Source organism: Triticum urartu, chromosome 6A (genome assembly GCF_056163025.1).
Source record: "Triticum urartu cultivar PI428250 chromosome 6A, HENAU_Tu73, whole genome shotgun sequence".
NCBI classification, from domain to species: domain Eukaryota; kingdom Viridiplantae; phylum Streptophyta; class Magnoliopsida; order Poales; family Poaceae; genus Triticum; species Triticum urartu.
Genome location: NC_141878.1, coordinates 53,871,520 through 53,943,608, shown reverse-complemented (window position 1 = coordinate 53,943,608; position 72,089 = coordinate 53,871,520). Strand labels below are relative to the sequence as shown.

Here is a 72,089-nt window from a genome sequence, read left to right as displayed (position 1 = left end):
ATGTTTGCGCACTTTTCCCCACAAGACTCGATCTCCTCCGTTGGGATTCTTGCACTACATGGCGTTTGAGAAACGGATGACCGAGACATAGTCTTTCAGAAGCGCTAGCACCTTACGATCGGGTAGACCGTTACACCTACTTTCCCCTACATCTGCTAGTCTACCACTGTAAGAGTTCGCACAACTTAATAAACTATGCTAGAGCCCATAGTAGCTTGTGGCTGCACACGGAAGTTTCGAGTATGAATAATCTCATGATCCCTTTGAGTCTGGGTGGCGGTCCAAAAGAAAACAGGCAATCGCTAGAATACCCAGGTGCCTCAATCCACCCAGATGTGTATTTAAGTTGCCACCTTAGATAAACCATTAATTTAACAATCTCACATCTGTCATGGATACACTCACCCAATCCACGTCTACTAGCATAGCATGGCATAATAAGCAAATGTAGAAGTAGCTCCCAAAGGTTTGATAATAAGCCAGGTAATGGGTACTACATCATCTACTTCCCAAAAACACAATTTAACTAGATCCTAATCATGCAATGTGTGAGGGTCCATCTAATGCAATAAAAACTGGGTAATAGGAAATATGATCAAAGTGTTACTTGCCTTGCTGATGATCAGTGAAACCTAGCGATTCGAAGTAGCAAGCGGCGCACTCCGGGTACTCTATCGCAAACAAACAAGCGTATAATAAGTACTCAACTAATGCACAGGTAAAAGTCAAATAAGAGATCTAACCAGAAAGTTCAACTTAAGAACTCCGGTTGACAAAAAGAAGCAAATCGAACGAAGCAACGAAAGACAAACGGCAAAAGAAACAGGCTTCCTTTACTATTCTGGATCTAGGGCAATTTTTACAGAGGCAAAAACTTGTTTGAGTTGGTTAAACGGAAAGAGGGTTTCGAGACAAAACCCCAGGCGCTTGAATCGCCTGATTCCGATAAACGAGAGAAAAGTTATACTAGAACGAAGATCGGATCAGAAATCGCGATCAGAAAAATCGCGGATTTAATTCGGGAAAACGAAAAATGACGAACAGATTAACGAACGAACGTTCGTTATCTGATTCTAAACGGTGAACGCGTTCTTTAAAACGAATGAACGAGCGAACGCTCGCTAATTAACTAAACCGAGAAAAAAACTGATCTATCTAAAAAACGAATCTACAAAAACCGAAAAAAAAACCAGTGAAAACCTAACGGTTTTTTAAACAAACTAGGGCGGCTCGACCTCGTCGGCGGCGAACTCCGGCGGCAGGCGGCAGCGACGGCTAGGGTTTGCGGGCAGGACGGCACGGCTGGGCTGGGGCTGGGGCGGCGGCTATATAAAGCCCCGGCCAGGCGGAGTCCCGGCCGGTTACGGCCCAAAGTCCGTTCGGACTTTTTTTTAAAAATAATTACGCTCAGAAAAAAACAAAAGTAATACTAAACGGGCTCCAAAAATCCCAAAATAAATTTTTCCCGGCTTCTAAAATCAAGCGGCACAGGATGAACATTTATTTGGGGCCTAAATGTAATTTTGAAAAATGCGCATTTTTCCTAAATTCAAATAAAATAGCAAATAGAACCAAAATAAAATCTTATTTGATTTTTTTATTAAATCCTCAATATTTCTTTATTTTGGGAAGGGAACGTATCCTGTGAAAATGAACTGGTGGTGAAAATCTGAAAAGTTTGCCCGTGGTGCGTTGGATCCATAATCAACGCATCTAGTGAGAGGTGGGAGGGCTCAGAAGATAACTAATAACACTTTCACACATAACCCCCCATTTATCCAAAAAGTCTGACTAAAATTCCTCAAAGCCTTCCCCCGTTCGTTCGTTCGTATCCTCCGCCGGCGCTGGCTCACCCCGCTCCTGTGGCCAGCATTTCACGCGCGGCCAAGCATTCCTTTCCACCTTACGGGCAGCCGCAGTAGTGCTCTGCCACTTCCTTTCCAGGCGGCGACATTGGACGAGGATGCTCGATGCCCCGATCCGGTGCCGGATGCGGAGGCAAGGCCGTCTTCGTCTCGCGCAACCAGCCATAATGCTCCCTGATGCTCCCTTTGAGAAGGTGGACGCGGATGCCCAACCGGGGGCCTGATGCAGAGAAGATGCATCCCGTATGTGCAGCTGTAGCAACTCTGCCCAATGTTGTGCGCATTTGTGCTTGGTACAGTTGGCTTTGTACTTGACATAATTGTGAAATTTTTGTTATGTTGAGTCTAAATTTACTGAAAAAGACTAAATATATGGCTGAATATTGCTTGTTTATATGGATGATTTCCTTTATCAATAATAACCATCGCCCCATCGGAAAGCAGTTCTGTGCAATGTGATTTACTGTGCTTCTGTTGGTTCTTTTGTCCTCTTAACACTCACCTTGATGCTAATGCATTCATAATTTCCTGCAGGTCTTATAATTGTTTCCATCAGCCCGATGATTTGAAGTTACATAGTCCAACGTGGTGCTGGAACATCCAAACGAAGCTCGCTGTTGATGATGGGCATAAGGCCTTGGGGAAAGTTCAGGTGTTACGGACAAGTTAAACCTTGCAATCACCAAGCCAGAATGACAAAAACAGACCTTTAAAGGTTGTAGGCAACTGCCACAGCGATTGCTCCAAACCATGTTTGATCATTAGATTTGTCGTTGCCTTTTAGCCTCGACACATTTCTCGCTTGCATGTTCCAGTCTGTTGTGTAGGTGGCATACATGAATACATCGGGTGGCATGGATGTTCAGTTAGACTTTAGATTGTCATTGGAACGATTGATGTTATACAGTGCACATTTTTCAGAATTATACTGAGAAATGTAAGAAATTTTATCTGGGAAGATATCCACAACAATGACCAGTGCCCTTTCCTCATATCAACTCTGTTTCCATAGTAAATGGTTTGTAATTGTGAATCTGTGATGATAATACCAGGAAACTAGCTATGTTGCAAAAACTGGGAACTGGCCGTCCTTACCTAGTTAATGTTGGGACAGAATGATGGAAATTTTAATTCTAACATGTTGCATAAACACCAAATAGAACTGGAGTTACTTCTTTCTGGAGTACTTCTGCAGTCACTTGATCAACGAAAAGAGGAAGAAGAACACATAATTCATGGTACAGAACCAGTACATCTTACTGGATTTCAATTTGAGAAAATAAAAAGAAATTTTTAAAAGAAAATCTTGTATTCCATGAAAAGAAAATCATCAGGTTGTGCAGAACCAAGCAAAAGAAACCGCAGGTTGACATATTTAGTTGGGACACGTGCGTTTGTCATGGAAACCGACCTCCTTACACTTCCCGCACATGCGAGGCTTCTTCTTCTGGCTCCCAACATCCTTATTTTGTTGTGCCCCCTTATCTGAGTGACCCCTAATTCTTTTGCATCTCCCCTTCGTACGAACGTCAGTTGGTGGATGAATGTCAATTTGAGTAGGCATACTACAACCAATATGCGCCTCAAATTCTTCTTGTCTGCTAGGATGATTGACATCAACTCTTTGTGACAAATCTCTTTTGAAGTCACGGAGAACATTTCTCAATGCTTCCAATTCTTCAGGAGAATGTTCAACCAACCTGATCGTGTCGTCTAATGTGTCGTGTATCTCAGAAACCATTTTGCGCTTTGCCAAGTCTGAAGAACTGCTCGCGTTCTCGTCAAGCAAGATGCCACTGCTATCATATAAAGCCCTCATGTTAACTATTTTTTTTCCATCTATCCAAAATAAAATGGCTAGGGAGCTCATTCAGCTTGGCACCTCTCAAAACCAAGATGATATGTCAACATGGAATTCCACGTGTCTCAAACAACATGCAGGAGCAGTGAGCACTTGTGGATGATGTGTTGAATTGTACTTCTCTAGTCTTGCCATAATTACCACCTATAACCGTGGTTTTGACATCACCATCCTGTGAGATGCTTTCAATCAAGCAATGATCTCTAGCTGCAAGTACCTCCTTTTGAAAAGCTCGGAAGACTTCATGGGTGAAGTATAGACTTGCATGCTTCTCAATGCCCCATGATGTTACCAATTCAGGCATCGAATCAAAACATTCATGGTCAGCCTTAAGTTCATTCTGACATTGTTCTTCTATGGCTGTACCAATCCTAATCCAAAACTCCACCAAAGCATGCTTGTAACCAATAAAATGGTTGAAAAATGAGTTAGCACTCTCTGATCGTGAAGTGGTTCCCAAAATCTCAGCCATGAATACACCCCTGAAGTACGCCGGTATCCATGACTCACGGATTTCATATCTATGAGAAAACCACTCATTGTTCTCCAAAGCAAATTTAGAAATCATAGAAGACCAATTTGCCTCAAATTCAGTTGGATTTTCAGAGCCCCATACACACGCATTCACGACCTTATAGAAATCTTCATCTTCTCTCAAAGAAGGACCGACCTTTTCTGGAAGTTTTTTCATTATGTGCCACATGCATAACCAATGGATGGTTGTCGGCAAAACCTCTTCGATGGCGGCCTTCATGCTAGCATCTTCATCAGTTACTATAAGTCTGGGTGCTACTCCATCCATTGCTTTCAAGAACGTTTGGAACACCCATTTGTATGATGGTATCTTCTCATTGACGATCAAGGCAGCATCATAGAACACAGACCCCGTATGGTGGTTTATCCCTGTGAAAGGGCAAAATATCATATTATACTAGTTGGTTCTATATGTAGAGTCAAAAGACACCATGTCTCCTGCTATAGCATAGTTCTTTCTACAAGTAGCATCTGCCCAGAACACATGAGTTAGACGATTTTTGTCATCAAGAATGTAATCAAAATAAAATGTTGGGTTGATTTGCTTCCTTTTCTTGAGATTATCAATGAACATCTAAGCATCTGAATCCTTCATCGGACTTCTCAAATTACGATGATAATTTTGCAAGTCTCTTTTTGTGCAACCCACAAACTCAAATCCGCCCTCGCCAATACGAAGCAATCAGAAGGCACCAGATGTGCCAATGCTAGCTGCATGGCATGTGAACAGAGTGGTCTTGGCCCTCTGACGAACTTGTCTATTTGACTTGATTAAATGTTGTTTGCTAGGTGTGACAAATTCATGTGTGTGTTCTTCATGAAAATATACTATTGAGTATATGCCACCCTGCATAAGCTTGACAGTTATCATGGCTTCGCAACCACATCTAGTAATCTTTGTCTTCTTCTGCTTACTTGGCTTATTTTCGGTCACAACCTTCTTTTCTTCCTCTGCCTTGGATCTGAAACCTGCTTTGGCACACAAAAATCGTCTCCAGACCACCAAATTATCTACAGTCCTCTTCTGACCGATTCGAACTGAAAAGCCAACGTTGTGTGCATAAGCCTTGTAGAACTCTTCGACGGCTTCCATGTTCTTGAATGTCATGCCTACAGCCGGCTTTAGATTTTCATCACATTCCGGTGTACATGATGAACCCTAAAATTATAGGACGGAGTGCATCAGAAATTAATATCCGTTAGAGGAATATTACAAAAACTGAGGATAAAATAGATGCTCACACAAAAAGGCCCGCTGCTAGCTCCTTTCTTGGGTGTGCTGAAGCTATCCTGGACGACTGGAGGGAGATTGATTTCTGGTTGTCTATTATTGGCACCATCGGTTTGCAATGAAAATTCACAACCGAGCCTAGGTTCCATCTGTAGTTCAACAACAGCGGGTACGGATACGTATCAAAACATCATCTTGATCACGTTTTCTCCAAGGACTAACAGAATTAATCAGGGACATGTACCACATACCTCTGCAAGGGTACGGGGATATTGATTTGGTGCTTTATCGGAAGTTGCTGCATCCATACTCATAGAAGGGATGTCGCCGCCGCTAGGTACGGGCGGTGATGAGCGCCGCACCGTCACACATACATGGGAGTCTAGGAGGAGGGTCGATGGCGGCGCTTTGCATGGATGGATCTCCATTATGTGTTTGGCGTGACGACCAGAAGTCTAGGCATGGAGGACTTGAGTCTTGGTTCATACGTGTAGGGGGTTATGTGTGAAAGTGTTATTAGTTATCTTCTGAGCCCTCCCACCTCTCACTAGATGCGTTGATTATATGGATCCAACGCACCACGGGCAAACTTTTCAGATTTTCACCACCAGTTCATTTTCACAGGATACGTTCCCTTTTGGGAAAGTCATTTTATTCCCTCTCTCATATTTTGATAATAGAAATAACGAAGATAAAATAAATAAAATCAAATGATCATATTTTCAAAATTTGAGAAAACTCAAATATAAAAATAACGAAATCTCCAACTCTCTCCGAGGGTCCTTAAGTTGCGTAGAATTTTCTAGGATTAACCAAATGCAAATAAAATATGATATGCAATGATTATTTATTGTATAACATTCCAAATTGAAAATTTGGGATGTTATAAACCTACCCCCCTTAAGATGAATCTCGCCCTCGAGATTCGGGTTGGCTAGAAAATAGGTGAGGGTGGTCCTTCAACAGATCTTCCTCTCGTTCCCAGGTGGCTTCATCCTCCGTGTGGTGGCTCCACTGAACTTTACAAAACTTTATAACCTTGTTGCGGGTGACTCGGCTAGCATATTCAAGAATCTTGACTGGTTTCTCCTCATAGGTCAAATCACTGTCCAATTGAATCGCTTCTAGTGGCATTGTATCTCTCAGCGGTATATCAGCCATCTCCGCATGGCACTTCTTCAACTGAGAAACGTGGAACACGTCGTGAACTCCTGACAATCCTTCGGGCAACTCCAACTTGTAGGCTACTTCCATACGCTCCAAGACTTTGTATGGTCCTACAAAACGTGGCGCTAACTTTCCCTTAACTCCATAACGCTTAACTCCTCGAAGTGGAGATACTCGAAGATAAACTCGGTCTCCGACTTCGTAAACTGTCTCCTTGCGTTTAGAATCTGCGTAGCTCTTCTGCCTGGATTGGGCTACCTTGAGTCTATCACGAATCAATTTCACTTTCTGTTCAGACTCCTTAATCAGATCCGGTCCAAACAACTGGTGGTCTCCAACCTCATCCCACGATAATGGGGTCATGCACCTCCTTCCGTACAAGGCTTCGAAAGGGGCCATCTTCAAACTGGATTGATAAATGTTGTTGTAAGAGAACTCTGCGTATGGCAAATTCTCGTCCCAACTAGATCCGTAATCTAGCGCACAAGCTCTCAGCATATCCTCCAAAATCTGATTGACTCTCTTGGTCTGTCCATCTGTCTGCGGATGGAAAGCTGTACTAAACTCCAACCTGGTACCCAAAGTTTCATGCAACTGATTCCAGAACTTTGAGGTAAACTGGGTTCCTCTATCTGATACAATGCTCCTTGGAACTCTATGCAGACATACGATCCTGATCATGTATATCTTTGCCAGCTTGGCACTAGTGTACGTAGTCTTCACTGGAATGAAATGAGCTAACTTTGTCAAACGATCGACTACAACCCAAATCGAGTCATAGCCTGAACGAGTTCTGTGAAATCCTGTAATAAAATCCATTCCTAGCTTATCCCACTTCCATTCGGGTATCGGCAATGGCTGTAGCAATCCTGCTGGCTTCTGATGCTCTGCCTTTACTCTCTCACATACATCACAAACTGCTACATACTCCGCAACATCATTCTTCATTCTGGTCCACCAGAAAATATCCTTCAAATCCAGATACATCTTGGTATTTCCTGGGTGAATCAAATATGATGAATCATGGGCCTCTTGCACAATTAACTTCCTGATCTCCGAATCATTAGGCACATAAACTCGGTCTTCAAACCATAAGGTATCGTGCTCATCCTCACGAAATCCTTTAGCTTTTCCTTTGCTTATTTTCTCCTTAATAGAAGCAATCTCCTTGTCAGTCTTTTGAGCTTCTCTGATCTTATCCATCAAAGTAGACTGAATCTCCAATGCTGCCACATAGCCTCTCGGAACTATCTCCAAACATAGCTCACAAAGATTCTCGGCTAACTCTCTTGGTAAATCTCCCGTCATTAAGGTGTTGACATGGCTTTTACGGCTCAACGCGCCAGCTACTACGTTAGCCTTTCCGGGGTGATAATGCAATCTCATATCATAATCCTTGGTGAGCTCCAACCATCTCCTTTGTCTGAGGTTCAACTCCTTCTGTGTGAAAATATACTTCAAACTCTTGTTATCCGTGTACACCTCACAATGGTTTCCAATGAGAAAATGTCTCCAAGTCTTCAACGCATGCACTACGGCTGCTAATTCCAAATCATGGGTGGCACAATTTAACTCATGAGGCTTGAGATGTCGTGACGCATATGAAACAACTCTTCCTTCATGCATAAGCACTGCTCCAAGTCCTCGACGTGAAGCGTCACAATACACCTCATAATCCTTGGTCTGATCTGGCAAAATCAACACAGATGATGTAACCAAACGTTTCTTCAACTACTGGAAACTGGCCTCACATTCCTCAGTCCATATGAACTTGGTATCCTTCTTCAACAACTCCGTCATAGGCTTCGCAATCTTCGAGAAATTTTCAATAAATCTCCGGTAGTATCCTACGAGTCCAAGAAAACTCCGGATCTCTCCAACTGTTGTTGGTGCTTCCCAATTTGTCACAGTGTCAACCTTGGTGGGATCTACTGCTATACCTTCTCCGGATATAACGTGTCCGAGGAATCCAACTTCCTTCAACCAAAACTCACATTTGCTAAACTTGGCATATAACTGATGTTCTCTGAGCTTACCAAGTACCAAACGCAAATGCTCCTTATGCTCCTCTTCATTCTTCGAGTAAACCAGGATATCATCGATGAACACTACGACGAACTTATCCAAAAACTCCATAAACACTTTGTTCATCATGTTCATAAAATATGCAGGGCGTTAGTCAGACCAAATGACATAACGGTATACTCGTAAAGCCCATACCTGGTGGTAAAAGCCGTCTTAGGTATATCCTGTTCTCGAATCTTCAACTGATGGTACCCTGATCACAGATCGATCTTGGAAAATACCTTAGCTCCTTGCAATCGATCAAACAGATCATTGATCACCGGTAGTGGCCAGTACTTGTTCTTGATGGTTACGTCATTCAATCCTCGATAATCAACAACCATACTTAACGATCCATCCTTCTTCTCCACTAGAAGTACTGGCGATCCCCAAGGCGAAAAACTTGGGCGAATATAACCTTTATCCAGTAACTCCTTAATCTGCTTCTTAATCTCCACCAAATCCTTTGCGGGCATCCTATATGGTCTCTTAGATATTGGCCCTGTGCCTGGCAAAATCTCAATCAAAAACTCAATATCTCTTTCCGGTGGCATGCCTGGCAACTCTTCTGGAAATACATCTGGGAAATCCTTCACTACTGGTACTTCCGCCTGCACAACTCCTGTTAACGAATTCACTTGAGTCCTCCTCGGCACATGCCGGGATACATACTTGATCCTTCTTCCTTCTGGGTTAGTAAGTAGCATTGACTTACTGGCGCAATCGATGTTTCCTCCATACATCGTTAGGCAATCCATACCCAGAATTACATCCAAACCTTGTGATTCCAATATGATCAAATCCGAGGGAAACACATGCCTACCTATACTCAATGGTACTTGAAAACATCCCTGACTAGCCATATACTCCGCTCCTGGTGAGCTTACTAACATGGGTGTTCTAAGAACTTTGGTGGGTAAGTTATACTTATCCGCAAATTCCCTTGATATGTATGAATGCGATGCACCAGTGTCAAAAAGAACGAGTGCAGTAAATGACTTAACCAAAAACTTACCGATTACTGCATCCGGCTGCTCTTCAACCTCCTCCACGTTAACGTGGTTCACCTGTCCCCTATTGAAAGGGTTTGGCTTCTTCCCAGAGCTTCCATTGCCATTTCCATTCTGAGATTCGGGACATTCATTGGCATAATGTCCGGTCTTCTGGCACTTGAAACAAGTGACTTGGCTCAGGTCTCTCTTGGCTGGGGTTGATGGGTTGGTGCGGTTCTGGCCGTTGCTTCCTCCATTCCCATTACCATTCTTGGTGCCATTATGATTGTGCGAGCTACCTCCTCCATGGGTATACTGGAAATGTCCTCCCGTTCTAGGGGTAAAACATGGCTTCTGCTGAGCTCCTGAATTGTACTTCCATTGTCCATACTTCCTCTTGCGATTCTCAATGTGTTTCTGCTTCTCTTCAATCATAAGAGCACGATCTACCAACTCCTGGTAGTTGTTGAAGGTTGCTACCATCAACTGCATGCTCAACTCATCATTCAGTCCTTCTAGAAACTTCTCCTGCTTAGCTGCATCCGTAGCAACGTCATCTGGAGCATAACGTGCTAGCTTACTAAAGTCCTCCACATACTGGCCAACTGTTCGTCCTCCTTGGCGCAAGTTGCGAAACTCACGCTTCTTCATGGCCATAACTCCTGCTGAAATATGGGCAGTACGGAAGGCCTGCTGGAACTGGTCCCATGTGACAGTGTCGATAGGGAAAGTGGCGGTGAAATTCTCCCACCATGATGCTGCGGGTCCTTCAAGCTAATGTGCGGCAAACTTCACCTTTTCCGCATCTGTGCATCCTGTTGTGGTCAACTCCCTTCCTGTCTTGCGGAGCAAATCATCTGCTACTATCGGATCGGTGCTACTGGAAACACTGGCGGAATCAGCCTAAGAAAACAGGCTAAGTGATCAACAGGTGGTGGTGGTGGGTTGTTGTTGTTGTTCCCCTGATTCTGATTCTGGACTAGCAACTGCATCAATGTGTTCTGCTACTGGATCAACTGGGTGAGCTCCGGTGGGAAGATAAATCCGGGGTCACGTCTCGGAGGCATCTGAGGGTTTAGAAAAGATGAGATTTAAGAATAGAGAGGGGTCTAGAGAGAAAACACTACCCATATGCACATGAGGCAAAATCAAACAAGGGCATACAATCGATCTAACTATCATAAAAGTGCTCGGACTACTATATTTACATGGTGGACTACTACTACTGATGGGGTGGTCTACTAGAAATATTCTTCGGTTGCAGACTCCATGATATCTGCTCCAGCTTCATCAACATAGTCATCATTGCTATCATCTGGATCTTAGTCGGTGTCGTCGATGATGATGTAGTCTTTCGGGCGAATCTCCTTGGATTCTTCGTCTTCTTCTACTGGTGTAGGGCCTCCCTTAAATATTCCAATCTTCTTGATCAAATCGTCATTCTTATCCACTAATACTTCGATTTCCTCTTCATAATCTTCACGTGTAGCCTTGAGTTCTTCCTCCACTTCCTTGATTCTTGTCCTCACCTTCTTCAGATCTATCATGTCGGCGCACATCTGGTTCTCCTGACGTCGAATGTGCTGGTTTAACTCCTGGATAAAAGCTGCAATTGATCTATCCTTCCTAGTGCTGATCATCTCCCAGTGCTCATCCCGGCGCCCACAAATCTGGTAGATAGTATCCTTGAGATCATTGCGGTAAACTTCTCCAATGCGTCCCATGGCGATGTGAGTGGCCATGCTCTTTCCTAGACTCCAGGTTGGTGCATCAAAGGAAAATTCTATGGGCTCAGTGATTGGCATGAACGTCCTTCCAGGAACTTGAACTTGAATCATCCAACGCTCTTCTTCAGGTAAAGTGGCGTTGTAAGTCCCGGTGAAGCTTGGTACTCCTATGTTCAGATATCTAGTGACTTCCATCAAGTGACGTCCAAAGGGTGTATCTTCATCCGGTTGCGTGAACTTGTTCCTTGCATCAGCCATCCTAAAAGAGTAGAAAAGATGAGAGGTCAGAATGAGAAGAGAGTGAGTAGTGATCTAGGGCTTTAGCTTAATGGTCGTGTCCTACAGTCAGCGTGTGCTCTGATACCATCTTGTAGCGACTAGACCTCAAACGGTCCAATCTCTGTGCTTAGGTGTCATCCCTAGATTAGTAATGCTGACACCACACAGTACTTGAAGGATTTATAAAAGAGTAGCAATCACACACTTATTACATCGAGTGTCTCAAAAGAGAACTTATTACAATAAATATGTCTTAAGACCATCTAATAACGATAACAGCGGAAGGCTTGGAAGATAAGTGAGTCCATCAACTCCAACGGCATCACTGAGTATAGAACCACGACCTAAAAGCACCTTACTCATCGTCTGAAAAGTCTGCAACATGAACGTTGCAGCCCGAAACGGGTCAGCGCATGGAATATGCTGGCAATGTAACACATAGAGAGTAATGAAGGAATAAGACTATACTACATGCATATTTGGCTGGTGGAAAGCTCTATGGTTACAGTTTTGCGTAAAGACAATTTTTCCCTACTGCAAAGGAATAAATTTTATTTAACTATCATGGTGGTTGTTAAACATTGAGAGTGTAGACACCCTCTCAATCCTAATTAAGCATTAACCTTAAAAAACTAACAATATTAATTTAAGAGTAACATGATGAGATTCACATGATAATCCAAGTACTAGATACTCAAGATGTCCATAACCGGGGACACGACTAACCATGATTAGTTTATACACTTTGCAGATGTTTGCGCACTTTTCCCCACAAGACTCGATCTCCTCCGTTGGGATTCTCGCACTACATGGTGTTTGAGAAACGGATGACCGAGACATAGTCTTTCAGAAGCTCTAGCACCTTACGATCGGGTAGAACGTTACACCTACTTTCCCCTACATCTGCTAGTCTACCACTGTAAGAGTTCGCACAACTTAATCAACTATGCTAGAGCCCATAGTAGCTTGTGGCTGCACACGGAAGTTTCGAGTATGAATAATCTCATGATCCCTTTGAGCCTGGGTGGCGGTCCAAAAGAAAACAGGCATTCGCTGGAATACCCAGGTGCCTCAATCCACCCAGATGTGTATTTAAGTTGCCACCTTAGATAAACCATTAATTTAACAATCTCACATCTGTCATGGATACACTCACCCAATCCACGTCTACTAGCATAGCATGGCATAATAAGCAAACGTAGAAGTAGCTCCCAAAGGTTTGATAATAAGCCAGGTAATAGGTACTACCTCATCTACTTCCCAAACCCACAATTTAATTAGATCCTAATCATGCAATGTGTGAGGGTTGATCTAATGCAATAAAAACTGGGTAATAGTAAATATGATCAAAGTGTTACTTGCCTTGCTGATGATCCGTGAAACCTAGCGATTCGAAGTAGCAAGCAGCGCACTCTGGGTACTCTATCGCAAACAAGCAAGCGTACAATAAGTACTCAAATAATGCACAGGTAAAACTCAAATAAGAGATCTAACTAGAAAGTTCAACTTAAGAACTCCGGTTGGCAAAAAGAACCAAATCGAACGAAGCAACGAAAGACAAACGGCAAAAGAAACAGGCTTCATTTACTATTCTGGATCTAGGGCAATTTTTACAGAGACAAAAACTTGTTTGAGTTGGTTAAACGGAAAGAGGGTTTCGAGACGAAACTCCAGGCGCTTGAATCGCCTGATTCCGATAAACGAGCGAAAAGTTATAGTAGAACGAAGATCGGATCAGAAATCGCGATCAGAAAAATCGCGGATTTAATCCGGGAAAACGAAAAAACGACGAACAGATTAACGAACGAACGTTCGTTATCTGATTCTAAACGGTGAACGCATTCATTAAAACGAACGTACGAGTGAACGCTCGCTAATTAACTAAACCGAGAAAAAAACCGATCTATCTAAAAAACGAATCTAAAAAAACCGGAAAAAAACCGGTGAAAACCTAACGGTTTTCTAAAAAAACCGGGGCGGCTCGACCTCGTCGGCGGCGAACTCCGGTGGCGGCGGCAGGCGGCGGCTAGGGTTTGCGGGTGCGGCTGGGCTGTGGCTGGGGCGGCCCGAGGCGGCGGCTATATAAAGCCTCGGCCAGGCGGAGTCCTGGCCGGTTACGGCCCGAAGTCGGTTCGGACTTTTTTTAAAAAAAAATTTACGCTCAGAAAACAAACAAAAGGAATACTAAACGGACTCCAGAAATCCCGAAATAACTTTTGCCCAGCTTCTAAAATCAAGCCGCACAGGATGAACATTTATTTGGGGCCTAAATGCAATTTTGAAAAACGCGCATTTTTCCCAAATTCAAATAAAATAGCAAATAGAACCAAAATAAAATATTATTTTATTTTTTTATTAAATCCTCAATATTTCTTTATTTTGGGAAAGTCATTTTATTCCCTCTCTCATATTTTGATAATAGAAATAATTTAATATAAAATAAATAAAATCAAATGATCCTATTTTCAAAATTTGAGAAAACTCAAATATGAAAATAACGAAATCCCCAACTCTCTCCGAGGGTCCTTGAGTTGCGTAGAATTTTCTAGGATCAACCAAATGCAAATAAAATATGATATGCAATGGTGATCTATTGTATAACATTCCAAATTGAAAATTTGGGATGTTACAGGGGACGTGATAGAGATCGGTGGGTTACCTGACTCGATCCGAGCAGAACATAGATGTGGTTGAAGCTGTGGTTGCGGCGGCGGCAGTTTGAGATGCAGGTAGGGGGAGGCACGAGGGAGGGGGATACTGAGGGGAAGGGGATGTGGTTGGAGAAATAAATTCTGAAATCGCGCGCCTAATGAAAATTTCGGTGCGAAATTTGAAACTTGGGAGGGGGAAACACACAACGCAGACGAAGCATGTAAAATACTCGTGTGCGATAAAAAAGAAAGTTGGCAGATCTCGTCTCCAAAAAAATGTACATGTGTACTTGTTTTTTTCGGTCAATGGTACGCCTGGTTTATTAGGAAATATCGCATAGGTAAGTAACTTATGGGTCATTAACGCAAAAAACACAGACGGGTACGGCATAGAAACCGTGTGTTTTGTGCTCTTCTAATGATTAACGCAAAAAACGCACACAGGCACACATGCTAATCAACGCTCAAAGCCCTCAAAGGATGCTCTTACCGACATTGTACATTAATACTACAAACTTAAAGTACTACTGGTAATTTGCTCTAGTACTACAAACTTAAACTACTTCTCACATGCTGCCATCGGGGCATGCTGGCCAGACGCCGGCGTTCTCCTTCCCGGCCTTGTAGGCGGCAGCCCACCGTGCTTCTATCTCCGCCAAGCTCTCCTCGCCACGGCGTGCGGCCTCTTTTTTCTTGCGGCGGCGGGACTCTCTTTTGTTGACTGCTTTCTGCCTTTTACGCTCCTTCTATGTGGCTTTGGCCGCCTCTAGATCCACCACCCATTCGGCCAAGGCAGCCTGAAAGTCCGCCCATGTAATTGTCTGGCCACCGGCGGCGATGAACTCGGCGCGGCGAGATGCCATCGCTTCCTTACCATGTGTGCGGTCGCAGGCGGCGAGGAATGCGGCGCGGCGGGATGCCATCACTTCCTTACCAGTTACTGTGTGTCGCGGTGCCATGGACGATGCCTGGAGAGAGCTCTAGGACGGAGGGGCCGGGCAGCCGTACAGTGCGGTGGTATTCAAGAGCTCAACCACAAACGACAACAGAAATTTGGCTTCCCTTACAATTTTGCTCGTTCATTATCGCACACGGTTCATCTCCGTCGCTTCCGGAAACAGTGTGCGCTGAGCCTATTGTGTGTTGCGTTATGATTGGCCGGAACCCCAGCCAAGTGGATCGCGCGTGTGCACCATTGGATGCGCTGTGATCGAACGGCAATCCACGTCCCTCACATCACACCCGTGCACCTATAGTTGGATTGGATTTATATGCACTAAATGCCTAAAAAATGGACATAATCCCCTAAATATGGTAAATGAGCCCGGAAAAATGCCAAATCTGAACACGGTGATTTGTTGGGTGTATGTTCGTCATAGAAAATAACTCTAGGGAAAAGAACGAAGAAAATTTGGATTCCCTTTCAATCTTGAGGATTTCCCCTTCGAAAGCATGGAACTTCCTCGGTGATGGCTCGATTTATGAAGGGCGTGCACCACAACATAAGCCAAACCTTCTCAAATTTTTACCAAGGCATGGTGAGGTCATACCATGGCACTATGCCAGGCGTCATGTTTTTTAAGCATTTATTTCATTTTTTCTATAGTTTAAAACCCAACAAACAGACATTTGTGGTTGACTATTGCCACACATTTCATCGAAATATCTGTCCATTCCTTGTAAAAGGCATGAGAATTTACTAAGTGGCACGAGCATGGTTTTCTAGGCCGTTCTTGTGGACCCTTTCATGCATCAATTGTTTGAACTTGAATTATGAGCAGTAATGCCTAGGAAATGCACATAATCCCCTAAATATGGCAAATGAACCCAGAAAATGCCGAATTTGAACACGGTGATTTGCAGGTTGTATGCTCATAATAGAAAAAAAACTCGTGGACAAAGGACAAACGAAATTTGGATCCGCCTTCAATCTTGGTGATTTCTGATATGTCCATTTTGCATCATGCTTTTATATCAATATTTATTCCATTATGGGTTGTTATTACACATTATGTCACAATACTTATGCTTATTCCCTCCTATTTTACAAGGTTTACATGAAGAGGGAGAATGCCGGCAACAGGGATTCTGGGCTGGAAAAGGAGAAAATATTAGAGACCTATTCTGCACAACTCCAAAAGTCCTAAAACCTCAAAGAAGTTATTTCCAGAATATATAAAAAATATTGAGCACAAGAAGTACCAGAGGGGGGCCACCCACCAGCCACGAGGGTGGGGGCGTGCCCTACCCCCTGGGCGGGCCTCCTGCCTCGTGGGCACCCTGGTGGCCCTCCGATGCCCATCTTCTGCTATATGGAGTCTTTCGTCGAGAAAAAAATCATAAGCAAGCTTACAGGACGAAACTCTGCTGCCACGAGGCAGAACCCTGGCGGAACCAATCTAGGGCTCCGGCAGAGCTTTTCTGCCGGGGACACTTCCCTCCGAGAGGGGGAAATCATCACCATCGTCATTGCCAACGATCCTCTCATCGGGATGGGGTCAATCTCCATCAACATCTTCACAAGCACCATCTCATCTCAAACCCTAGTTCATCTCTTGTATCCAATCTTTGTATCCAAACCTCAGATTGGTACCTGTGGGTTGCTAGTAGTGTTGATTACTCCTTGTAGTTGATGCTAGTTGGTTTACTTGGTGGATGATCATATGTTCAGATCCATTATGCATATTAATACCCCTGTGATTATGAACGTGAATATGATTTGTGAGTGGTTACGTTTGTTCCTGAGGACATGGGAGAAGTCTGGCTATTATTAGTCATGTGAATTTGGTATCCGTTCGATATTTAGATGAGATGTATGTTGTCATCCCTCTAGTGGTGTCTTGTGAACATCGACTACATGACACTTCACCATTGTTTGGGCTTAGAGGGAGGCATTGGGAAGTAATAAGTAGATGATGGGTTGCTAGAGTGACAGAAGCTTAAACCCTAGTTTATGCGTTGCTTCGTAAGGGGCTGATTTGGATCCATATGTTTCATGCTATGGTTAGGTTTCCCTTAATACTTCTGTTGTAGTTGCGGATTCTTGCAATGGGGGTTAATCATAAGTGGGATGCTTGTCCAAGTAAGGACAGAACCCAAGCACCGGTCCACCCACATATCAAATTATCAAAGTACCAAACGCGAATCATTTGATCGTGATGAAAACTAGCTTGACGATAATTCCCATGTGTCCTTGGGAGCGCTTTTCTCTATATAAGAAATTGTATGGGCTTGTCCTTTGCTACAAAAAGGATTAGGCCATCTTGCTGCACCTTATTTACTTTTATTACTTGCTACTCGTTACAAATTACGTTATCACAAAACTATCTGTTACCGATAATTTCAGTGCTTGCAGAGAATACCTTGCTGAAAACCGCTTATCATTTCCTTCTGCTCCTCGTTGGGTTTGACACTCTTACTTATCGAAAGGACTACGATAGATCCCCTATACTTGTGGGTAATCAAGACTCTTTTCTGGTGTCGTTGCCAGGGAGTGAAGCGCCTTTGGTAGGTGGAATTTGGTAAGGAAAAATTTATATAGTGTGCTGAAATTTACTGTCACTTGTTACTATGGAAAGTAATCCTTTAAGGGGCTTGTTTGGGGTATCTTCACCCTGACCAGTAGAGAAAATAGTTGCTCCTCAACCTACTGAACCTATTGAAAACTTTTACTTCGAAATTCCTTCGGGTATGATAGAGAAACTGCTAGCTAATCCTTTTGCAGGAGATGGAACATTGCATCCCGACTTGCACTTAATCTATGTTGATGAAGTTTGTGGATTATTTAAGCTTGCAGGTATGCCCGATGATGTTATCAAGAAGAAGGTATTCCCTTTATCTTTGAAGGGAGATGCATTGACATGGTATAGGCTATGTGATGATATGGGATCATGGGACTACAAACGGTTGAAAGTGGAATTTCCATCAGAAGTTTTATCCTATGCATCTTGTTCATCGTGATCGTAATTATATATATATATATAATTTTTGGCCTCGCGAAGGAGAAAGGATCACTCAAGCTTGGGGGAGGCTTAAGTCAATGTTATATTCATGCCCCAATCATGAGCTCTCAAGAGAAATGATTATTCAAAAAATTTATGCTTGGCTTTCTGACAACAATCGCTCCATGCTCGATACTTCTTGTACTGGTTCCTTTATGATGAAGACTATTGAATTCAAATGGAATTTATTGGAGAGAATTAAATGCAACTCTGAAGATTGGGATCTCAACGAAGGTAAGGTGTCAGGTATAACACCTAAGTTTGATTGTGTTAAATCTTTTATGAGTACTGATGTTTTTCGTAAATTTAGCACTAAATATGGACTTGACTCTTGTTGGGGAACGTAGTAATTTCAAAATTTTCCTACGCACACGCAAGATCATGGTGATGCATAGCAACGAGAGGGGAGAGTGTTGTCTACGTACCCTCGTAGACCAAAAGCGGAAGCGTTATATCAACGCGGTTGATGTAGTCGTACGTCTTCACGATCCGACCGATCCAAGTACCGAAAGCACGGCACCTCCGAGTTCTGCACACGTTCGGCTCGGTGACGTCCTCGCCTTCTCGATCCAGAAAGAGGGGCGAAGTAGTAGATGAGTTCCGACAGCACGACGGCGTGGTGACGGTGTTGGTGAAGAACAATCTTCGCAGGGCTTCGCCTAAGCACTACGAAAACTATGATGGAGGATAAACTAGAGGGGACGGGGTTGCCGGCACACGGCTTGGTGTTTCTTGATGTGTCTTTGGTGCTAGCCCTGCCCCTATATTTATATGTTGAGCCCTGGGGTCGAAACATGGAGCAAAAGCCTCCTCAAAGTCGGTTTTGCCCGAAAGGCAAGAGTCCCACTCGGACTCCAGGACCAAACGCCACAAACCTTAGCGTCTGGCCCAGACGCCATGGGCCTCGGCGTCTGGCCCAGGGCCAGACGCCAGGGTCTCCGGCGTTTGGCCCCCTGGCCTCCGCAAAACTCCTTTTGCACCGACTTATAGCCCTGTGGGCTTGCCCCTTGGCCTAACCATATCATCCAATATATGAATCTTTACCTCCGGACCATTCCGGAGCTCCTTGTTATGTCCGTGATCTCATCCGGGACTCCGAACAACATTCGGTCACCAACATACATAACTCATAGTACTATATCGTCAACGAACGTTAAGCGTGCGGACCCTACGGGTTCGAGAACTATGTAGACATGACCGAGACACCTCTCTTGTCAATAACCAATAGCGGGACCTGGATGCCCATATTGGCTCCTACATATTCTACGAAGATCTTTATCGGTCAGACCGCATAACAACATACGTTGTTCCCTTTGTCATCGGTATGTTACTTGCCCGAGATTCGATCGTCAGTATCTCAATACCTAGTTCAATCTCGTTACCGGCAAGTCTCTTTTCTCGTTCCGTAATACATCATCTCACAACTAACTCATTAGTTGCAATGCTTGCAAGGCTTATGTGATGTGCATTACCGAGAGGGCCCAGAGATACCTCTCCGACAATCGGAGTGACAAATCCTAATCTCGAAATACGTCAACCCAACATGTACCTTTTGAGACACATGTAGATCACCTTTATAATCACCCAGTTACGTTGTGACGTTTGGTAGCACACAAAGTGTTCCTCCGGCAAACGGGAGTTGCATAATCTCATAGTCATAGGAACATGTATAAGTCATGAAGAAAGCAATAGCAACATACAAAACGATCGGGTGCTAAGCTAACGGAATGGGTCATGTCAATCAGATCATTCACCTAATGATGTGATCCCGTTAATCAAATAACAACTCTTTGTCCATGGTTAGGAAACATAACCATCTTTGATTAACGAGCTAGTCAAGTAGAGGCATACTAGTGACACTCTATTTGTCTATGTATTCACACATGTATCATGTTTCCGGTTAATACAATTCTAGCATGAATAATAAACATTTATCATGAAATAAGGAAACAAATAATAACTTTATTATTGCCTCTAGGGCATATTTCCTTCAGTCTCCCACTTGCACTAGAGTCAATAATCTAGATCACATCACCATGTGATTAACATCGATAGTTCACATCATCATGTGATTAACACCCATAGTTCACATCGCCATGTGACCAACACCCAAAGGGTTTACTAGATTCAGTAATCTAGTTCACATCGCTATGTGATTAACACCCAAAGAGTACTAAGGTGTGATCATGTTTTGCTTGTGAGAGAATCTTAGTCAACGGGTCTGCCACATTCAGATCCGTATGTATTTTGCAAATATCTATGTCAACAATGCTCTGCACGGAGCTACTCTAGCTAATTGTTCCCACTTTCAATATGTATCTAGATTGAGACTTAGAGTCATCTAGATTAGTGCCAAAACTTGCATCGACGTAACCCTTTACGACGAACCTTTTTGTCACCTCCATAATCGAGAAACATATCCTTATTCCACTAAGGATAATTTTGACCGCTGTCCAGTGATCTACTCCTAGATCACTATTGTACTCCCTTGCCAAAATCAGTGTAGGGTATACAATAGATCTGGTACACAGCATGGCATACTTTATAGAACCTATGGCCAAGGCATAGGGAATGACTTTCATTCTCTTTCTATCTTCTGCCGTGGTCGGGTTTCGATTCTTACTCAACTTCACACCTTGTAACATAGGCAAGAACTCTTTCTTTGACTGTTCCATTTTGAACTACTTCAAAATCTTGTCAAGGTATGTACTCATTGAAAAAACTTATCAAGCGTCTTGATCTATCTCTATAGATCTTGATACTCAATATCACTACACCACAACATGGATGTAATGGCATACAATCTGCCGGGAGAAAGCACTTAAGAGGGCAGATAAACTGCCGGGACGCTGGTTCTCCCGGCAGATAGAACTGCCACCAGAACGGCTGCCGAGGATTACTTCTCACGGCAGATAAACTATTCCCGGCAGTTTATCTGCCCCGACCCATGAATAAGCCGGCAGTTCATTTTCTCCCGGCAGATTGGCCATGGCATCAGAATGAACACTTACCAGCAGTTTCACTGCCAGCAAAAACATGTTCACCCAATAGTTAATATGCCCCACGCTGTGTTTCACTAGCAAACCGTTCTAGGCAATATATACCTAATTTATTATCCATTCATCGAGCAACATATACCTGATTTAATATCCATTCATTCTCCTAGAGCAATCAGGAAAGATCACAGAACTTGCACATACATACACTTCAACCAACCTTAAACTTCATTCAATAACACATGCCAAACCAAATACATATGTTTCTAGATACATGTATGAAACGACCATATACAAGGAGGTTGTGCCACAATAGGTTCTGTACATATGTTTTAGATGTGTGACACAACCAAAATGAACATAAAATGGCTTATGTACCAAAACAACCACCAAATGAGCATAGTAAAACTTGCCAATGTCTCTGGGTTCAGCAAACGAGGCATATATCACTTGACCAAATTAACTGTAGGTCTTCCAAACCTCCAGCAGCTTGCAGATCTTCCACAACTCCATCAACTTGTGTACCCTTGGGAAACCTGCAACAGATCGGAAACTCAAAATGGGGCTCTTATTTCAGATTTTAAATTGACACATCAAAGATTTTGACATGCTGCAGTTTAACTCATCAGCATAAATAAAAATCTTCTAAATGTGTAACACTTCATCGCAGCAAGCAATCATTATTATATAATTAGAATAACCATATTACTCGGGAGGACTTCTTCAATCAGATCAAGTATTGTTTACATACTAGAGGCTACGATTCGTATCCGTAAGATGGCCATGTGGTAAAGGTAATGAAATAGGACCTAGAACCTGGATATGAGGTGATGAGAGAACCCATGAAACACATCTTTATCTGAACTGAAGCAGATAAATATGACCATATCTCAACTAATTCAGGAAAGCAGGCCAAATGTCATATCTAGCACTAGTAGACAATGGCTAGTGTATCCTTTGAGATTTCCTTAAAATATCAAAAAAGAATCTCCCGCAAATTCTGAAGAGCGGCACATAATAACAAGTCTGTTACTCTCCCAGTAGCTACAAAGCATGGATACGGCAGAAACTGCCGTATTGCCGTTCTAGTACGGGGGGACACGGGGATACGCGTGGATACGTCGGGATACGCGAATCCCGCAGTATCCCATCTTATCTTGATAAAAAAAGAGAGACAAATTGGGATACGGCATAGATACGGTGGGGATACATTGGGGGACTCGGGAGCTGGCCTCCAGCGACCACAACGCTGCTCTCCTCCGACGGATGCCACGCTCGAGCTGGCAACCTCGACGGTCGCTAGCAGGGAAGAAGATCCAGGCAGAGAGGAGAAGGCGAGGTGGTTGCAGGCGAGGAAAAAGCTCCGGGCAGGGAGAAAGAAGATTTGGGTGGATTGAAAGGGAAGACGTAGACTAGCAAGAAGGTGCAGGCGAGGAGCGGTCGTCTCATCTCCTCGCTACAGTTCTTGGTGGCTGGGGCAGGGAGGAAAGAGGAGCACGGGGTAGGGAACAGCTGGAGGAGCACTTGTGTAGGGTTTCCTAGAATTGGACCTTATGTGGGCTCTGAGTGGAGAGCTACATGGGCTCTGAGTGCAGGGTCGTGTAAAGTGACCATGTGATCCTCAAAAGAAAAAAGAAAAACAATCTTACATCTAAAAATGAGGCAACATATGTCAATACTAAATAAGAATCTTTCATCTAATTTCTTAAAATACTTATATATCCTGCCGTATCCCCGAATGGCTATTTTTGAAAAAAGTCGTATCCCGTGTCCCCGTATGCGTATCCCCGTCTTTCTGTCCCCGTGTCCATGCTTCTTAGCCCAGTAGTGGGTGGCTTGGCATCCTATAGATGTGGTTATATGTCTAGGATGTAGGTTGTTCTTCAGTTTGGTGAGGTGATGCATCAGGTCTGAGAAAAATGCGTGGGGTGTTGAATTTGTTGTATCCAGACTCCTATTTTCATTATGAAAATGGGGGCCATGTGGCCCCTTTTATCGAAAAAATTTAACAAATCATGTTACCCTATTTTTGAGATATGGAAAACTAATAGAAAAAATACTATATTAAAACCGTATTAAAACCATGGAGTTATTGCCAATACAGATTATTTTGAACCAATCAGATAAAGCATAACTGCAAAAACAAAAAGGAAGTGATACCTAAAGATAGAGCATTTAACCATGTGGCATATGTGGTTAGCAACTCAAAACTTGATAAACAATTTAAAACAGAATATGTGGCCTTTGGTCGTAGCTGGCTAGTGGCTACAAAGAACACAAAACAATGCATCTTATAAGCTTGCTTGTGGTAGCATTGCTACAAACATAAATCAATCATTATACATGATATAGTTATGGAAAGAAATGAATCAATTATACATGATATGGAAGAAAACGTATCATTCTACATAATATGGTTATTGAAAGAAATGGATCGATTAGTACTCAAATGCTGACATCAAAGTAACTGAGCAAAGTAAAAGCAACTATATCACCTCTGTTTATGACTAGAACTGAACCAATAGACATCCTGTAGGAAGAGCCTGACACTTATCTGCTTCCATCTGCATACACAGGAGCTTTTGCCACTAGGCTACCATGCTCCCGATAAACATTATACAGTAGCACATCCCTTCCTTGCTGAGTAAATCAGACTTCAAGAAACACAAACAAACACCTGAGAATAATCACACAATTTCAACATTATATAACATAATTTTTACATCCGAAACAACTGAGCGTAACAAGAAAATTGTAACACTATATTAGTGCCCATTACAAGATTACTAATGGCTGAATGATAAAAATAGCAAAGAAATCTCACCGTTGGTTGAGAAGTACAGGAGGCGGTGAAGCCGAGACCGTAGGTGTCACTGCTCAGGCGGGGAAGTAGAGGTGAGGTGACACTGCTTGGGGGCGAGGATGGAGATGAGGTGCTATCCAGACGTAGTCGACACAGCGCTGCTTGGTGCAGAGGACGAATAGTAGGCATGCTGCGAGAAAGAGAGGAGGACCCATTACACAACATAACATACAAATCGAAGGACCAAATCAAGGGTGTAGACTGAAATAATGTATTGTACATAATAGAGTCTAACACTGAGTTCTAGCTCCATTCAAATATCTTTCAGGTGCAAATAGGCAAAACATGCTTAGTTCAAAAACAATGCATTGAGTTAAACATTTGTACAGAGTCTCCAGGAATGACATAGAAGATTTCTTGCACATGCTCATGCTCATTTTGTACATGCTCATTTTGTAAACTGCATTACTGTACTTTACAGAGTTGAGGGCATGCAAATTATTGGACAGAGTCTCATTCCATTTTGTACAGACTCCAGTTTTTGTACAACATCTCCAGATTTTTTGCACATGCTCATTTAGTAAACTTCAGTACTGTAGAGAGCTGAGGGCATGAAAATTCTTGGAAACATAAAAACAAAGATACAAAATATGTTTATGTCGCCCACCACTCTACCTCAACGACCCAGCTGGCGTGCAAGAATAAGAAACTATATCAGTAACCACAACCGACATTATTCTTTTCTAATTGATTTGCTTTGGTGGTGAGAGTGTGAAGCATAATTGCAAATATTAAAAAGCATCATCTCTGGAGAACATGGCGCAGTAGACTAAACAAGTGGGTTGATGACGTAAAATAATTAGCTTTCTTTCATCTCACAACTGAACTAAAAATCTCAACTAAACAACTTAGTTCAGTGTCAACGAATCTAATTAAGGTATGCACTTGTTAATCAGCAGACTTCCCTGTCCTTCAAGCTGAAGGGCTACTAATAGTACTTAGTGTTCATATATGTTTATTTTCAAGTTCTGTTTTCAAACAATGCAAATAACCTTTGAAGGTGTTTGGATTGTGGTTTTTTTGTCATTGTCAGATCAAATTAATTAAAAGGATGATTTGTTCTAACTGCTAGAATAGTTAAGTGCTACTGTTCGAGATTACATACATGTGTAGTTGCACATTCAGATGTTAAAAAGAGACAGGAGTTGAAATCTCACCTATGAAGAGGACACTCGTGAAACGAAGTATAGGATGCAACTGCCTAGGGAAAGGATGCTGAGGATACAGAGCCGCTCGCTGGAGGGAGGACGCCCCGCTGCTGGGGGAGACGACGTAGAGGAAGCTGCCCCGCTCGATACTGGGGAGAAGGCTTGCTCGGTGTGGACCAAGCTCGCGGTGGAGGAGGGTGGTCGCCGGTGGAGTGGTTCCGCGACGTGGCTGGCCGGCGCCGGTGGCGTCGTCCCTGTCCTCGGTGGCGCTATGCTGTGGGGCCGGCGGCGGTAGTAGTCTGCAGCGGTGGGGTGTGGAGATCAGAGTCTGCAGCAGCAGCGGGGAGTGGTTGGTGCTGGCGGGGGTGGCAATGATGTGTTGGGACGCGGTGGGGGCGGCGGTGGTGTTGTGGTGGGCGCGGTCGGCGGCGGCGGGGGTGTGGCTAGGGTTTGTGGCGGATGTGGTCTTGGTCGATTTGGGGATGCACTGGATTGAGTTCTGTGGGTGAGGGGCACACGCGTCTATATTCTTTCAGGCCAAAAATTTCATCGCTCGCGGGCTTTTGGGCTCTTGTTAGCGCGCGCTTAGGCCCGACTCTATTTTGGTCGCACGCCAAAGACGGTCACCGGCAGATGGCATGCAGTGTAGTAGTTCTCCCGGCAGTTGTTTCGTCCTCTTTATTCTCGGCAGTTAGATTGCCCTTGTTTTTACAGTTCCACCGGCAGTTAAAATGCCCTTATGTAGTTGTAGCGGTAGTATAAGATGTGCCGGCAGTTTATTTGACCTTGTTCAGCTATTTCTACCGGCAGTTAATTGCCCCCAATTAAGTGTTGTGGTGTAGTGTATGTAAGCAGCTTCACCGAGGTTTTTCTTTGAAAAACTCCTTTCAAACACTCCTTTATGCTTTGCAGAATAATTCTACATTATTTCTGATCGACAATATGTCATTTACATATACTTATCAGAAATGTTGTAGTGCTCCCACTCACTTTCTTGTAAATACAGGCTTCACCACAAGTCTGTATAAAACTATATGCTTTGATCAACTTATCAAAGCGTATATTCCAATTCCGAGATGCTTGCACCAGTCCATAGATGGATCGCTGGAGCTTGCATATTTTGTTAGCACCTTTAGGATCGACAAAACCTTCTGGTTGCATCATATACAACTCTTCTTTAAGAAATCCATTAAGGATTGCAGTTTTGTTATCCATTTGCCAGATTTCATAAAATGTGGCAATTGCTAACATGATTCGGATAGACTTAAGCATAGATACGAGTGAGAAACTCTCATCGTAGTCAACACCTTGAACTTGTCAAAAACCTTTTGCGACAATTCTAGCTTTGTAGATAGTAACACTACTATCAGCGTCTGTCTTCCTCTTGAAGATCCATTTATTTTCTATGGCTTGCCGATCATCCGGCAAATCCATCAAAGTCCATACTTTATTCTCATACATGGATCATATCTCAGATTTTATGGCCTCAAACCATTTCGCGGAATCTGGGCTCATCATCGCTTCCTCATAGTTCGCAAGTTCGTCATGGTCTAGTAACATGACTTCCAGAACAGGATTACCGTACCACTCTGGGGCGGATCTCACTCTGGTTTACCTACGAGATTCGGTAGTAACTTGATCTGAAGTTTCATGATCAATATCATTAGCTTCCTCACTAATTGGTGTAGGTGTCACAGAAACAGATTTCTGTGATGAACTACTTTCCAATAAGGGAGCAGGTACAGTTACCTCATCAAGTTCTACTTTCCTCCCACTCACTTCTTTCGAGAGAAACTCCTTCTCTTAGAAAGGATCCATTCTTAGCAACGAATGTCTTGCCTTCGGATCTGTGATAGAAGGTGTACCCAACTTTCTCCTTTGGGTATCCTATGAAGACACATTTCTCCGATTTGGGTTTGAGCTTATCATGATGAAACTTTTTCTTATAAGCATCGCAACCCCAAACTTTAAGAAACGACAACTTTGGTTTCTTGCCAAACCATAGTTCATATTGTGTCGTCTCAACGGACTTAGATGGTGCCCCTTTTTAACGTGAATGCAGTTGTCTCTAATGCATGATCCCAAAACAATATTGGTAAATCGGTAAGAAACATCATAGATTGTACTATATCCAATAAAGTACGGTTATGACGTTCGGACACACCATTATGCTGTGGTGTTCCAGGTGGCATGAATTTGTGAAACTATTCCACATTGTCTTAATTGAAGATCGAACTCGTAACTCAAATATTTGTCTCCACGATCAGATCGTAGAAACCTTATTTTCTTGTCATGATGATTTTCCGCTTCACTCTGAAATTCTTTGAACTTTTCAAATGTTTCAGACTTATTGTTTCATCAAGTAGATATACCCATATCTGCTCAAATCATCTGTGAAGGTCAGAAAATAACGATACCCGACGCGAGCCTTAACACTCATCGGATCGCATATATCAGTATGTATTATTTCTAATAAGTCAGTTGCTCGCTCCATTGTTCCGGAGAACGGAGTCTTAGTCATCTTGCCCATGAGGCATGGTTCGCAAGCATCAAGTAATTCATAATCAAGTGATTCCAAAAGCCCATCAGCATGGAGTTTCTTCATGTGCTTTACACCAATATGACCTAAACGGCAGTACCACAAATAAGTTGCACTATCATTATTAACTTTGCATCTTTTGGTTTCAATATTATGAATATTTGTATCACTATGATCGAGATCCAACGAACCATTTTCATTAGGTGTGTAACCATATAAGGTTTTATTCATGTAAACAGAACAACAATTTATTCTCTTACTTAAATGAATAACTGTATTGCAATAAAACATGATCAAATCATATTCATGCTCAACACCAAATAACACTTATTTAGGTTCCACACTAATCCCGAAAGTATAGGGAGTGTGCGATGATGATCATATCAATCTTGGAACCACTTCCAACTCTCATCGTCACTTCACCCTTAACTAGTCTCTGTTCATTCTGCAACTCCCGTTTCGAGTTACTAATCTTAGCAACTGAACTAGTACCAAATACTGAGGGGTTGCTATGAACACTAGTAAAGTACACATCAATAACATGCATATCAAATATACCTTTGTTTACTTTGCCATCCTTTCTTATCCACCAAATACTTGGGGTAGTTCCGCTTCCAGTGACCAATCCTTTTGCAGTAGAAGCACTTAGTCTCAGGCTTAGGACCAGACTTGGGTTTCTTCACTTGAGCAGCAACTTGCTTGCCGTTCTTCTTGAAGTTCCCCTTCTTCCTTTTTCCCTTTTCTTGAAACTAGTGGTCTTGTCTACCATCAACACTTCATGTTTTTCTTGATTTCTACCTTCATCGATTTTAGCATCACGAAGAGCTTGGGAATCGTTTCTGTTATCCCTTGCATATTATAGTTCATCACGAAGTTCTACTAACTTGGTGATGGTGACTAGAGAATTCTGTCAATCACTATTTTATCTGGAAGATTAACTCCCACTTGATTCAAGCGATTGTAGTACCCAGACAATCTGAGCACATGCTCACTAGTTGAGCGATTCTCCTCCATCTTTTAGCTATAGAACTTGTTGGAGACTTCATATCTCTCAACTCGGGTATTTGCTTGAAATATTAACTTCAACTCATGGAACATCTCATATGGTCCATGACGTTCAAAACATCTTTGAAGTCCCGATTCTAAGCCGTTAAGCATGGTGCACTTAACTATCAAGTAGTCATCATATTGAGCTAGCCAAACGTTCATAACGTCTGCATCTGCTCCTGCAATAGGTCTATCACCTAGCGGTGCATCAAGGACATAATTCTTCTGTGCAGCAATGAGGATAAACCTCTGATCACGGATCCAATCCGCATCATTGCTACTAACATTTTTCAACTTAGTTTTCTCTAGGAACATATATATAACATAGGGAAGCAACAACGCGAGCTATTGATCTACAACATAGATATGCTAATACTACCAGGACTAAGTTCATGATAAATTAAAGTTCAATTAATCATATTACTTAAGAACTCCCACTTAGATAGACATCCCTCTAATCCTCTAAGTGATCACGTGATCCATATCAACTAAACCATGTCCGATCATCACATGAGATGGAGTAGTTTCAATGGTGAACATCACTATGTTGATCATATCTACTATATGATTCACGCTCGACCTTTCGGTCTCCGTGTTCCGAGGCCATATCTGTATATGCTTGGCTCGTCAAGTATAACCTGAGTATTCCGCGTGTGCAACTGTTTTACACCCATTGTATTTGAACGTAGAGCCTATCACACCCGATCATCACGTGGTGTCTCAGCACGAAGAACTTTCGCAACGGTGCATACTCAGGGAGAACACTTCTTGATAATTAGTGAGAGATCATCTTAAAATGCTATCGTCAATCAAAGCAAGATAAGATGCATAAAAGATAAACATCACATGCAATCAATATAAGTGATATGATATGGCCATCATCATCTTGTGCTTGTGATCTCCATCTTCGAAGCACCGTCATGATCACCATCGTCACTGGCACGACACCTTGATCTCCATCGCAGCATCGATGTCGTCTCGCCAATTTTATGCTTCCACGACTATTGCTACCGCTTAGTGATAAAGTAAAGCATTACAGCGCGATTGCATTGCATACAATAAAGTGACAACCATATGGCTCCTGCCAGTTGCCGATAACCCGGTTACAAAACATGATCATCTCATACAATAAAATCAGCATCATGTCTTGACCATATCACATCACAACATGCCCTGCAAAAACAAGTTAGACGTCCTCTACTTTGTTTGTTGCAAGTTTTACGTGGCTGCTACGGGCTTAGCAAGAACCAATCTTACCTGCGCATCAAAACCACAACGATAGTTTGTCAAGTTGGTGCTGTTTTAACCTTCGCAAGGACCGGGCGTAGCCACACTCGGTTCAACTAAAGTTGGAGAAACTGACACCCGCCAGCCACCTGTGTGCAAAGCATGGCAGTAGAACCAGTCTCGCGTAAGCGTACGCGTAATGTCGGTCCGGGCCGCTTCATCCAACAATACCGCCGAACCAAAGTATGACATGCTGGTAAGCAGTATGACTTATATCGCCCACAACTCACTTGTGTTCTACTCGTGCATATAACATCAAACCATAAAACCTAGGCTCTCATGCCACTGTTGGGGAACGTAGTAATTTCAAAATTTTCCTACGCACACGCAAGATCATGGTGATGCATAGCAACGAGAGGGGAGAGTGTTGTCTACGTACCCTCGTAGACCGAAAGCGGAAGCGTTATATCAACGCGGTTGATGTAGTCGTACGTCTTCACGATCCGACCGATCCAAGTACCGAAAGCACGGCACCTCCGAGTTCTGCACACGTTCGGCTCGGTGACGTCCTCGCCTTCTCGATCCAGCAAGAGGAGTGAAGTAGTAGATGAGTTCCGGCAGCACGACGGCGTGGTGACGGTGTTGGTGAAGAACAATCTTCGCAGGGCTTCGCCTAAGCACTACGAAAACTATGACGGAGGATAAACTAGAGGGGACGGGGTTGCCGGCACACGGCTTGGTGTTTCTTGATGTGTCTTTGGTGCTAGCCCTGCCCCTATATTTATATGTTGAGCCCTGGGGTCGAAACATGGAGCAAAAGCCTCCTCAAAGTCGGTTTTGCCCGAAAGGCAATAGTCCCACTCGGACTCCAGGACCAAACGCCACAAACCTTGGCGTCTGGCCCAGACTCCATGGGCCTCGGCGTCTGGCCCAGGGCCAGACGCCAGGGTCTCCGGCGTTTGGCCCCCTGGCCCCCGCAAAACTCCTTTTGCACCGACTTATAGCCCTGTGGGCTTGACCCCTTGGCCTAACCATATCATCCAATATATGAATCTTTACCTCCGGACCATTCCGGAGCTCCTCGTTATGTCCGTGATCTCATCCGGGACTCTGAACAACATTCGGTCACCAACATACATAACTCATAGTACTATATCGTCAACGAACGTTAAGCGTGTGGACCCTACGGGTTCGAGAACTATGTAGACATGACCGAGACACCTCTCTTGTCAATAACCAATAGAGGGACCTGGATGCCCATATTGGCTCCTACATATTCTACGAAGATCTTTATCTGTCAGACCGCATAACAACATACGTTGTTCCCTTTGTCATCGGTATGTTACTTGCCCGAGATTCGATCGTCAGTATCTCAATACCTAGTTCAATCTCGTTACCGGCAAGTATCTTTTCTCATTCCGTAATACATCATCTCACAACTAACTCATTAGTTGCAATTCTTGCAAGGCTTATGTGATGTGCATTACCGAGAGGGCCCAGAGATACCTCTCCGACAATCGGAGTGACAAATCCTAATCTCGAAATATGCCAACCCAACATGTACCTTTTGAGACACCTCTAGAGCACCTTTATAATCACCCAGTTACGTTGTGACGTTTGGTAGCACACAAAGTGTTCCTCCGGCAAACAGGAGTCGCATAATCTCATAGTCATAGGAACATGTATAAGTCATGAAGAAAGCAATAGCAACATACAAAACGATCGGGTGCTAAGCTAACGGAATGGGTCATGTCAATCAGATCATTCACCTAATGATGTGATCCCGTTAATCAAATAACAAATCTTTGTCCATGTTTAGGAAACATAACCATCTTTGATTTTCGAGCTAGTCAAGTAGAGGCATACTAGTGACACTCTGTTTGTCTATGTATTCACACATGTATCATGTTTCCGGTTAATACAATTCTAGCATGAATAATAAACATTTATCATGAAATAAGTAAATAAATAATAACTTTATTATTGCCTCTAGGGCATATTTCCTTCAACTCTGAGATAGTAGCTTCTTTCTGTGAATCCTTTGCTACTCATGTTGATCTCCCTAAGGAGAAGTGGTTTAAATATAATCCTCCCATTGAAGTGAAAGTAGTTGCACCAATTAAAGTTGAAGAAAAGACTATCACTTATAATGATCCTATTGTTCCTACTGCTTATGTTGAGAAACCACCTTTTCCTGATAGAATAAAGGATCAAGCTAAAGTTTCAACTGTAGTCAACAAAAGTAATATTAGGACACACAAACCCCCTGAGCAAGTTAAAGTTGAACCTAATATTTATATGGTTAAAGATCTCTTGGTCGATAATATTGATGGGCATGTTATTTACTTCTGTGATGAAGCTGATAGAATTGCTAGGCCTGACACCAAAAATAAACATAGAGCTGTTGTAGGCATGCCTGTTATTTCTGTTAAAATAGGAGATCATTGCTATCATGGCTTATGTGATATGGGTGCTAGTGCAAGTGCAATACCTCATTCATTATACAAAGAAATTATGCATGATATTGCACCTACTGGGATAGAAGAGATTGATGTCACAATTAAGCTTGCCAATAGAGACACTATTTCACCAGTTGGGATTGTTAGAGATGTTGAAGTCTTGTGTGGGAAAGTTAAATATCATGTTGATTTTCTAGTTCTTGGTTCCCCTCAAGATAGCTTTTGTCCCTTTATATTTGGTAGACCCTTCTTGAATACTGTTAATGCTAAGATAGATTGCAAGAAGGATGTTGTTACTATTGGTTTGGGTGATATGTCTCATGAGTTTAATGATCTCTAAATTTCATAGACAACCCCGTGATGAAGAATTGCCTACTAAACATGAAATTATTGGTCTTGCTTCTACTGTTGTGCCTCCTAATGATCCTTTAGAACAATATTTGCTAGACCATGAGAATGATATGTTTATGAATGAAAGAAGGGAAATAGATGAAGTATTATTTAACAAGGACCCATTCTGAAACACAATTTGCATGTTGAAATCCTAGGGGATCCTCCTCCACCCAAGGGTGATCCCGTGTTTGAGCTTAAACCATTACCTGATACCCTTAAATATGCTTATCTTGATGAAAATAAGATATATCCTGTTATTATTAGTGCTAACCTTTCAGAGCATGAAGAAGAAAAATTATTGTAAACTCTGAAGAAGCACCGTGCTACTATTGGATATACTCTTTATGATCTTAAGGGCATTAGTCCCACTCTATGTCAACACAACATAAATTTGGAGAAAGACGCCAAACCAATTATTGATCACCAACGACGGCTGAATCCTAAGATGAAAGAAGTGGTAAGAAAGGAAATATTAAAGCTCCTTGAGGTAGGTATAATTTATCTCGTTGCTGATATCCAGTGGGTAAGTCATGTCCATTGTGTCCCTAAGAAGGGAGGTATTACTGTTGTTCCTAATGATAAAGATGAATTGATTCCGCAAAGAATTATTACAGGTTATAGGATGGTAATTGATTTTCGCAAATTAAATAAAGCTACTAAAAAGATCATTACCCTTTGCCTTTTATTGATCAAATGCTAGAAAGATTATCTAAACATACACATTTTTGCTTCCTAGATGGTTTCTCTCAAATACATGTGTCAGCTGATGATCAAGCAAAGACCACTTTTACTTGCCCTTTCGGTACTTTTGCTTATAGACGTATGCCTTTCGGTTTATGTAATGCACCTGGTACCTTTCAAAGATGAATGATGGCCATATTCTCTGACTTTTGTGAAAAGATTTGTGAGGTATTCATGGATGATTTCTCCGTTTATGGATCCTCTTTTGATGATTGCTTGAGCAACCTTGATCGAGTTTTGAAGAGATGTGAAGAAACTAATCTTGTTCTGAATTGGGAGAAATGCCACTTTATGGTTAATGAAGGTATTGTCTTGGGGCATAAAATTTCTGAAGGAGGCATTGAAGTTGATAAAGCTAAAGTTGATGCTATTGAAAAGATGCCATGTCCCAAGGACATTAAAGGTATAAGAAGCTTCCTCGGTCACGCCGGTTTTTATAGGAGGTTCAATAAGGAGTTCTCAAAAATTTCTCGTCCTCTGACTAACCTATTACAAAAAGATATTCCTTTTGTCTTTGATGATGATTGCGTAGAAGCATTTGAAATACTTAAGAAAGCATTGATTTCCGCACCTATTGTTCAGCCACCTGATTGGAATTTACCCTTTGAAATTATGTGTGATGCTAGTGATTATGCTATAGGTGATGTTCTAGGGCAAAGAGTTGATAAGAAATTAAATGTTATTCAATATGCTAGTAAAACTCTAGACAATGCCCAGAGAAATTATGCTACCACTGAAAAAGAATTTTTAGCAGTTGTTTTTGCTTGTGATAAGTTCAGACCTTATATTGTTGATTCTAAAGTAACTATTCACACTGATCATGCTGCTATTAAATATCTTATGGAAAAGAAAGATGCTAAACCTAGACTTATTAGATGGGTTCTCCTGCTACAAGGATTTGATTTGCATATCATTGACAGAAAGGGAGCTGAGAACCCCGTTGCAGACAACTTGTCTAGGTTAGGGAATGTTCTTGATGACCCACTACCTCTAGATGATAGCTTTCCTAATGAAAAATTAAATCTCATAAATGCTTCTCGTATTGCTCCATGGTATGCTGATTATGCTAATTATATTGTTGCTAAATTTATACCACCTAGTTTCACATACAAGCAAAAGAAAAAGTTCTTCTATGATTTGAGACATTACTTTTGGGATGACCCAATCTTTATAAAGAAGGAGTAGATGGTATTATTAGATGTTGTGTACCTGAGCATGAACAGGAACAGATCCTACGCAAGTGTCACTCTAAGGCTTATGGAGGACACCATGTTGGAGATAGAACTGCACATAAGGTATTCCAATCCGGTTTTTATTGGCCTACTCTCTTCAAGGATGCCCGTAAGTTTGTCTTGTCTTGTGATGAATGTCAAAGAATTGGTAATATTAGTAGACATCAAGAAATGCCTATGAATTATTCACTTGTTATTGAACCATTTGATGTTTGGGGCTTTGATTATATGGGACCTTTTCCTTCCTCTAACGGGTATACACATATTTTAGTCGCTGTTGATTACGTTACTAAGTGGGTAGAAGCTATTCTAACTAGTAGTGCTGATCATAACACCTCTATTAAGATGCTTAAAGAAGTTATTTTCCAGAGGTTTGGAGTCCCTGAATTTAATGACTGATGGTGGTTCACATTTTATTCATGGTGCCTTTCGTAAAATGCTTGCTAAGTATGACGTTAATCATAGAATTGCATCTCCTTATCACCCACGGTCTAGTGGTCAAGTAGAATTGAGTAACAGAGAGCTCAAATTAATTTTGCAAAAGACTGTTAATAGATCTAGAAAGAATTGGTCCAAGAAACTTGATGATGCATTATGGGCCTATAGAACCGCATACAAAAATCCTATGGGTATGTCTCCGTATAAAATGGTTTATGGTAAAGCATGTCACTTACCTCTGGAATTAGAACAGAAGGCATATTGGGCTATTAAAGAGCTCAACTATGACTTCAAACTTGCTGGCGAGAAGAGGTTATTTGACATTAGCTCACTTGATGAATGGAGAACCCAAGCCTATGAAAATGCCAAATTTTTTAAAGAAAAAGTTAAAAGATGGCATGACAAAAGGATACAAAAGCGTGAGTTTAATGTAGGTGATTATGTATTGCTATACAACTCTCGTTTAAGATTTTTTGCAGGCAAACTTCTCTCTAAATGGGAAGGTCCTTACGTTATCGAGGAGGTCTATCGTTCCGGTGCCATAAAAATCAACAACTTCGAAGGCACAAATTCGAGGGTGGTGAACGGTCAAAGAATCAAACATTATATCTCAGGTAATCCTATAAATCTTGAAACGAACATCATTGAAACTGTAACCCCGGAGGAATACATAAGGGACACTTTCCGGAACGTTCTAGACTCCAAAAAGGAATAGGTACGTGGTACGGTAAGTAAACCGACTCCAAAACAGTTCTAATGGCAATTTTTCTCCGTTTTGGAATATTTAAGAAAATAGGAAAATAAGAAGCAGACCGGAAAGGACAGGGGCTTCCACGAGGGTGGAGGGCGCGCCCTACCCCCTGGGCAAGCCCCTGCCTCGTGGGCACCTCGTGCGCTCTCCGGACTCTGTTTTCTTGCACGATACTTCTTTTAGTCGGTAAAAATTCATTATATAATCTCCCGAAGGTTTTGACCACCGTATCACGCAAAAATCTCTTGTTCTTGTTTCGAGATGTTTCTGCCGCAGATTAGTGCCAGATGTCTTCTCAAGAGTCAGTCGGGGAGAGTCGGGTGTCTCATCCGACACCAGGTCCAGGGGCAAACGGCGATGCCTATCACTTTGGGCCCTCAATGGAGGAAGAGATGGAAGCTGACTTGAAAAGGATAGATGGCACGAAGGAGGACCAAGAAGTTACTTCTCGTTTCCAGGCAAGAATCACGATGGGGGAACTATAGAGCTCAGCTATTCCAAACTCGGCCATCCCTTCCAATGTTAGATTTCTTTCTTATGAAAATATGAAAAAGAGTGTTACTTGTTCTCCTGCAGCTATGCAACATCCTTGGGTGAAAGGAGCTTTAGCCGTCACTGGCAAGCTCCATAAAGAAATAATGAACCTCAAGCAGCAAGTCAATAAGCTCGAGGATGAGAATCGTATCCTGAAAGGCATCATCGCCAAGAATATCACATCACCACCCCCGAAGAAGGAGACATAATCACACGGGTATGGGCACTCCCCTTGGCAACTGCCAAGCTTGGGGGAGTGCCCCAGTATCTTATCACCATCACTTTTATCTTTACTGTTTTTCTTAGTTCGATCCTTTTGATAATATCGTGATCTAGTAGAATAAAGTTTTAGTATGATCTAGTTGTGAGTTTTGCTTTATGATCTTTCTATGTAATCGAGTCCGTGAGCTATATATAATAAAGATTAGTGTTGAGTCAAGGGCTTGATTATTTTGCTATGATCTCGAGGGAATTAAATAAAATAGAAGAGAAGAAATAAAAAAGAAACAAAGAGATCTTATGGAGAGTAATGAGCTCACATATAAAGAGTATGATAAATAAAAGTTGTTGAGAGTTGACAAACATAGTTTTGGTCATCGTTGCAATTAATAGGAAGAAATAAAGAAAGAGAGGTTCACATATAAATATACTATCTTGGACATCTTTTACGATTGTGAGCACTCATTAAAGTATGATATGCTAAAGAGTTGACGTTGGACAAGGAAGACAACGTAATGGGTTTTGTTTTCTTTCATCTGAGATAAATTATATTGTCATGGATCAACATGTTGAGCTTGCCTTTCCCTCTCTTGCTAGCCAATTTCTTTCCACCAAGTAGAGATACTACTTGTGCTTCCAAATATCCCTAAACCCAGTTTTGCCATGAGAGTCCACCATATCTACCTATGGATTGAGTAAGATCCTTCAAGTAAGTTGTCATCGGTGCAAGCAATAAAAATTTCTCTCTAAATATGTATGACTTATTAGTGCGGAGAAAATAAGCTTTATACGATCTTGTGATATGGAAGAAATAAAAGCGACGGACTGTATAATAAAGGTCCATATCACAAGTGGCAATATAAAGTGACATTCTTTTGCATTAAGATTTTGTGCATCCAACCATAAAAGCGCATGACAACCTTTGCTTCCCTATGCGAAGGGCCTATCTTTTACTTTTATCTTCTACCTTACATAAGAGTCATGGTGATCTTCACCTTTCCTTTTTACATTTTATCCTTTGGCAAGCACAATATGTTGGAAAGATCCTGATATATAGCTAATTGGATGTGAGTCTTCATGAACTATTATTGTTGACATTACCCTTGAGGTAAAACGTTGGGAGGCAAAACTATAAGCCCCTATCTTTCTCTGTGTCCAATTAAAACTTCATACACATAAATATTGCGTGAGTGTTAGAAATTGTGAAAGACTAAAAGATGGTTGAGTATGTGGACTTCCTGAAAAGCTCTTATATTAACTCTTTCCTATGTTATGATAAATTGCAATTGCATCAATGACTGAGATTAGACTTTGTTGGTTCTCAATGAAGTTTATGATTCATACTTGAAATTGTGATTGAATTGTCACTTTAGCATAAGAGATCATATGACAATATATATATATGTTGTTGTTCTAAGAATGATCATGATGCCCTCATGTCTGTATTTTATTTTTATGGACACCTCTATCTCTAAACATGTGGACATATTTTTCGATTTCGGCTTTCGCTTGAGGACAAGCGAGGTCTAAGCTTGGGGGAGTTGATACGTCCATTTTGCATCATGCTTTTATATCGATATTTATTGCACTATGGGCTGTTATTACACATTATGTCACAATACTTATGCCTATTCTCTCTTATTTTACAAGGTTTACATGAAGAGGGAGAATGCCGGCAGCTGGAATTCTGGGCTGGAAAAGGAGCAAATATTAGAGACCTATTCTACACAGCTCCAAAAGTCCTGAAACCTCACGGAAGTTATTTCCAGAATATATAAAAAATACTGAGCTCAAGAAGTACCAAGGGGGGCCACCCACCAGCCATGACGGTGGGGGCACGCCCTACCCCCCTAGGCGCGCCCCCTGCCTCGTGGGCCCCCTGGTGGCCCTTCGATGCCCATCTTCTGCTATATGGAGTCTTTCGTCAAGAAAAAAATCATAGGCAAGCTTACGGGACGAAACTCCGCCGCCATGAGGCGGAACCTTGGCAGAACCAATCTAGGGCTCCGGCAGAGCTGTTTTGCCGGGGACACTTCCCTCCGGGAGGGGGAAATCATCACCAACGATCCTCTCATCGGGAGGGGGTCAATTTCCATCAACATCTTCACCAACACCATCCCATCTCAAACCCTAGTTCATCTTTGTATCCAATCTTTGTATCCAAACCTCAGATTGGTACATGTGGGTTGCTAGTAGTGTTGATTACTCCTTGTAGTTGATGCTAGTTGGTTTACTTGGTGGAAGATCATATGTTCAGATCCATTATGCATATTAATACCCCTTTGTTTATGAACATGAATATGCTTTGTGAGTAGTTACGTTTGTTCCTAAGGACATGGGAGAAGTCTTGCTATTAGTAGTCATGTGAATTTAGTATTTGTTCGATATTTTGATGAGATGTATGTTGTCATCCTTCTGGTGGTGTCATGTGAACGTCGACTACATGACACTTCACCATTGTTTGGGCCTAGAGGGAGGCATTGGGAAGTAGTAAGTAGATGATGGGTTGCTAGAGTGATAGAAGCTTAAACCCTAGTTTATGCGTTGCTTCGTAAGGGGCTGATTTGGATCCATATGTTTCATGCTATGGTTAGGTTTACCTTAATACTTCTGTTGTAGTTGCGGATGCTTACAATGGGGTTTAATCATAAGTGGGATGCTTATCCAAGTAAGGACAGCACCCAAGCACCGGTCCACCCACATATCAAATTATCAAAGTACCGAACGTGAATCATTTGATCATGATGAAAACTAGCTTGATGATAATTCCCATGTGTCCTCGGGAGCGCTTTTCTCTATATAAGAAATTTTCCGGGCTGGTCCTTTGCTACAAAAAGGATTGGGCCATCTTGCTGCACCTTATTTACTTTTATTACTTGCTACTCGTTACAAATTACCTTATCACAAAACTATCTGTTACCGATAATTTCAGTGCTTGCAGAGAATACCTTGTTGAAAAACGCTTATCATTTCCTTCTGCTCCTCGTTGGGTTCGACACTCTTACTTATCGAAAGGACTACAATAGATCCCCTATACTTGTGGGTCATCAATTTCCCCCTCGAAACCATGAAACTTCCTCGGTGATGGTTCAATTTATGAAAGGCGCGCATCACGACATAAGGAAAACATTCTCCAATTTTTACCAAGTTATGGTGAGGCCATACCATGGCACCACGCCAGGCATCATGTTTTCCAACCATGTGTTTCATTTTTTGTATAGTTGTTAACCGAGTAAACGACGCGTTTATGGTTGACTATTGCCACACATTTCCTTCAAATATCTGCCCATTCCTTGTAAAAGGCATTAGAATGTGCTAAATAACACGAGCATGGTTTTCCAGACCATTCTTGTGCACCTTTTCATGCATCGATTTTTCGAATTTGAATTATGTCCATTAATGCCTAGAAAATGCACATAATCCCCCAAATATGGTGAATGAGCCCGGAAAAATGTCAAAATTTGAACACATTGCATTTGAGGCGGTATGTTGATCGTTGGAAAAAAACTGAATGACAAACTAGGACGGAAATTAGGATTCCCCTTCAATCTTGGGGATTTTCCCTCTCGAAAGCATGGAACTTCATCGGTGATGGTTCGAATTATGAAGGGCGTGCATGACGACATAAGCCAAACCTTCTATTTACTAGGGCATGGTGAGGTCATACCATCGCACCATGCTAGGCGTCATGTTTTTAAGCATTTATTTCATTTTTCTATAGTTGAAAACCCAACAAACAGACATTTGTGGTTGACTATTGCCACACATTTCATCAAAATATTTGTCCATTCCTTGTAAAAGGCATGACAATTTACTAAATGGCACGAGCATGGTTTTCTAGGCCATTCTTGTGGACCCTTTCATGCATCGATTGTTTGAACTTGAATTATGCGCATTAATGCCTAGGAAATGCACATAATCCCCTAAATATGGAAAATGAACCGGAGAAGTGCCAAATTTCAACACGGTGATTTGCAGGTTGTATGCTCATCATAGAAAAAAAATTGTGGACAAAGAACAAAGGAAATTTGGATCCCCTTTAATCTTGGTGATTTCCCCCTCAAAACCATGAAACTTCCTCGGATGATGGTTCGTTTTATGAAAGGCGCACATCACGATATAAGGAAAACATTCTCCAATTTTTACCGGGGCATGGTGAGGCCATACCATGGCACCACACAAGGCGTCATGTTTTCCAACCATGTGTTTCATTTTATGTATGGCACGAGCATGGTTTTCCAGGCCGTTCTTGTGCACCTTTTCATGCACCGATTGTTCGAATTTGAATTATGTGCATAATTAATGCCTAGAAAATGCACACAATCCCCTAAATATGGTAAATGAGTTCGGAAAAATGTCAAATTTGAACACATTTCATTTGAGGCGGTATGTTGATCATTGGAAAAAAATTGAATGACAAACTAGGACGGAAATTTGGATCCCCCTTCAATCTTGGTGATTTCCCTCCCGAAAGCATTGACCTTCCTCGGTGATGGTTCGATTTATGAAGGGCGTGCATGATGACATAAATCAAACCTTCTCAGCTTTTAACCAGGGCACGGTGAGGCTGAAGGAAATATGCCCTAGGGGTAGTAATAAAGTTATTATTTATTACCTCATATCATGATAAAAGTGTGTTATTCATGTGAGAGTTGTATTAACCGGAAACATAATACATGTGTGAATACATAGACAACATAGTGTCACTAGTATGCCTTTACTTGACTAGCTCGTTGATCAAAGATGGTTGAGTTTCCTAGCCATAGAAATGAGTTGTCATTTGATTAACGGGATCACATCATTAGGAGAATGATGAGATTGACATGACCCATTCCATTAGCTTAGCACTTGATCGTTTAGTTTGCTGTTATTGCTTTCTTCATGACTTATACATGTTCCTATGACTATGAGATTATGCAACTCCCGATTACCGGAAGAATACTTTGTGTGCTACCAAACATCACAACGTAACTAGGTGATTATAAAGGTGCTCTACAGGTGTCTCCGATGGTGTTCGTTGAGTTGGCATAGATCGAGAATAGGATTTGTCACTCCGATTGTCGGAGAGGAATCTTTGGGCCCTCTCGGTAATGCACATCACTACAAGCCTTGCAAGCAATGTGACTAATGAGTTAGTTACGGGATGATGCATTACGGAACGAGTAAAGAGACTTGCCAGTAGCGAGATTGAACTAGGTATTGAGATACCGATGATCGAATCTCGGGCAAGTAACATGCCGATGACAAAGGGAACAACGTACATTGTTATGCGGTTCGACCAATAAAGATCTTCATAGAATATGTAGGAGCCAATATGGGCATCCAGGTTCCGCTATTGGTTATTGACCAGAGAAGTGTCTCGGTCATGTCTACATAGTTCTCGAACCCGTAGGGTCCGCACGCTTAACGTTCGTTAACGATATAGTATTTATGAGTTATGTATGTTGGTAACTGAATGTTGTTTGGAGTTCTGGATAAGATCACGGACATGATGAGGAACTCCGGAATGGTTCGGAGATAAAGTTTGATATATCCAATAATAATGTTTGGTCTCCGGAAGGGTTCCGAAATTCACCGGAAGGGGTTCCGGATGTTTCCCAGAATGTTTGGGTACAAGAACACTTTATTTGGGCCAAAGGGGAAAGCCCACAAGGTTTTTGAAAAGCGCAAAAGGAGTCCAGGGGCCAAACGCCGGGGACCCTGGCGTCTGGCCCTGGAGTCCGAGAAGGACTCTTGACTTTCGGGTGAAACCGACTTTGTGGAGGCTTTTACTCCAAGTTTCGACCCCAAGGCTTAACATATAAATAGAGGGGTAGGGCTAGCACCGAAGACACATCAAGAAACACCAAGCCGTGTGCCGGCAACCCCGTCCCCTCTAGTTTATCCTCCGTAATAGTTTTCGTAGTGCTTAGGCGAAGCCCTGCGGAGATTGTTCTTCACCAACACCGTCACCACGCCGTCGTGCTGCCGGAACTCATCTACTACTTCGCCCCTCTTGCTGGATCAAGAAGGCGAGGACGTCATCGAGCTGAACGTGTGCTGAACGCGGAGGTGTCGTACATTCGGTACTTGATCGAGACGGATCGTGAAGGTGTACGACTATATCAACCGCATTGATAAGCGCTTCCGCTTCCAGTCTATGAGGGTACATAGACATACTCTCCCCTCTCGTTGCTATGCATCACAATGATCTTGCATGTGCGTAGGAATTTTTTTGAAATTACTACGTTACCCAACAGTGGCATCCGAGCCAGGTTTATGCGTAGATGTTATATGCATGAGTACAACACAAGTGAGTTGTGGGCAATACAAGTAATACTGCTTACCAGCATGTCATACTTTGGTTCGGCGGTATTGTTGGATAAAGCGGCCCGGACGTGCTTTGCACACATGTGGCTGGCGGGTGTCAGTTTCTCCAACTTTAGTTCAACCGAGTGTGACTACGCCCGGTCCTTGTTGTAGGTTAAAACAGCACTAACTTGATGAACTATCATTGTGGTTTTGATGCGTAGGTAAGAATGGTTCTTGCTCAGCCCGTAGCAGCCACGTAAAACTTGCAACAACAAAGTAGAGGAGGTCTAACTTGTTTTTGCAGGGCATGTTGTGATGTGATATGGTCAATGCATGATGCTATATTTTATTGTATGAGATGATCATGTTTTGTAACGGAGTTATCGGCAACTGGCAGGAGCCATATGGTTGTCGCTTTATTGTATGAAATGCAATCGCCATGTAATTGCTTTACTGTATCACTAAGCGGTAGCGATAGTCGTAGAAGCAATAGTTGGCGAGACGACAACGATGCTACGATGGAGATCAAGGTGTCGCGCCGGTGACGATGGTGATCATGACGGTGCTTTGGATATGGAGATCAAAGGCACAAGATGATGATGGCCATATCATATCACTTATATTGATTGCATGTGATGTTTATCCTCTATGCATCTTATTGTGCTTTGATTGACGGTAGCATTATAACATGATCTCTCACTAAAAATTTCAAGGTACAAGTGTTCTCCCTGAGTATGCACCATTGCAAAAGATCGTTGTGCCGAGACACCACGTGATGATCGGGTGTGATAAGCTCAATGTTCTATACAACGGGTGCAAGCCAGTTTTGCACACGCAGAATACTTGGGTTAAACTTGACGAGCCTGCCATATGCAGACATGTCCTCGGAACACTGAGACCGAAAGGTCGAGCATGAATCATATAGTAGATATGATCAACATAGTGATGTTCACCATTGAAAACTACTCCATTTCACGTGATGATCAGATATGGTTTAGTTGATTTGGATCACGTGATCACTTAGATGATTAGAGGGATGTCTATCTAAGTGGGAGTTCTTAAGTAATACGATTAATTGAACTTAAATTTATCATGAACTTAGTCCTGATAGTATTTGCATATCTATGTTGTAGATCAATAGCTCGCGATGTAGCTCCCCGTTTATTTTTTTCATATGTTCCTAGAGAAAAACTAATTTGAAAGATGCTAGTAGCAATGATGTGGATTGGATATGTGATCTGAGGATTATCCTCATTGCTGCACAGAAAAATTATGTCCTTGATGCACAACTAGGTGACAAACCTATTGCAGGAGCATATGCACACGTTACGAACATTTGACAAAGCTCGGTATGATGACTACTTGAGAGTTTAGTGCACCATGCTTTACGGCTTAGAACCAGGATTCAAAAATGTTTTGAGCGCCACGGAGCATATAAGATGTTCCAAGAGCTGAAATTGGTATTTCAGACTCATGCCCGAGTCGAGAGGTATGAGACTTCTGACAAGTACTTTTCCTACAAGACGAAGGAGAATAGCTCAGCTAGTGAGCACGTGCTTAGAATGTCTGAGTACTACAATCACTTGAATCAAGTAGGAGTTAATCTTCCAGATAAGATAGTGATTGACAGAGTTCTCTAGTCACTATCACCAAGTTACTAGAACTTCGTGATGAACTATAATATGCAAGGGATGGATAAGACAATTCCCGAGCTCTCCGCAATGCTAAAGGCTGCGGAGGTAGAAATCAAGAAGGAGCATCAAGTGTTGATGGTCAACAAGACTACCAGTTTCAAGAAAAAGGATAAAGGGAAGAAGAAGGGGAACTTCAAAAAGAACGGCAAACAAGTTGCTGCTCGGGAGAAGAAACCCAAGTCTGGACCTAAGCCTGAGACTGAGTGCTTCTACTGCAAACAGACTAGTCACTGGAAGCGGAACTGCCCCAAGTATTTGGCGGATAAGAAGGATGACAAGGTGAACAAAGGTATATGTGATATACATGTTATTGATGTGTACCTTACTAGAGCTCGCAGTAGCACCTGGGTATTTGATACTGGTTCTGTTGCTAATATTTGCAACTCGAAACAAGGACTATGGATTGAGCGAAGATTGGTTAAGGACGAGGTGACGATGCGCGTGGGAAATGGTTCCAAAGTCAATGTGATCGCCGTCGGCACGCTACCTCTACATCTACCTTCAGGATTAATTTTAGACCTGAATAATTGTTATTTGGTGTCGGCGTTAAGCATAAAAATTATATCTGGATCTTGTTTGATGCGAGACGGTTATTCTTTTAAATCTGAGAATAATGGTTGTTCTATTTATATGAGTAATATCTTTTATGGTCATGCACCCTTGAAGAGTGGTCTATTTGTGTTGAATCTCGATAGTAGTAATACACATATTCATAATGTTGAAGCCAAAAATGCAGAGTTGATAATGATAGTGCAACTTATTTGTGGCACTGCTGTTTAGGTCGTATTGGTGTAAAGCGCATGAAGAAACTCCATTCTGATGGACTTTTGGAATCACTTGATTATGAATCACTTGGTACTTGCGAACCATGCCTCATGGGCAAGATGACTAAAATGCCGTTCTCCGGAACTACGGAGCGAGCAACAGATTTGTTGGAAATCATACATACTAATGTATGTGGTCCGATGAATATTGAGGCCCGCGGCAGGTATCGTTATTTTCTCACCTTCACAGATGATTTGAGCAGATATGGGTATATCTACTTAATGAAACATAAGTCTGAAACATTTGAAAAGTTCAAAGAATTTCAGAGTGAAGTGGAAAATCATCGTAACAAGAAAATAAAGTTTCTGCGATCTGATCATGGAGGAGAATATTTGAGTTACGAGTTTGGTCTACATTTGAAACAATGCGAAATAGTTTCGCAACTCATGCCACCCGGAACACCACAGCGTAATGGTGTGTCCGAACGTCGTAATCGTACCTTACTAGATATGGTGCGATCTATGATGTCTCTTACTGATTTACAGCTATCGTTTTGGGGTTACGCTTTAGAGACGGCTGCATTCACGTTAAATAGGGCACCATCGAAATCCGTTGAAACGACGCCTTATGAACTATGGTTTGGCAAGAAACCGAAGTTGTCGTTTCTTAAAGTTTTGGGCCGCGATGCTTGTGTGAAAAAACTTAAACCTGATAAGCTCGAACCAAAATCGGAGAAATGTGTCTTCATGGGATACCCAAAAGAAACTATTGGCTACACCTTCTATCACAGATCCAAAGGCAAGACATTTTTTGCTAAGAATGGATCCTTTCTAGAGAAGGAGTTTCTCTCGAAAGAAGTGAGTGGGAGGAGAGTAGAACTTGATGAGGTAAATGTACATGCTCCCTTATTGGAAAGTAGTTCATCACAGATACCGGTTGCTATGACACCTACACCAATTAGTGAGGAAGCTAATGATGATGATCATGAAACTTCAGATCAAGTTACTACCGAACCTCGTAGGTCAGCCAGAGTAAGATCCGCACCAGAGTGGTACGGTAATCCTGTTCCGGAAGTCATGTTACTTAACCATGACGAACCTACAAACTATGAAGAAGCGATGGTGAGCCCAGATTCCGCAAAATGGCTTGAGGCCATGAAATCTGAGATGGGATCCATGTATGAGAACAAAGTGTGGACTTTGCTTGACTTGCCCGATGATCGGCAAGCAATCGAGAATAAATGGATCTTCAAGAAGAAGACTGACGTTGACGGTAACGTTACTATCTACAAAGATCGACTTGTTGTGAAAGGTTTTCAACAAGTTCAAGGGGTTTACTACGATGATACTTCTCACCCATAGCGATGCTTAAGTCTGTCCAAATCATGTTAGCAATTGCCGCATTTTATGATTATGAAATTTGTCAAATGGACGTCAAAACTGCATTCCTGAATGGATTTCTGGAAGAAGAGTTGTATATGATGCAACTAGAAGGTTTTGTCAATCCAAAGGGTGCTAACAAAGTGTGCAAGCTCCAGCGATCCATTTATGGACTGGTGCAAGCCTCTCGGAGTTGGAATAAACGTTTTGATAGTGTGATCAAAGCATATGGTTTTATACAAACTTTTGGAGAAGCATGTATTTACAAGAAAGTGAGTGGGAGCTCTGTAGCATTTCTAATATTATATGTGGATGACATATTGTTGATTGGGAATGATATAGAATTTTGGATAGCATAAAAGGATACTTGAATAAGAGTTTTTCAATAAAAGACCTCAGAGAAGCTGCTTATATATTGGGCATCAAGATCTATAGAGATAGATCAAGACGCTTAATTGGACTTTCACAAAGCACATACCTTGATAAAGTTTTGAAGTTCAACATGGATCAAGCAAAGAAAGGGTTCTTGCCTGTGTTACAAGGTGTGAAGTTGAGTAAGACTCAATGCCCGACCACTGCAGAAGATAGAGAGAAAATGAAAAGTGTTCCCTATGTTTAAGCCATGGGCTCTATCATATATGCAATGATGTGTACCAGACCTGATGTGTGCCTTGCTATTAGTTTAGCAGGGAGGTACCAAAGTGATCCAGGAGTGGATCACTGGACAGCGGTCAAGAACATCCTGAAATACCTGAAAAGGACTAAGGATATGTTTCTCGTTTATGGAGGTGACAAAGAGCTCGTCGTAGATGGTTACGTCGATGCTAGCTTTGACACTGATCCGGACGATTCTAAATCGCAAACCGGATACGTGTTTATATTGAACGGTGGAGCTGTTAGTTGGAGAAGTTCTAAACAAAGCGTCGTGGCAGGATCTACGTGTGAAGCAGAGTACATAGCTGCTTCGGAAGCAGCAAATGAAGGTGTCATACCTAGTGCATCGGGTCCAATGAAAATCTTGTGTGACAATACTGGTGCATTTGCCTTGGCAAAGGAATCCAGATTTCACAAGAGAACCAAGCACATCAAGAGACGCTTCAATTCCATCCGCGATCAAGTCCAGGTGGGAGACAGAGAGATTTACAAGATACATATGGATCTGAATGTTGCAGACCTGTTGACGAAGCCTCTCTCACGAGCAAAACATGATCAGCACCAAGGCTCCATGGGTGTTAGAATCATTACTATGCAATCTAGATTATTGAATCTAGTGCAAGTGGGAGACTGAAGGAAATATGCCCTAGAGGCAATAATAAAGTTATTATTTATTTCCTCATATCATGATAAAAGTTTACTATTCATGCTAGAATTGCATTAACAGGAAACATAATACATGTGTGAATACATAGACAAACATAGTGTCACTAGTATGCCTCTACTTGACTAGCTCATTGATCAAAGATGGTTGAGTTTCCTAGCCATAGACATGAGTTGTCATTTGACTAATGGGATCACATCATTAGGAGAATGATGTGATTGACATGACCCATTCCGTTAGCTTAGCACTTGATCGTTTAGTTTACTACTATTGCTTTCTTCATGACTTATACATGTTCCTATGACTATGAGATTATTCAACTCCAGATTACCGGAAGAACACTTTGTGTGCTACCAAACATCACAACGTAACTAGGTGATTATAAAGGCGCACTACAGGTGTCTCCGGTGGTGTTCGTTGAGTTGTCATAGATCGAGAACAGGATTTGTCACTCCGATTGTCGGAGAGGTATCTCTGGGCCCTCTCGATAATGCACATCACTACAAGCCTTGCAAGAAATGTGACTAATGAGTTAGTTACGGGATGATGCATTACGGAACGAGTAAAGAGACTTGTCGGTAACGAGATTGAACTAGGTATTGAGATACTGACGATCGAATCTCGGGAAAGCAACATACCGATGACAAAGGGAACAACGTATATTGTTATGCGGTTCGACCGATAAAGATCTTCGTAGAATATGTAGGAGCCAATATGGGCATCCAGGTTCCGCTATTGGTTATTGACCAGAGAAGTGTCTCGGTCAGGTCTACATAGTTCTCGAACCCGTAGGGTCCGCACACTTAATGTTCGTTGACGATATAGTATTTATGAGTTATGTATGTTGGTAATCTAATGTTGTTCAGAGTTCCGGATAAGAACACGGACATGACAAGGAACTCGGGAATGGTCCGGAGATAAAGTTTAATATATGGGATAATAGTGTTTGGTCTCCGGAAGGGTTCTGGAATTCACAGGAAGGGGTTCCGGATATTTCCCTAAATGTTTGGGCACGAGAACACTTTATTTGGGCCAAAGGGAAAAGCCCACAAGGTTTTTGGAAAGCGCAAAAGGAAGTTTTGCCGAGTCCAAGGGCCAGACGCCAAGGTCCCTGGCGTCTGGGTCCAGACGCCGGGAACCCTAGCGTCTGGCCCTAGAGTCCGAAAAGGACTCTTGCCTTTCGGGTGAAACCGACTTTGTGGAGGATTTTACTCCAAGTTTCGACCCCAAGGCTCAACATATAAATAGAGGGGTAGGGCTAGCACCCAAGACACATCAAGAAACACCAAGCCGTGTGCCGGCAACCCCGTCCCCTCTAGTTTATCCACCGTAATAGTTTTCGTAGTGCTTTGGCGAAGCCCTGCGGAGATTGTTCTTCACCAACACCGTCACCACGCCGTCATGCTGTCGGAACTCATCTACTACTTCGCCCCTCTTGCTGGATCAAGAAGACGAGGATGTCATCGAGCTGAACATGTGCTAAACATGGAGGTGCCGTACGTTCGGTACTTGATCGGGACAGATCATGAAGGTGTACGACTACATCAACCTCGTTGATAGACGCTTCCGCTTTCGGTCTACGAGGGTACGTAGACATACTCTCCCCTCTCGTTGCTATGCATCAGCATGATATTGCGTGTGCATAGGATTTTGTTTGAATTTACTACATTCCCCAATAGAGGCCATACCATGGCACCATGCCAGCCGTCATGTTTTCAAGCACATATTTCATTGTTCTGTAGTTGATAACCCAGTAAATGACGCGTTTGTGGTTGACTATTGCCACGCATTCCATTGAAATCTCTGTCCATTCCTTGTAAAAGACTTGAGAAATTACTAAATACCACGAGTATGATTTTTCCAGACCGTTCTTGTGCACCTTTTCATGCACCAATTGTTTGAATTTGAATTACGTGCATTAATGCCTACAAAATGCACATAATACCCTAAATATTGTAAATGAACCCGGAAAAGTGTCAAATTTCAATACGGTGATTAGCAGGGTTTATGTTCATCATAGAAAAGAAACTCATGGGTGAAGGACATTATCTATATATTTGCATTAAATCTTTGTTACATTATCTATTTTTAATTATATATTTTTGTACTTTGCTTGCATCTATATATGGATATGTTCTATCAGTTACTCCCATATTTGCATCTTGCTTGGTTATTTCAATATATCTAATTTACGATCTTAATTTTCATTTCAAGCCATACATCCCTTGCTTTGCAAGAACAGGAGTGGAAGAAAAATCTTAGGCTTTACTTTGCTGATGACTCCCAAGATGTCATATTGACAACGCAACATGGATTTACAATGACGGTTAGCGTAAAACTTGATAAAGATGGTCACTCCTGTTTTAATGCGGGCCTTTGGAGAAAAATGTCTAAGTGTTATGAACTGGAAGTTGGCAATAAAATTCTAGTGCGTGCACCACAGCCTGGTGTAATTAACATGGATGTGTACTTTCCCAACGTCATCAGCCGTCTGATTGAGGTTAGTGTCCTTTCAACTTTCTCCATGCTGTCATATTACTATTTAAGCAACCAATTAATCACTATTTAAGCAACCAATTGTGATATCATATTCTGACTCTGTTCCTAGGCAGTAACAAATTCGGTTTACCAATTTATGCGCACTATATATATTCTTCAGCCATGTTCTGAATAAATAATACCTTTCCACCTTTTAAGCAAGATATGTTGGATGCATATATGGTGAACAATCTGTATGTTACTAAGCGTACCAAATTTCACTGGAAGGACTTGAAGCATGTCATAAACTTTGTTGATAATCTGACAGAGATAGCACGATGTATGAACGCTAGATATTGGATGGGATTAATTAGACCTATGGTGCACACACTGAACAAGACCAATTGTCTGCACAAAGCACTGGTAAAAAGTCTTATTTTAATGTTGATGCTCATAAACTATATATATATATATATATATATCTTCAACGATATGTTACAATTATTTTTATTCTACATGTCAACAGAAATTGCCCCTGTAGCCGTTCCTGGATCGATTTCTCAGCGTGGTCGAATTACACTTGTGCCTTCTAATAACGCCAAAGTGATTGCAAGGTACTGCATTTCCCGCAAAAATGGAACCATTCAAATTAACAAGTTCTTGCTTCTCGTGGCAATGCATCCATATTGGAAAATTGGAGACACTGTTCTAGTCCTGCTCTACCAAGGCACAGGAGGGCTCTTCCTTTTCATTGACGAGATGCCGAGTCACCGTGATCAAGCTGCTTCCAGTGGATACTTGTGGTTGTTGGCCATCAGCCTCTTAAAATGTGCTAGTTGTTACTATATATGTTAAGTATGTAGATATGGACCATATGGTTGTTGGCCCTTAGCCTCTTAAAATGTGATAGTTGTTACTATGTTAAGTATGTAGATATGGATCATATGGTTGTCAAAACCGTGTTACGAAGATCCTCCTTTTGTTGAATAGTGTAACCACTATATATATGCTACTCAAATGTTGTTACCCAAGTACATAAATTTTCATGGAAAGTATTAGTATCGTACACAGTTCATTGAGCTTAAGCGTGTGCCCGATGTCCAGAAGGCATTTGCATATTAACTGTCCATATTGCAAATTCGCACATATGTTTACATAAGGAAACGTATGTGTAACACACTAATCATCGCACACGAGTACTCGCAGAAGCATCGTGTGCGATACTCCTAGCCACCACAAGCAGCTAGTTTGCATTTTCCAAAGTTTTTTTACACACACAATCACACACGAAGTAACTGTATTAACCGTCTGTGTCGTAATTTCTCATCGCAAACAATTCATCTGAGTCAGTTGTTTGCCACATATCACACACATCTTGTTTACACGGCTCGTTTGTGTTCTTTTGACTCATCGCAAACAGTTCATCCATGTGAAGTGTATGCTGCATATCACACACATCTTGTTAAGCTGAACCATTTCTGTTATGTTCCCTAATCGAAAACAATTCATCCAAGTTAACCGTATGCCATATATCGCACACACATTGATATGGCTGCCCGTTTCTGTTGTTCTACCTCATCGCAAACAGTTCGAATGAATTAATTGTGTGTCCTGCATCGCACACACATTGTTATGATTGTTCGTTTCTCGCAGACAGTTTGAATGGATTAACCGTATGTCCTGCATCGCACACCCAACTAAAAAATTACCCGTGTTTGATGCAGCCTTCGTCGCAAACGTTTTGCACCTTTTTTTGATGTTTTTACACTGCCGTTCATGATTATTGCATCACACACAGTTTTGGAAAAGGGTCTCTGATCATAGTGTCGCGTTAGCAGTCTCCTGCAGTAGTATCATTCCGTAATGCATCATCCCGCAACTAACTCATTAATCACTTCGGTTGCAAGGCTTATAGTGATGTGCATTGCCGAGAGGGCCCAGAGATACCTCTGCGACAATCGGAGTGACAAATCCTAATCTAGATCTATGTCAACTCAACAAACACTATTGGAGACACCTGTAGAGCATCTTTATAATGACCCAGTTATGTTGTGACGTTTGATAGCACACTAAGTGTTCCTCCGGTATTCGGGAGTTGCATAATCTCATAGTCATAGGAACATGTATAAGTCATGAAGAAAGCAATAGCAATAAACTAAACGATCATAGTGCTAAGCTAACGGATGGGTTTTGTCCATCACATCATTCTCTAATGATGTGATCCCGTTCATCAAATGACAACACATGTCTATGGCTAGGAAACTTAACCATCTTTGATTAACGAGCTAATCTAGTAGAGGCATACTAGGGACACTCTGTTTGTCTATATATTCACACATGTACTAAGTTTCCGGTTAATACAATTCTAGCATGAATAATAAAACATTTATCATGATATAAAGAAATATAAATAACAACTTTATTATTGCCTCTAAGGCATATTTTCTTCAATATCATGCTTCACATTGTGGTTATGTTAAAACCAAGTTGATTTTTTTAATTGATTGATAGAATATCATGCACACCCTTTCGTGCTAAGCTATGATTTTAAGCAATGCCATATGGGCGGGGGGGTTGTGGCTTGATGAACTTTTCAACGTATAGCGATGATGTTCTGCAATGTTCTATTCCTACGCTTGCATGGCGCAGTCTTATTTAATGATTATGAACTAGAAAATATCTTCTAGAGGTATGTAATTAACTTTACGTTCTGTAGCCAGGCAGTGGGGATTGTCCTAAATATAACTTCATTCGACAATGTCTGTGGTTCAAGTCAGAGCTAGCGAACTATATTTATCACTTCATATAAGTGGCCCTACATACAATAAAACAATGAGTACCAAGATTAGCAAATTATTTCTGCAATAATTGAACTAAATTTGACTGTCGCCTGCTTCAAGAATTGAATGATGATGGTTTTAGTGCACAACATCGTGAAGTTGTTCCTCAAAGAAATGTCTTTGTTCCTAAACATTGAAAATAACTACATGAACACTAGCTTGAACCAACTGAAATGTCTAGGTAGCTCAATGGATACGCTCGAAGCTTAAAGCTAGCTCTATTTCTTTCATTCAATATCATTATCTCTCCTGATCATGCTACTAATCTTAAATTCATAATGACAAATTTATTTGACATATACAAATAATATTTCATTTTATCACTTTGATGAGAGTCCCTGCTGCAAGTGGCAAGTCAATTTCTACCGGGTAAAACTAATAAATTAATTTCGTTTTTCAAGGCAAAATCTATTCAAAGATTATATTTCTATATTTCCAGTATGGTGTGGAATGAGCTTAATAATTCTGGATAATTAGTCTCTTCTGACAAGCTAATATTCTGAGTGTGACTTCTTCATTTTTACGATGATCTGTCTGTACTCCTTTTAGAATATTAATTAAATTTGACAGTAGCTCTGGTTTTGTATATCTTTCCTTGGTGTTGCCTACAAATTGATTGCTTTTTTTTCTTTCAAATATAACTGTGAGTTTATCTAAATATCTTGATGTGCTCTTATATCTGGTTGGCTTTTTGTTGGAATGTCATTGGTTGTTTGACTTTGTATGCTTGCAGAATCAGGCATTGGTGGTGGACATGATGGAGCTGATCTTTTGCACAACACATAAGATTCTTGTCTGGTTAGATATTGTGATGGGTCGAGCAAGTAAGCTTATCTTCTGCAAGCAGGTTCAGGCACTTGAACTCTTCTTAAACAAAATGTATTGCTTTCCTTTTTACTGCCATTTCTCAAGTACTACAAGAGAGGACCCGGATTTTCTCCATGACACTTTGCTTAGCTGTTACCCACCTGGCCACCTGTCACGCTCTCCTGGCAGGCTACGTATTTGATCTTTTCTGGACACCATGCTATCTCATCCCTTCATTAGCAGCTCTCCATTCTCTTCCTCATGCCTTCACCGACCTGCCTTCTCTTTTATTGGATGATGTTCTGCCACCTCTCTATTGGATGCTCTTTCACATTCCTTCCTTGTTCATCAGTCCGCCTTGCTTTCAGTTACCTTCTCCTTAGTACTCTCCCAGTTCTATTAGTGCAGGTTCTCCCTCTAGCTCCTCCGCTGACTGATGACTTAGGACCCTTTCCCTTTTTATCCACATATTTGTGTCTGCTCGTAGATGAGAATGTTGCCATGTTCAGTGGTAGCATAACTAAATACATCATATTTCATGTGCTTCATGGAAGCTCTTTTGTTTCTCTTCTACCATTTGCTACATTGCATTTGATTATTTTTCCTGGTTATGGCTATATCAAGTCCTAGTTTGATTTGTATGTTGTTCCCTCTCATTTGCTTTATACGTTATTTATTTATATGGATTTATAGCTATGCCATTTGCCCGTTTCACATTGGTGATATGATATTTGGGATCATTATGGTACCTAGTGAAATAATGACTATCACAATACCTGAAGAGCACGCTTTCAGTAAATACTACGATTCATCATTTTTCTTGCAGTTATTACAGTTTTATGGACGATTGTTCTATGCTAACCGATTTGCTTAAATATTTTCTCAACATGTCTCTCAGTGTTTGTCTAACAGCCAGTTATCCAACTATTTATAGCTATGTTTTGTGGGCAGTATATTTTCTCCACATTTGGTCATGTTAGATGTTCAATATTTTATATGAAATGCATGATCAAAATGGCCAGATTCATCATAAATGCTACTTTAGTGATGAATTGCGTCTTTTACTAACATTTTATCATTAGAAGTGTTGGCCAAAGTACTATTGTTTTGATGCAGTACAGATTTAGAAAGGACGGCATATATTGTAGATTGAAGGAAGTGTGTCTACTAATAAGATGATGCACAGTCCCTTCTTCAGGCTTCTACTGAATGGATTTAACTAAATTTGATTTGTTAGCTAGGTTGTTCAGAATTGCCCATCATAACAAACTATTTTAAATGATTTGGTAAGCTAGGCTGTACAGAATTGCCCTCTGATGGAGTTCTTTAAACCACTAATTTGTAGCCTCTGTGGAGAACAATTATAGGCAAAAACTTGATGGTAGCAATATAATTTCTAGGTGTGCCACTGTTCTGTAAATCATATACCACTTCTCTATGCTCGTATTGCTGGCATTGTGTTAATGCTGAGCGGATCCAAATTTGGAGGTTCTGATAGAAATCCACAATACTAGTGAAGCCAGAGTTTATTGTTTGAGTCCGTACAAAAATTGGGCAATATAACTTTAATAGCTTTTGCATGAATGACTTGTACAAATTGGTATGACCGATGAAATTGATTGCTCTTGAGGTGTCTGGAATTACATTCCGGTGGCAGATGCAGAAACGGCTTTTTTGCTGTAGGTCTTCCATTTTATGTGTTGTGCAGGTCAACTGGCATGAAGACATTACTCAACTGGCATGAAGACACAGGGGCACTTTTGGATTAATGATTGGTATTGACCCTGTTAGTTAATCTTGCGTCATATTTATTCTTTGAAGAGTTGAGGCAAGCTGAAGACTTACGTCTCGTGTTGTGTCACATCGAAATTCCTACTTCAAAGCTTTGTCCGATGATGTTCCTTTTCCTTTTGCGTGTGTGCGTGCATGTGCTTTGGTTACTATTGTGTGTAAATTTGTATGTCAAAAAGATAGCAATGCTGCGGTGATGCTATTATGAGTTGAATGTGTACCATGATCAACACACACAATTGTCAGGATCTCATTACTCTTGGAGAATATGAGAGGCATCATTTGTGTTGTTAGTTGTTACCTGAATGCCCTGGATGCAAATTGTGTTGGATTTGTCGTTTGTCGCTCAGGGCGCGGAAAGTTCGTGTTCGGTTTCGATGTAAATTATTTCACTGGATCTGCAGCTCTATAGCTAAACAATCCCTTGACAGTGAAGATGCTGCATGTTTCCCGGCTGCTCCTGTTCCATTTTCCTAGCCCTTAATTATGACGCTGCCGCAAATGATGGCTATTGAACGTTTAATCATCTCTGTTTTAATCTGCCATTGTTAAATTCTGTTTATCCGTGAACCAAAAATTAGTAGTACCTCTTCTTGCTAGTTACTCCCTCCGTCCCATAATGTAAGACATTATTTACATCCAATATGTGAGTTCTTTATGAGACAGGGAGTAGTTTACTCCCTCCGTTATCTATACATAAATTGGGCAATCTAATTTTAATAGCTTTTGCATGAATGACTTGTACAAATTGGTATGACCGATGAAATTCATTGCTCTGCAGGTGTCTGGAATTACATTCCGGTGGCGGATGCAGAAATGGCTTTTTTTGCTGTAGGTTCTTCCATTTTATATGTTGTGCAGGTCAACTGGCATGAGGACACAGGGGCTTGTTTGGATTAATGACACTTATTATTTGCAGATGACTCATTGATTCTGATGAAGGCTCACATAATGCAAGTACTCTTCAAAGGGTTCTCGATACATACTGTAGTAGCTTGGGACAACTTGTGAGCAACGAAAAACTAAGTATTTTTTTCAGCCCTAATACAAATGTTCATACTAGGGAGAATGTGTGCAGAAAATTAAATAAAGTGACTGAAGCTCTATCTGACACATATTTGGGTCTGCCTACTATGGTTGGTGTTGACAGAAGTGATTGCTTTTTTTTGCGGGGTAGAAATGATTGCTTCCTGCACTTGATTGATAGAGTTTTCCAGAGATTGAAGTGGTGGAAGGAGAAAACACTCTCGATGCAGGGAAAGAGATTATGGTAAAATCTGTAGCCCACGTAATTCCTTCTTATGCTATGTCTGTTTATAAACTTCCCAAAGGAATTTGCAAGTCTATTACCGATGAAATCTCTGGGTTCTGGTGGGGTGATAATGAGGAGAAAAAGAAGATGCATTGGTTTGCACGGTGGAGCTTGTGCATTCCGAAGAAGGAAGGGGGGGGGGGGGGCTTGGGTTTAGAGACTTGCACAGTTTTAATCTTGCGATGTTAGCAAAATAATGCTAGCGACTAATCCAGAACCCGGACTGTTTTTGTGCACAAGTGTTGAGGGCAAAATACTATCCATATGGCGATATTTTGAGAGTTGGCCCAAAGAAAGGATCATCTTACACATGCCAAAGCATTATTGCGGGTATCCAGACATTTAAGAGGGGTTGCATTTGGCGTGTTGGAACAAGGTCAAAAATTGACATATGGCAAGATACATTGATTCCATCGAGTGTGTCAAGAAGAGTTATCACAGATAGGGGTGCAACAATGCTCTCGAAGATGGAAGAATAATAAATCCTTACACAGGACCGTGGCATGAGGATCTTATTCATGATGTTTTCTCACCTGTTGATGTCTATAGGATCCTACAAATTTGTTTGAATGCTCATATGAGAGAAGATATTGTAGCTTGGAATTATACACGATCATGCACTTTTTCTGTACGGTCTGCTTATCATAAGGAGTTCGAGTATCAACATGGAACACGTCTGATGAGAGCTGATGGTCAAGGTAGAGAACAAGTTAATTCTGTTTGGAAGGGTATGTGGAGGCTGAAAATACCAGGAAAGATTAAGCATTTCGCATAGATGGTTTTGCACGGCGCACTCCCATGCTTGGGGGTACTAGTAAACCGACACATTCCCTACTCACCTCAATGCTCGGTGTGTTCGATCGGAGATGAAGACACCCAACACTATTTTTTTAAATGTCGACGAGCAATGGAAGTTTGGGATCAGTTGGGCTTGTTGTAAGTCATTCAGATGGCTGTAATAGAGGCCAGATAGGGGTCTATTATCACGAAGATTCTCTCGAAACTACAAGGCGCTGATGGAGATTTACCAAGGGCGGAGCTTGCCATCATAGCGGCCTGGTATATATGGTGGCAACAACGCCAAATAGTGAAGGGGGTTCAAGTCCAGACGCCTGAGAAAACTGCACTATCTATCAGGGTTCTGGCGACGAATTGCCTAAGATCAATCATACCCAAAGGTCCAACCAGGAAGAGTGATCATATGTGGAAAAAACCAAGTCGTGGGATGGTGAAGATAATCGTTGACGCCTCCTTTCATTTTGAAACACGCCCAGGTGCTTGTGGCGTTGTGGCTTGTGATGACTGGGGTGATTTTATAGCCGCAACAAGTTGGGTTGTGCCCAATATCCGTGATGTGGATTCAGCAGAGCTAATTGCAATAAGGAACGGACTGTACTTGGCGGGCCATATCGGTTGTACTACGGTGGAAATCAAGTCTGATTGTTCCTTTGCCGTTGATACTATCAACCAAATTGAGGACTACTTAGGTCCTGAGGTAGCAACCATCACCGAGTGCAAAGTACTGATTGTGGACTTTGCAAATATATCCTTCAAACACTGTTTCAGATAGGCAAACTAGATGGCAGACGAAATACCAAAGAACTCTTTTTGCAATAGATTTTCAGGTTCATGGGATGATGAGATCCCTGACTTTATTTCTCATTTGCTTGTAAATGACATGTCCACTTTTTATTCCTCAATGTGGATATGTCATTTTTTTCCCTTAAAAAAATGACATGTCCACTTTGAGGAATAAAAACTTTTTGATGTCAAAAAAAAATACCTCTGTTATCTAATATAAGACATTTTAGCTACTTCAAAATATTGACTACACACGTACTAAAATGAGTTAACATACATACTAAAATATGTCTACATACATACGAATAAAGAAAAAGCTAAAAGGCCTTATATTAGGGAACAAAGGGAGTAGTTTGCATCTAGCAGTCGAATGCTTCTCAGGTTTGTAGTTCGGAAGGTTAAATTGTCTGCATGAATATTTTGAGCATGGTCAAGCTATAACTTGGCATATTTGTCTGCAGGACTTCTGTTCCGAAGCATCTTGCTTATTACACCCTCTGTTCCTAAATGTAAGACTTTTTGTCAGTTTAATTTAGATTGACAAAACGCGTACCTTTCAACTATTCCTGGTCCAATTTAGCGCCACCATCATTTCTTAGTTTCAGAACGTAGAAGATGGAAATATGCGAACTCATAAGCTTCCCCCGCAGGGCGGTGAAAGATGATAATATACCATCAGCCAGGCATGATTCATTCAAAGATTCAGTTTCCTGCAGCTTGATAGGTCTATTATTTGTGTGATTGACATAACATAAGAGGAGGGGCTGAAATTGAGTACTACCCTGTTTGTTTCGGTGAGCAAAGAGCGGGGGGATTTTCAGATGATGGAAGAGAGAAGTCCATACAGATGACAAATGTTCAGAAGCAAAAGCAGGTGGCGATCATTCACAATATCAATTGCAGACAGCTACTCCTTAATTTGTGGCTGCGGCCTTCTTGGGGGACTTGGTAGCGGCGGCCTTCTTCTTGGGCTCCTTCCCGGCGGCGCCGGCGCCGTTCTTGGGGAGCAGCGCGGAGTTGATGTAGGGCACCACGCCGCCGTAGGCGATGGTGACGCCGGCGAGCAGCCGGCTGAGCTCCGGGTCGCCCTGGACCGCGATCATCAGGTGGCGCGGGATGATGCGGGCCTTCTTGGTTTCCTTGGCCGCGTCGCCAGCGAGCTCCAGGACCTGCGATTCAGCCATGAACGAAATCGGTCATCCGTCCAGCACGAGAGGAACGGGACCGGGCAAAAAGGCAGATGCTCGAGGAGGATGCAGATCAGATGTCGAACAAAAACGGTCGCTACCTCGGCGGCGAGGTACTCGAGGACGGTGGCGAGGTAGACGGGGGCGCCGGAGCCGACGCGCTGCGCGTAGCGGCCCTTCTTGAGGTAGCGCCCGATCCGGCCGACGGGGAACTGGAGTCCGGCCCTGACGGAGCGGGTCACCGCCTTCTTCCTCGCGACGCCCTTCCTGCCGGCCATCTTGCTGCTTCTCCGGCGAGGGGGGGACGCTACTCGAGGTGCGGGGAGCAGCGGTGCTGGATCGGGATGCTGCGCGCTGCTCTGCTCTGAGTCTGTGGGCTGGAACGGCACCGGAGGCGCGGGTTTTATCGGGCGGCTGGAGCTTCGCGGGAGGAGGGTCGATCCGTGGGAGCACCGGATGGACCAATCGGAGCGCACCGATTTGGCGTCGTGCATGACGCATTTGGTCAACTTTGCTTGTTTCTAAGTCTTCTTTAAAGTTTTTAATAATATGAACTACATATAGATTTTTTTTAAGAAAACTACATATAAATTTTTTTGAGCAACTGCACCCTTTATTAAACGTTCAAACACATGGGGATACAGATAATATCGGGCAAAATACTAAGCCACACATGGCGCCCGGGGCTAAGAGAGGCAGCTGCCTTTGCTAAAGCATGTGCTTCTGCGTTATGCTTCCTATTCTCATGAAGAAACTTTACATCCTGGAAATGACTCCTCTCGTGCTTGATATCTTGTAAGATAGAAAAGTATCGGTAAGGAACTTCGTCTTGTATGTTGATCACTACCTTCAAGCAATCTGAGGCCACACATATGGATTGAACCTGCAAATCCAAGGCGAGAGAGAGGGCCTCGCAACATGCCTGTGCTTCGAGTATAGTTGGGTCGAGGCGGCCTTCATAGATGATGGCCGAGGCACCCAAGTAGTTTCCTCGTTTGTCCCTGCAGATCACTGCTGCAGCTGCGCGGTCTCCGATCTTCCAAAAGCCTGCATGATCAACATTCATTTTAACATCAAGAGAGCGCCAGACTTGAGATGGGTTCATGCCCAGCTCGGCTTCAAGGATCAACAATGTAGGATAATAGACAACTTTGAGAATACGAGCGCTCAGGGAATTTGGTTCCTGGAGGAGAGGCCAAGCTTGCCACGCAAGCAAGGCTAGATTAAAGAGTTCGATGTCACGGAATCCCATACCCCTGATACGTCTCTGTCGTATCTCTAATTTTTGATTGTTCCATGCCAATATTATTCAACTTTCATATACTTTTGGCAACTTTTTATACTATTTTTGGGACTAACATATTGATCCAGTGCCCAGTGCCAGATCCTGTTTGTTGCATGTTTTTTGTTTCGCAGAATATCCATATCAAACGGAGTCCAAACGAAATAAAAATTGACTGAGATTTTTTTTGAAATATATATGATTTTTGGGAAGAAGAATCCACGCGAGACGATGCTCGAGGGGCCCACAAGGTAGGGGGGCGCGCCCTGGGGAGGCAGGCGCACCCCTGACCCTCGTGGCCACCCCGTAAGGCGGTTGATGCCCTTCTTTCGCCGCAAGAAAGCTAATTTCCGGATAGAGATCGTGTCAAAATTTCAGCCCAATCGGAGTTACGGATCTCCGGGAATATAAGAAACGGTGAAAGGGAAGAATCTGAGAACGCAGAAACAGAGAGAGACAGAGAGACATATCCAATCTCGGAGGGGCTCTCGCCCCTCCCGTGCCATGGAGGCCATGGACCAGAGGGGAAACCCTTCTCCCATCTAGGTAGGAGGTCAAGGAAGAAGAAGAAGGAGGAGGGGGATCTCTCCCCCTCGCTTCCGGTGGCACCGGAGTGCCACCGGGGGCCATCATCATCACCGCGATCTACACCAACACCTCCGCCATCTTCACCAACATCTCCATCACCTTCCCCCCTCTATCTACAGCGGTCCACTCCCCCGCAACCCGTTGTACGCTCTACTTGAACATGGTGCTTTATGCTTCATATTATTATCCAATGATGTGTTGCCATCCTATGATGTCTGAGTAGATTTTCGCTGTCCTATCGGTGGTTGATGAATTGCTATGATTGATTTAATTTGCTTGTGGTTACGTTGCTGTCCTTTGGTGCCCATCATATGATTGCGCGCGTGGATCACACCATAGGGTTAGTTGTATGTTGATAGGACTATGTATTGGAGGGCAAGAGTGACAGAAGCTTCAACCTAGCATAGAAATTGATGCATACGGGATTGAAGGGGGCCAATATATCTTAATGCTATGGTTGGGTTTTACCTTAATGAACATTAGTAGTTGCGGATGCTTGCTAATAGTTCCAATCATAAGTGCATAGAATTCCAAGTTAGGGATGACATGCTAGCAGTGGCCTCTCCCACATAATACTTGCTATCAGTCTAGTAAAGTAGTTAATTGCTTAGGGGCAATTTCGCAACTCCTACCACCACTTTTTCACACTCGCTATATTTACTTTATTTTTTCTTTATCTAAACAGCCCCTACTTTTTATTTACATACTCTTTATTATCTTGCAAACCTATCCAACAAAACCTACAAAGTACTTCTAGTTTCATACTTGTTCTAGGTAAAGCGAACGTCAAGCGTGCGTAGAGTTGTATCGGTGGTCGATAGAACTTAAGGGAATATTTGTTCTACCTTTAGCTCCTTGAGGGAGTCCTGGATTAGGGGGTGTTCAGATAGGCGGACTATACCTTCAGCCGGACTCCTGGACTATGAAGATACAAGATTGAAGACTTCGTCCCGTGTCCGGATGGGACTTTCCTTGGCATGGAAGGCAAGCTTGGCGATGCGGATATTCAAGATCTCCTACCATTGCAACCGACTCTATGTAACCCTAACCCTATCCGGTGTCTATATAAACCGGAGGGTTGTAGTCCGTAGGACAGAATCAACTCCATACACAACAATCATACCATAGGCTAGCTTCTAGGGTTTAGCCTCCTTGATCTCGTGGTAGATCTACTCTTGTACTACCCATATCATCAATATTAATCTAGCAGGAGTAGGGTTTTACCTCCATCGAGAGGGCCCGAACCTGGGTAAAACAAAGTGTCCCCTGTCTCCTGTTACCATCCGGCCTAGACGCACAGTTCGGGACCCCCTACCCGAGATCTGCCGGTTTTGACACCGACATTGGTGCTTTCATTGAGAGTTCCTCTGTGTCGTCGCCTTTAGGCCCAATGGCTCCTTCGATCTTCAACAACGATGCGGTCCAGGGTGAGACTTTTCTCCCTGGACAGATCATGGTCTTCGGCGGCTTCGCACTGCGGGCCAATTCGCTTGGCCACCTTGAGCAGATCGAAAGCTACGCCCCTGGCCATCAGGTCAGTTTTGGAAGCCTAAACTACACGGCTGACATCCGCGGGGACTTGATCTTTGACGGATTTGAGCCACAGCCAAGCGTGCCACACTGTCTCGACGGGCATGATATAGCTCTGCTGCCGAACAGCGCCTTGGAGGCCGCACACGCATCGGTTTCGACCATTGATTCAGAACCTACTCTGCCGATCGAGGATCAGCGGTTGGACGCTGCCTCAGGGGCTGCTATCGCAGAGGCGATCGAGCCGAACTCCAGCCCCGCACTCCGCGTGGCCCGAGACTCCGACGAGCCGGATTCCTCTCCAAACTCCGAGCCCCCCGCACCCCTGCCAATCGAATCCGATTGGGCGCCGGTAATGGAGTTCACCGCCGCCGACATCTTTTAGCATTCGCCTTTTGGCGACATCCTGAATTCCCTTAAGTCTCTCTCTTTATCAGGAGAGCCCTGGCCGAACTACGGTCAGCAAGGGTGGGATACGGACGGTGAGGAAATTCAAAACCCACCCACCACCCACTTTGTAGCCACTGTCGACGATTTAACCGACATACTGAACTTCGGCTCCGAAGACATCGACGGCATGGACAACGATATAGGAGACGAACAGGAACCAGCACCTGTAGGGCGCTGGAACGCCACCTCGTCATATGACATATACATGGTGGATACTCCAAAAAGACGGAGATGGCGATGGAACAATGGGGGATGACGCCCCCAAGAAACAGCCGAAGCGCCGGCGTCAGCGGCGCCGCTCTAAATCCCGCCAAAGCAAAAATGGTGATTCCGGCACGGGAGATAATACTACCCCGGATAGCGCCGAAGAACACCCACCCCAGCAAGATTCGGCACAGGAAGATGGAGAAGCCAGCCCTCATGAGAGAGCGGCAGACCGAGAGGTCGAGGATGATAACTATACGCCTCCCTCCGAAGACGAGGCTTAAAGCTTTTAGCCACAGACGAGGATGATAACTATTCGTCATACCATCAGACCCCGCCGAACAAGAGCGCTTTAGACGCAGGCTTTTAGCCACGGCAAGCAGCCTCAAGAAAAAGCAGCAACAGCTTAAAGCTTCCCAAGATTTGCTAGCTGACAGATGGACTGAAGTCCTTGCGGCCGAAGAGTATGAACTCGAACGCCCCTCCAAGAGTTACCCGAAGCGCAGGCCGCTACCCCGATCAGAGGAGGAAGCACCTACATCACCTGTGCATGACATGGCAGACCGGCCACCTCATGGCCGCGACAGAGAGGCCTCTCAGCCCTCCACCCAAGCCATGCCCCGACGCCGCACAACTAAGGCACGGGAAAATGCGCCCGACCTGCGAGACATACTGGAGGACAAGGCAAGACAGACACGATCGATCTACGGATCACGTGGGCGCCCTACGGCATGTGACAATGATCTTCACGCCAGATACAACAAATCCGGCCGGGCCGAACACAACAGACATAGCTCTTCCGAGCTGCGACGTGATATAGCCCAGTACAGGGGCGCCGCACACCCATTATGCTTCACAAATGAAGTAATGGATCATAAAATCCCAGAGGGCTTTAAACCCGTAAACATTGAATCATACGATGGCACCACAGACCCGGCGGTATGGATTGAGGATTATCTCCTTCACATCCACATGGCGTGCGGTGATGATCTACACGCCATCAAGTACCTCCCGCTCAAACTTAAAGGACCGGCCCGACATTGGCTTAACAGCTTGCCAGCAGACTCAATCAGTTCTTGGGAGGACCTGGAAGCCGCATTCCTCGACAACTTCCAGGGCACTTATGTGCGACCGCCGGATGCCGATGACTTAAGCCACATAATTCAGCAGCCAGAAGAATCAGCCAGACAATTCTGGACATGGTTCCTAACAAAGAAAAACTAGATAGTCGACTGTCCAGACGCAAAGGCCCTAGCAGCCTTCAAGCATAACATCCGCGACGAGTGGCTTGCCCGGCACCTGGGACAGGAAAAGCCGAAATCCATGGCAGCCCTCACGACACTCATGACCCGCTTTTGCGCGGGTGAAGACAGCTGGCTAGCTCGCAGTAACAACTTATCAAAGAACCCTGGTAAATCGGATACCAAGGACAAAAGTGGCAGGACACGTCAGAACAAACAAAAACGCCGCGTTAACAGCGACAGCAATGAAGACACGGCGGTCAATGCCGGATTCAGAGGCTATAAATCCGGTCAGCGGAAAAAGCCATTCAAAAAGAATACTCGGGGCCCGTCCAGTTTGGAACGAATACTCGATCGCTTGTGCCAGATACATGGCACCCCCGAAAAGCCAGCCAATCACACTAACAGGGATTGTTGGGTGTTCAAGTAGGCAGGCAAGTTAAGAGCCGAAAACAAAGACAAGGGGTTGCACAGTGACGGAGGAGCCCAAGCCGCCAAACAACAATGGACAGAAGGGCTTTCCCCCACAAGTGCGGATGGTGAACATGATATACGCAACCCACATTCCCAAGCGGGAGCGGAAGCGTGCGCTACGGGACGTATACGCGATGGAGCCAGTCGCCCCAAAGTTCAACCCATGGTCCTCCTGCCCGATCACTTTTGATCGAAGGGACCATCCCACTAGCATCCGTCATGGCGGCTTTGCCGCATTGGTTCTTGACCCAATCATCGACGGATTTCACCTCACAAGAGTCCTCATGGACGACGGCAGTAGCCTGAACCTGCTTTATCAGGACACAGTGCGGAAAATGGGCATAGATCCCTCAAGGATCAAACCCACAAGAATGACCTTTAAAGGCGTCATACCAGGTGTAGAAGCCAACTGTACAAGCTCAGTAACACTTGACGTGGTCTTCGGATCCCCGGATAATTTCCGAAGTGAAGAATTAATCTTCGATATAGTCCCGTTTCGCAGTGGCTATCACGCCCTGCTCGGACGAACCGCATTCGTAAAATTCAACGCGGTGACGCACTACGCATATCTCAAACTCAAGATGCCAGGCCCTCGAGGAGTAATCACGGTCAACGAAAACACCGAATGCTCCCTCCATACGGAGGAGCATATGGCGGCTCTCGCAGCGGAGGTACAAAGTAGCCTTCTTAGGCAATTCTCCAGTCCGGCCATTAAAAAGCCAGACACTGCCAAGCGCGCCCGGAGTAACCTACAGCAGGACCGCCTGGCACACTCTGAGCAAGCGTAGCAATGCGGCCCCAACCCCAGCTTTCGCGACCTAGCGAAACCAGTACCTCGCGTACATAACTACGCCCTCGAAATACCATGGGCACAGGGGAAGGGGCACAATAACGGCACGCCCAAAATACGGCTTAAAATGTACCAGGGGCTGCCGGATTCTTTTTTTAATTTTTTCCTACTTTCAGGACTTCATACGTCGGACGACCTGTTCGGCAATTAAATTGCCGCACAAACGATGCAAGATCCAGGGAGGCAGACCAGCCATGCCGCATTACGGAACTCCCAGGTGGTCTCTGTTACGAGCAATATACCTACTATATATATAATTCCACGGCCTGCCCCTGGTCAGGACACACTGAATAGTCCAATCTCTTTTGCTTACCGCACCATCTGTATCGTTCGGCTTTGATAAATAGCCTCTCCATAAACAATGCTTAGTTTTTTATCTATTTTTTGCACTACTCTTTTCATATATATGTTCATTAATGACATGTCGCACCCGTACATGGTGGTACGGCAAAGTACGCCAGGGGCTTCAGTACCCTTTAATATGGTGTGAGAAGTCCGTACACTTTCACAAGTGAGGCACCCCGAACTTATAGCACTATATGCATCGGCTCCGAATCATGATTTGGGTCAATAGTTGGGTTTGCCCGGCTCCTATGTTTTGGTTCCTTACGTTCCGCTATATCGGCTAAGGTAGCACTAGGAGAACCACTGCGATTGTGCCCCGGTTGAGCTGGGTTAAGCACCTCAGTGGAGAAAGCTAAAACTGACTGTCATGATGAGGCGAGAGACTGGTCGCTGTTCGAGAGGTTTTTCGAGTCCCTAAAGGCTTATGCCGCTTCGAGCGAGGAGCTGGATAACCCCAGCCAAGGCGTGGATAGCGCCCCGAACTCGGTCTTCCGAACTAGGGGCTTCGCCGAAATTTAAAATTATAAAGTTCTATGGCTAAGTGAGAGTGTTCAAGCATTATAGTACGATTGCCTGGTTCGTCGTGCTGAGCGCCTCCCTCGAAGGACCCAAGCATGGGAACAAGAGCGCCCAGGTTTATCACCGAACACCCCAGCACTAGTGGCATGGGGGCAGAAGCCGACGACTGGCCATCTCTCAATTTTCGATAAATGGCCGCACAGAAATAATATTTTAAATTCAATAAGCATTGCTTAGCGCATATGAACAAGTTTTCAGCGCACAGGATAAACACGAGCGAATTCATTCAAAAATTACATCCTTGGTGCACTCATCCGCCACAAGGCGGGCACCCGCAAGAACATCCTTATAGTAGTTCTCCGGCTTGCGATGCTCCTTCCCCGGCGGCGGCCCGTCCGTCACAAGCTTCTCACCGTCCAGCTTACCCCAGTGCACCCTTACACGGGCAAGGGCCCTACGGGCACCTTCGATGCAGACAGAGCGCTTGATGACCTCGAGCCTTGGACAGGCCTCCACCAGCCGCCGCACCAGCCTGAAGTAGCTCCCAGGCAGGGCCTCTCCGGGCCACAGCCAAACTATGAAGCCCTTCATGGCTTGTTCGGCCGCCTTGTGGAGTTCGACCAGCTGTTTCAGCTGGTCGCTGAAGGGCACAGGGTGTCCGGCCTCAGCATACTGAGACCAGAACACCTTCTCCGTTGAGTTTCCCTCTTCAGCTCGGTAGAATGCGGCGGCATCGGATACGCTGCGGGGAAGATCTGCGAATGCCCCTGGAGAACTCCGGATTCGGGTAAGTAACAAGTAGTTTACTTTTATATTTCTGCTTTGCATAAAGAATGCCTTACCCGCTGCTATCTTCTTCATATCCTCCAACTCTCGGAGGGCCGTTTGGGCTTCGGCCTTGGCAGACTTGGCAGTCTCAAGGGCCGTCGCGAGCTCGGACGCTTGGGTCTTCGACTCAAGCTCCAAACTCTCATATTTTTTCATGAGAGCCTGAAGCTCTTGCTGCACCTCGCCGACCTGAGACCCAAATTTCTCTCGCTCGGTGCGCTCCGCGGCCGTTTTCTTTTCGGCCTCGGACAGCGCCTGCTTGAGGGTCGCCACCTCAGTCGTGGCCCCTACAATAAGTAGTACAATCCTGTTATTTTTTGCAATCACGCCTCTCTATAGGCACTTTTTTATAAGGTATTCTTTACCTTCTTTCTCCTCGAGCTGCTACTTGGCCAGGCCGAGCTCTTGCTCGGACCGCTCGAGTCCCTATTTCAGGGCATCCACCTCCGCAGTCAGTGCGGCGGTGGCTAGCAGCGAAGCCTGCATACGCATATTGACCCTTCATTATTAGACTCCTGCGAAATTTAATAGATCCTCTATTCGGCTTTTCTTTCCGAACGCCAAACAGAGCATCAGGGGCTACTGTCTATGCGGTAATATTTTTACATATTTTTACTTACCTCGAAGCCTGTTAGGAGGCTAGCGCAAGCTTCACTCAGCCCGCTCTTGGCGGACTGAACCTTCTGGATCACCGTACTCATAATAGTACGGTGCTCCTCATCGATGGAGGCGCCTTCAAGCACCTCCAGCAGATTGTCCGGCGCCTCCGGTTGGACGGAGGCTGCCAGCTCAGAAGGCTTGCTCCTCTTGGAAGGAGTTCGCCTGCCGCGGTCCGGAATTGTTGAAGATTCCGGCACGGTGTCCGGCTTAAAGCCGGACTTGGAGCCCTGGGGGGTCTTGTCCCCTTCACTCCTGGGGTCCGGGAGGTCGCCTTGCGGCTCCTCCAGGACCACCTCCTCCTGCCCCGGAGCTCGTTGCGACGCCACTTCGGCGTCGTCTGCAGTGCGGGGGGAGACAGCGGGCGGAACAGAGTTCACGTCCGATGAATCCAGGGAGCCGCTCGACGACTCGTTGAGTGCGGCCCGGGGCGGGCTGCATGATTACATTCGACATTAGGGAAAGCTGCGCAATAAAGGAACATCATGAGTTACTCTGATACCCGAACTTACAATTTCGCCGGACACTTGGCCCTGTCCGGCCTCTCCTCTTCGCCCTCTTCGGCATCAGGGGCGTAGTCCGGCGAAGGGGTCTTCCTTTTCCTAGACCCCTCGGCCTCTCCCGTTGGGGCGGCCTTCCTCTTCTCTCCTCCCTCCACTGGAGAGGGAGGGTTTTCTTCTTCCTCCTCCTCGTTCTCGTGGGAGGAGGGCGCCTCGGACTCATCAGATGATGAGTCCGACACCACCACGTTGCGGGCACTCTTTCGAGTCTCCGTGGTCTTCTTCTTCTTGGCCTTCTTCTTCGGCACCACATAAGGCGCCGGGGCCAGCAGCTTCACCAGTAAAGCTGGGGCTGGATCTTCGGGCAGCGGAGCCGGACAGTTAATCGGCTCGGCTATCGCCCGCCAAGCCTATCAAAGGTAGGGGAGTTCAGATCCCGCATAGTGTCAAACTATGAAAAAAGGCTTAACATCCTGTGAAGGGTGTAGATGGCATACCTTGCTAGCGTGACGCTGCGAGCTGTATCCGCGGTCCTCGGAAGCGGATGCGGGAGCCTCGGCGCCCTTGAATAGCACCTTCCAGGCGTCTTCATACGTCGTGTCGAAAAGCCTGTTGAGGGTTTGGTGCTGCGCCGGGTCGAACTCCCACAGATTAAAATCCCGTTGTTGACACGGGAGGATCCGGCGGATGAGCATAACCTGGATTATATTAACAAGCCGGACTGGCTTGTTCACCAGGGAATGGATGCATGTTTGCAATCCGGTCACCTCTTTTTCATCACCCCACGACAGGCCCGTCTCTTTCTAGGACATAAGCCGCGTGGGGGGTCCGGATCGGAACTCGGGGGCTGCGGTCCATCCGGATCGCGTGGCTCGGTGATATAAAACCACCCGGCTTGCCATCCCTTTAGGGTCTCCACGAAAGAGCCCTCGAACCATAGGACGTTGGCCATCTTGCCCGCCATAGCGCCTCCGCACTCCGCCTGGCTGCTGCGCACCACCTTGGGCTTGACGTTGAAGGTCTTGAGCCTGAGGCCGAAATGGGGGCTGGCGCGGAGAAAGGCCTCGCACACGACGATAAACGCCGAGATGTTGAGGATGAAGTTCGGAGTCAGATCGTGGAAATCCAGGCCGTAGTAGAACATGACCCTCGGACAAATGGGTGGAGTGGAAAACCCAGTCCGCGGAGGAAGTGGGGGAGAAACACGACCCTCTCATGGGGCCTTGGGGTGGGGATCAGTTGCCCCTCTTCGGGAAGCTGGTGCGCGATGTCCTTGGATAGGTATCCGGCCTTCCTTAGCTTTTTTACTTTACCCTCCGTGACGGAGGAGACCATCCACTTGCCTCCCGCTCTGCACATTGCTGCAGAAGGTTGAGGTGGGAAGTGCGGGCTGGGGCGCTGGAGCTCGGGTGCGCAAGAGATGGGTAGGCAGAGGAGGAAGAAGGCGTAGGTAAAGAGGTGGATCCTTGTCCCCTTATATAGGCGGACGCGTTTGTGCGTCCCACCTGCCTAGTAAAACTCGCTTGCCTCCTAAGCGCCGTGATAAGTGGCCCGGTTGGGTTACCCACGCCCGTTGAGGGAGTCTTGGATTAGGGGGTGTTCGGGTAGCCGGACTATACCTTCAGCCGGACTCCTGGATTATGAAGATACAAGATTGAAGACTTCGTCCCGTGTCCGGAGGGGACTTTCCTTGGCGTGAAAGGCAAGCTTGGCGATGCGGATATTCAAGATCTCCTACCATTGTAACCGACTCTATGTAACCCTAACCCTATCCGGTGTCTATATAAACCGGAGGGTTGTAGTCCGTAGCACAGAATCAACTCCGTACACAATCATACCATAGGCTAGCTTCTAGGGTTTAACCTCCTCGATCTCGTGGTAGATCTACTCTTGTACTACCCATATCATCAATATTAATCAAGCAAGAGTAGGGTTTTACCTCCATCGTGAGGGCCCAAACCTGGGTAAAACAAAGTGTCCCCAGTCTCCTGTTACCATCCGGCCTAGACGCACAGTTCGGGACCCCCTACCCGAGATCCGCCGGTTTTGACACCGACACCCGTATTGATGAGAATCCCGTAAAAGGGGGGTACACGATCTCTGCTTTGACAAGACGTGCCAAGGAAACCGCCTCGCAAAACATGCTGAGGTGAAAAAGTAAAAAAACGATTCGAAGGACTTGGCTGTAGTGTGTTGGCGCACTGCGGAATACGTCAGCA

At 43.6% G+C, this 72,089-nt stretch overlaps 1 protein-coding gene, 2 long non-coding RNA genes and 1 pseudogene across 4 annotated transcripts; 1 reads left to right on the top strand and 3 right to left on the bottom strand.

Annotated features, from left to right (window-relative positions):
* The first annotated feature begins 1,845 nt into the window (after window positions 1-1,845).
* LOC125516158 (uncharacterized) lies at window positions 1,846-2,843 on the top strand. 2 transcript variants are annotated; one of them, XR_007287253.1, is made up of 2 exons: window positions 1,846-2,108; window positions 2,400-2,843. It is a non-coding gene; the product is annotated as an uncharacterized LOC125516158 (long non-coding RNA). The 2 variants fall into 2 exon arrangements; XR_007287254.1 differs by having other exon boundaries at window positions 1,846-2,158.
* Window positions 2,844-3,240: 397 nt separating this feature from the next.
* On the bottom strand, window positions 3,241-5,368 carry LOC147963869 (protein FAR1-RELATED SEQUENCE 5-like; annotated as a pseudogene).
* Window positions 5,369-21,573: 16,205 nt separating this feature from the next.
* LOC125534404 (uncharacterized) lies at window positions 21,574-22,997 on the bottom strand. The gene is made up of 2 exons (XR_007294471.2): window positions 22,579-22,997; window positions 21,574-21,904 (listed from the first exon to the last, which is right to left on the bottom strand). It is a non-coding gene; the product is annotated as an uncharacterized LOC125534404 (long non-coding RNA).
* Window positions 22,998-59,866: 36,869 nt separating this feature from the next.
* Window positions 59,867-60,792, bottom strand: LOC125516245 (protein H2A.5-like). The gene is made up of 2 exons (XM_048681733.2): window positions 60,504-60,792; window positions 59,867-60,384 (listed from the first exon to the last, which is right to left on the bottom strand). Exons 1-2 carry the CDS (start codon window positions 60,678-60,680, stop codon window positions 60,130-60,132), a joined length of 432 nt encoding a protein of 143 aa, XP_048537690.1. The 5' UTR covers window positions 60,681-60,792; the 3' UTR covers window positions 59,867-60,129.
* Between the last annotated feature and the right edge of the window lie 11,297 nt (window positions 60,793-72,089).

Excerpts from the sequence above, each read along its gene's own strand:
- LOC125516245 (XM_048681733.2), bottom strand. The coding sequence starts at position 60,680 with ATGGCCGGCAGGAAGGGCGTCGCGAGGAAGAAGGCGGTGACCCGCTCC. Across the intron at positions 60,385-60,503 it reads TCGAGTACCTCGCCGCCGAG|GTCCTGGAGCTCGCTGGCGA; the intron begins GTAGCGACCGTT and ends GCTGAATCGCAG.